At 39.8% G+C, this 72,089-nt stretch overlaps 1 long non-coding RNA gene across 1 annotated transcript; it reads right to left on the bottom strand.

The window, feature by feature from the left end:
* Positions 1-20,832: 20,832 nt before the first annotated feature.
* LOC129178610 (uncharacterized) lies at positions 20,833-69,258 on the bottom strand. Its single transcript, XR_008569818.1, has 5 exons — positions 69,192-69,258; positions 67,932-68,020; positions 67,673-67,775; positions 67,502-67,604; positions 20,833-22,422 (listed from the first exon to the last, which is right to left on the bottom strand). It is a non-coding gene; the product is annotated as an uncharacterized LOC129178610 (long non-coding RNA).
* Between the last annotated feature and the right edge of the window lie 2,831 nt (positions 69,259-72,089).

The raw sequence follows: 72,089 nt of genomic DNA, 5'->3' as shown, positions 1-72,089 counted from the left end.
ACCTTTACACTCATATTACCTAATATAGTAGATATAACCTGAGAAAATAAGCCATTTAAGACGTAAATAAGACTTGTCCTCATATGTTTCAATAAATGTCTTCCAGACATGTGGACAGGAAGTGACTTTGGAGATTCAGAGTTGAGTGTTAGGTGGAATATGGCCACAGCAGTAACTTGTGTTATTATGATGATGATGATGATGTCTGTGATTATTACGTTATTATAGTGCCTGTTGTGAGATAAATAATTATAAAATAATAAAAGTCTTTGGTGATGAAGTTTGGTGAGTGTTGCAAGTGACATCTAGTGGCCAATGTAGTACAGTTCATCGACGTCTTCTATTGCCTTAAATTGTATTTGTATTTTAGTTTTAGAGCATTTTTATGCTTGAAAGTGCTTAATTTAGGCCAAGAATATGTAACTTTTGTAAAAATATGCATTTTTTGGACCAATAAAAGGCCGTAGTCAACCATGAAACAGCATTTTTTTAAAACCACGATAGAGTGAGGGAGCAATGATTGAACTGCGAAGGAGCGAGGGACTGTATATCTATAAACCCATAAGATGAGCCATTTTTGTCTGGGATAAAAATACATATATTTGTGTCAATACAATATGAGTTACCGTACACGGAAGGCTAGAAACACCTTCTAGAATGATGCAGTGCTATTCATACTGTGCATTATCTATACAACAACATAATGTTGTTATAGCGCTGATACCGGATCTTAGTCGGGTGTGTAGGAGTTCCATGAAAGTATAGAATCCGACTGATTTGTACGTCAGAAAGATTTTAGGAGAAATATGCTGAAAAGGAGTATTAAAACTTGAAACATTTCAATCAGACTTGTTTCTATTCATTCCTAGATGTAGAAACAATTTTGTATTAGTCATCCAACTCCCTGTCTGGACTGGTCTCCTGTGGTGAGAGATGTCAAGGGGGAATCAAATAAATAACTAATGAAGACATATCTCTTCCTGCTCTCTGGCCGGACTTTGAATGATGCCTCAGAGGAAGTCTGCAGTTCTCATTCAGTGGATGACCTTGAGGTTGCTGCAACTCTGAATCATTCACTCCACGGGCTTACATTCCATTTGATTTGCTGTGATAAGAATAAGATGTTTTCGCACCTTGTGTCACTGTTGCCAATGGTGTAATTATACTGTACATTTAGTGACAGAACTTGTTGTATATGCCCTTCATGTAAGTTCAATATGTGGACCCATTGGCATTCTATCCAGATGATTGTTTTTTGTTATGACTTTTAATATGACTTCTTCTTTTTGTTGTTGATTACTTGAATTATTTCAATTCTATTCAGTATTTGATCAAAGCCTTTTCAGGTAAACCGGTCACCCTGTAAACTGGGGCTGATAGCTCCCTGATGGGCAGGGTTGGGCATCGAGTCTCGAGCATCAATGGGAACCGGGACTAACGTTCAGATTCCCCCGGCTTAATTTAAATGTTTTTATTTCGAATCCTAGTTTCGAGCCCCACTTCGCCAACTGCATCGAATTGCCTCCAGCACCAACAAAGAAGAAGCCGGCGAGCGCCAGCAAAGAAAAAGCGGCTAAAAAGTTTGGCTTAAGTTCATTAAAAAAGTGCAGCATTTGGAACACAATCTAGAACCGTGCAAAGGAGGGTGCACAACTGACATGATTCATGTTCACACATTCATGGTATAGAACTTGGTATAGTACCTTGTATTTTAGGCACTACGGTGTCGGTCAATCGTAAGAATATTAGAAAAAAAAGTATTATTACATCAGTGCCCTCCGCTCCCGGAGAGCACCTCCAAAAAAACCTTTGAGTTGCAGCTCGTTAGGGCTGGCTATTGTAACACATTGCCCACTCTCTCTCTCTCCGCAACCACGATCGCTCGCCCACGACACTGAGCCAACAAGCCAAGTTGTAGTTGAGAGCCGAGGCCACAAGCCTGAAGATCCATAAAAGTAGGGGTGGTCAAAGTGCGGCTCGGGGGCCATCCACGGTCCATGGCTCATTTGTCATTGCATCAAAGCAGAAACAAAATGTAAAAAACAGCAAAAATGGTAAAAATAGAGCAAAAGGCACAAAGAAAAAAGGCTGATATGTTGATGCCAACAACCAATAATAACACAAATCTTTGCATTTAAAGACACATTTTTAAATATGTTACTTTCTACAAAATAAAAGTAAACCTTTCTACAATATATATACCTGTATATAATTCAATCCATCAATCCATCCATTATGGATCTATATCCATTTGATATATATACTGGTTTGGGAGGGGTGGGGGTAGATCTTGGGCTCCAAAAGTTTGGTGATCACTGCTCTAAGCAGTCAGAATCAGGGAAGTCAAACAAAAAATAATGGAGCTAAGGCTGTGGCTAGGCAACTTTATTCATTAGCACCGTCTGTCTCTGTAAGCAACAGTCAAGGGACCTTCTCAACTCACACAGCACACTTCCTGCCTTCAAAATAAGAGCGCTTTGGGCTACATCCTGTTTACTTATGTTAACAAAATAAGATAATAAAAATAAATAAAATAAATAAAAAATATAAAATAAAATAATAAAAAAGAGCTTACACCAACATTGAGTCAGCAAACAAAGTATGCTACTTAGAATACTACAAAGTATACTACTAGTCAACATCTTTTGTGAAAGTGTACTCCTGTAAAACATTTATATTCGTATGAGTTTGATATTTATTTACTGGTTGAAAATATCCCTGTCAGAAAGTCATATTAAAGTTGATAAAAAAGTCCCTATAATGAAAAAAATTATAAAGAAGTTCAAACATTTCAACGAAAAAGATTTCTGGTTAGCGCCCTCATTTAAACTACGCAAACTTTTATGACTCTGCCTCTTAAAAGCATTGGAATCGAGAATCATTCGGAACCGGATCGAAACAAGGAATTGGAATCGGAACTGGAATCGTTCAAATTCAAATGATATCCAACTCTACCGATTTATTAAGGAAGTCTTTCAACATGTCAGAAAAACAACAACTTGACAAAACCATCAGTCAGCCGCCTAATTTATTGGATTAAAATCCACAGTTAGGATATAAAATGAAGCTGGCATCACAGCTTTACTTATTTTCAGTGATACGCCATGTTGGTTGTTGTTGCATGATATGCAAGAAGCTGCTGACACAAGTTGCACTTCACTTTCTGGAGTCATCTTTAACCTTTTCAAAATACTTCCACACTTTGGATGACGTTTTATTACCCATTAGGAGCCAATAAGTCAGTCGAGGTTGACGGTTATCCTGGCGCTCACCGCCGCTCCTTTGGATTGTGCAACTGAAGCGGGTGATTTTGCTAATGCATGGTAAGTATAGGTCTTCTGTTTAACACACACATCATTTTAAATTCTTTATCAACATAAATTAGGCTGATTTGTATCAAAAAAGGCAATATTTTTACAAAAACAAAGACATTCTTTGTAAAAAAATGTATGCTAAACAGCAGCCATGGGTACCCCCATGTAGTCGGAATAGTACAATCTTGATCACATGACATTTTCACATGATTCAAGGTTGATTGTCGAATCAAACTCCTCCAAATCGAATCGGCGAATAGTCGATTATTCTGAGACACCCCTATTAATCAACCAATTATTCACTGTCATTGCCATTTCCCACAAACAAATGGTTGTATTTTTTGTACAAATCAAGATGAGTTAACAAAACACGCTCAGTTGGTGTCAAAGTCTAACATCTCTGAGGACAGTTAGAGTGAGTGGATCTATTTGGAAGCCCAGCGACGCTCCGATTAGTCACCAGTTCAAGCAAGCGGCACATGGGGCCCAGAGAGACAGCTATCGATCACAGCTGGGCTGTCAGATGTTTGAACGAGGGGTTCCTTGGAAAGCTCGGCTAATGAGCTCTGTTTTCTTCCCGCTGACACTTTTGATTCATTGGCAATTGGGGAGGGAGAACAAGATGTAAGAAATGTGCTCTGGTAAATGGGCAGTTTAGTGTCACAATCGATGAAAACACCAACGGCACTCTAATCGTTGAAGACTAACCCCAGTGCACACAAACACTCCGCGGCCAAATGAAATCGTTTTTTGGAGTGGAGGCAATAGAGAAGCGAGAGTATTGAGATCTAATCAAATATCCTCACACGGAGAGCCTGTGTATTGACCAGCGTTGGGAGGCAGAATTAACCAGTCTTCTCCCTTTGTTAACTCAATACATTTGAAAGGAATATAAATTTTGGATGAAGAAGACTTGGAAGACAAAAAAATGTGATGGCAAAAGTATTCCACTCATACAATCAACAAGACATTTAGTTTTAGCTTATTTGTGGATTAGCCATACACTTTTATATTCAATTTCAAGTATTTGCTGTGCCATACCATGATCAACCCTGTGATTGAATGTATCCTTTCTCATTAAACCTTCCTATTCCCTTAGATCGATTTGATTCGTAAAGGCTGAAGATTTGGTTTTGATTTTGAAAGACGTTGTTACTGGGAGAGTAATTACAGATGAATACAGTATATATGATATAATAAATACAGTGTAGCGCATGCGTTTTTAAAATCTCAACATTTCTCAATGAGCAGTCTACATAGGAATGATACAAAATCTTATCAAATTGTATTTGTTCACAGGAAAAATAGTTTGAAAAAGACAGGTCGGCCTCTAGAGATTTATACGAGCAAACAAACAGGTAGCGCCAAACGACTTCAGAACCTTTCTTCCTGTCATTCACACACACTAGTGACCTGGAGAGATTCAGCCGTAAAACACAGAGACCCTCTGGTGTCTCAAAGGTTGTTAGCCAGATAGCAAACAGAGAGTAGGAGTTATGATGCTAATTTTAAGATAATGATGATCAATGAAACAGTCTTCAAACAACTGTCCAGTAGCTAAGTATTACGACGTCCATTTTTATTGCAATCTACCAGTTGGTATTTTACTGCTATTGGAAACATGATTTTCGACTTTGATTTTGTCTTAAAGAATATTTTTTCAAAAACTGGTCGAGAAAAAGAGGCATTGCCTTATATTCAGTGATGTCTACATGCGTGTCAATAGGGTATATTATCTTAACTGCATTGTAAAGTTCACTAAGGATGGGCATTTGACTCAATTTCCTTGATCAACTATGGGACAATTTACTCATCAATTCATTGATCATATGTTATTATTAAAATCCAACTTTTCAGAGAATCACTGTGAATGTTCTGAACTCCAGTTTCCAGTGTCGCAAAAGTTGTATTGAGTAGAGCAATGCTGCCATAAAGAGTGTTCCTACGGAGTTGACATTTCAAAGTTCCATACTTTTTCAAGACTTTCTCCAGACCGAATAAACAGATGTGTATCATTAGAGCTGTAACAATTAATCAATGATGAATCGATTATCCATTAATCGACAATCATTTTGGTATTCGATGTATCGGATTTTTTTAATTTAAAAATGTAACTATCCTTCCTTAGTCCTTCCTTAGCAGACTTATTATTTTTGTATCCGACTGGGGCTGTCCCACCTAGTCATTGAGCATGAACTGATGACGCCTACTCAACCTGAACAGTCCAGTTGCGATCAATTCAATGCGCTGAGAATACAATAACCTGGATGAATGGGAATATTCACAGGCATATTATCTTTGTTTTAGGCAAAACAAGATATTCACACATATCAGCTTTGACTTTAGAAAACAGTGATCAACATTTTTGCCTCTTTTCCGATATGTTGCGGACCAGACCACCAACTGTTTGTTTGTTTCATATTGATTCGGTACGTCTGGGGCAGGGGTTGGCAACCTTTACCATCAAAACAGCCATTTTGCCTCCTCTTCCAGTAAACAAAAATAGTCTGGAGCAGCAAATAAAAGTTTTAATGTTTTTTAAATGTTACCTGTTACAACAACAGAATTCAACTAACAAGTGCAGAGCACATGTGTAGGCCTACTTTGAAATAATTTAACCTTTTAAATCATTTAAACACTCCACTACTTTTGGAGTCATTACAGTATTTGTATAAAATGAAAACAAGACAGTCATCTTTTACACAAAAAAGCCCATCAGAGTTCACATATGCATATGAGTGCTGTTTGCTCAGTACCATTTACATCACTTGACTCATCACAGGCAATTCAATAAGCTTGCACTGAATTAATGACATCAATTTGCCTGCTGCTGATGTTTGTTGCCATTCTATTGGCCCTGTCTTTGACTGTATTTGCAGAGAGAGGCATTTCTTTCATTTTCTTAATCATTTCCTGTTAATTTAGTTTTAATTGGGAGAATAGATGCTCTGATATTTTTAGGAACGATTCTTTCATGTATTCTCCATTTGTGAATGGCTTCCTTCATACGATCTCATGTGCCACAACACTAGCAGCTGTAGTGGAGTTTTGAGCATCCATCCACTTCTTGAAAGTATGTTTACTCTGCTCAACCTTCTGTAGTAGTTCCAAAATCGCCCTCTTACACCCATGTGCAGTTGGTTACTTTAGAAATAGCTGAGCGCTTGTTTTGAAAATGTCTTTCAACCTTACATTTTCTGGTTTTTGCTAATTTGTCGTCACATATCAAGCACACAGATAAGCCAGCGTCATTGGAAGTGAAGGCAAAGGAATATGTCCATTCAGAATTAAACTATTTTCTTCTGACATTTTTCTTTTTAGGGACGTATGGTTATGGAAAGAGTCACAAGATGTCTTTTTCGTGGCTCACCGCACACACTCATCCCCTCTCCCCTTTCTCTTGTTCAATCAAATCAGCAATCAAAACACAGTGTAGATGCATTCACGGACTGATGGTGAGTTGGATATTTCCAACTCTTTTAGAAAATGCAAATTTCCTCTGCTTGTGTTAAAAAAAAGCTCGGAGTGGGAGCCGCAACAAGGGGGCTGAAGAGCCGCATGCAGCTCCGGAGCCGCGGGTTGCCGACCCCTGGTCTAGGGCCTGACCGATTACTCAATTAATTAAGAAAAGGCAAGTCATGTGAAACGTATTTCTATAGCACATTCAAAACAACCTGATGACCAAAGTGCTGCACAAGCCATATAGACAATAACAATAAAAGCAATAAGAATTATATTCAATTATATTAAATAGTCACCAAAAAAAAAAGTCATATGTTGCAGCCCTAGTATGATTTCCATCCATCCATTTTCTATGCCGCTTATCCTCACTAGGGTTGCGGGTATGCTGGAGCCTATCCCAGCTGACTTCGGGCGAGAGGCAGGGTACACCCTGGGCTGGTCGCCAGCCAATCGCAGGGCACATATAGACAAACAACCATTCACACTCACATTCATACCTATGGACAATTTAGAGTCGCCAATTAACCTAACATGCTTGTTTTTGGAATGTGGGATGAAGCCATCAACTTGTCAATCTTCCCAAATGTTTTCCCGGGATGCGTTGCCAGATCGATCAATTTCTTTTTTTTATTTATTCATAATCGTATCTTTTAGAAAACAGAACAGTGGTAACAGTCTTGGAAACATGAATAATTTTCCATACTTGAGTTTCCATTTTCCATACTTTTCCAAACCTGGAAATGTATAAAATGGCATTCCACATTTCTGGCACATTTCTCCTTTTCCTAGAGCTGACGTCATGTTGTGCTTCTAGTTGAGACTGAGGCCGTACTCACAATAAGCTTTTCATTCCTTGCTGGCCTCAGGCACGATTCTCCCTCACTGTCTTAGCCACTGTACATTCGTGCCTTGGCCCGTCCCGTGTGTTTGTCCCATCACTTCTATACTGTTGCATCACTGCAATTTCTCGGATCAGTTTGGTAGTCGTTCTGATTATTTATTTTGCACAAAGTTGGTGCCGTCGTTAATTACTTGCAAGCGAGGCGATTGCATTACGGTACTTAAATTGCATGTTCTATTCTGCTATTTTAATCACTTCGTGGATTAATTCCAGTCTTATTTGGAGTCATTTGGATTATTTATTTTGTACATCATTACTACTGCCATTATTTTTGTGAGAGGACTGCATGTATTAAAAGCTGTCTTTATCATGCAGACCGCATTCTTGTCATTTCATGTGCATGGAAACGTACCGAGCCCTAGACCACCCCTTCCAATTGTGCTAAATGAGGAGAAATATGCTGCTCCTGGGTGCAGTTGAGTGCCCTCACACTAGCCCAGTGGTTCTCAATTATTTTCTGTCAGGCCCACACTGGGAGACAGAAATGTTTTTGCCCTCCCCCCCCAATTTGAAATACTATTGAGAAACTGATAATATCTATTTATTTATCTGTACTGCACAGACTGAAGACAAAACTGAAACCAACAAAATGCAACAAAGCAGAGCAGTGCAGCATACAAGTGTATTCAAGAGTCAAACTGCATGCTGAGTACAACAAATTCATACACGTTGGCAGGTCTGCACTAATATTGAAAGTCCTCCTCGCTTCTCATGCCCTACCTGCCCCACTATTTGAGAAGCACTGCCACTAGCTTTAGGCTCCGGCACGGCACGATTGGCGAGTACTCCCTGAATCAACAGCGTCTCTGCTGGTTGCAGCCAAGTAGTGCACGCCATTTTTAAGCAACAATTAATTCCACACAATCGACACAGATTAATATCCCCATCATCTCTACTGGAATGTAACATTCTTTTAGAGCCATTCTGCCCTCTACCTCATCCACACTGCAAGCTGAGTTCCACTGACCAGACACGATGTGCAGGACAGACCTCCAATTAGCTGCTCTCCATCTCTTAGAAAATGGCGGTGGGGGGGGGGGGGGGGGGGGGGGGGGTCTAAGATGCCATGGATGCCTCCTAATGAGAGCACTGGAGACCACAAAGACGAACCCTCACGTCACACACTTCCTCCTATGCACAGAGCTTTAAACTGTTTGTCCCTCCAGGTCTCACTTTTCACCTGTGTCATCTTATCTCTTCTCCACTCAGGCAAGATCAGCACTCTACAAAAAAAAAAAAAAGGAAGCGGGAATTACGGCCCTGGTAGGCAAGCTGGTCTTGCTGTACAGAGGAGGTTTTAATCTGCAGTGATAGGACAGCTAAAGGTAGTAAATTACTTTAATATCTGAACACACTTGTCCAAGCTATTAACTTCACAGTTTGAAGGAGAGCAGCAGGTTCATTATCCCTGCTCATTGTGTAAGAGACGGCCAGGATGGGCATTGTTGTGTTAGGGTTTTTTGATTAAAGAACGCCCATCATTAAAAGCTTCCCTCCAGTTACTAATCAAAGCGGTGTCGATATCTGGGAATTAGCTCACCAAACACTCTTACCCCGCTGTTTTTCATTGGCTTTGCAGTATCTCTCCTGCACTTCCTCCCTCAGCACACTTCCGTCTCCTGCTTCCTCTCGTTTGTGATGCCCATCAGACTCCTTCTTCTTCTTTTCACTGTCTGTCAAACAACTATGACAGTTGTGCCGGTCAAGGTCGATCTGCAACAGCAATCAAGTTGGTAATAAGCACAGAAAGTAAAAGCTCCAATTGCAATGTTCCTGCATTAAGACGGTATTTACACACAGTCATTTGTAGGATGACAACACGAAAACACGTCTGGCATATTTTAACATTATTGATCACTGTCTAACATTTTGGAAGATACAGCCTCTTTCTGTTTTGTTGTGACAATGCCGACATTTAAATCATCCCACTGGGAAATTATTCTCAGAGTTAATGTGGATGAAACTCAGCAACTAGACAGAATCGCTCTGACCTTTCAAGGAATAGTGATTAATACAATCTCATTTTTTCGCAACTTTTACTGGTTTATAACACAACCTCCTGATTGGAGGAGAACTGTCATGGGAGACTGGGGGGTTACGTTTAAGTAAGAAAGCAAATGATGTTAGTGGTCCGCAACTGCACAGCATCATATTGAACGGTGTTTGCTTACTTTATTCAGTGAAATGACACGATCAAAATATTACAAATAGCTTTCAGTATGCTGCAGTGCAGTTCTACAACACTGCAAGCCAATACAATAAACATTTTCTTTCATAAACACCTCAGTGAAAACTGAGCATTATTCAAATTTGCCATTGAATGTATATGCATACGGCTGTCCCTCGCCACATTGCGGTTCAAATTTCGTGGCTTCACTTTATCACGGCTTTTCAAAATATATTAACTCATTCAATCCCAGCCATTTTTCAAAATTCAACCCTTTCAGTAGAGGCCATTTTAGACGATTTTGACTGAGCTTTCAAGGCACACAAAATATTGTATTCTACGGCTATAAAAAAAAAGTTTGTTTCTACCTTTTTCCATTCTTTAGTAATCAGTAGTAGAACACATGTACATTTTGAGTGTGTGTGCGTTAAAATTTCCCTACAATGCGTAACCTTCTGCACGCTATACTCCTCCACGCTCTTCCACTTCCTTCTTGCTGTCATGTGTGATTTGTTTATTGACAAGATTGCTGCCGAGCTCCTATCAAATGCACTTCTGCCAACTAGTGGTCATTTTTATGGCCTAAAACTGCTCTACAGCCACATGCATTAGAGGTGAGTTGCGTCATCACCTCTTTTAGCCTCTCACGCAAAAAAACGTAAAAGACACGTAAATACATCTTTGGGATCAAGCGTTCGGGTTTATAAAAACGTATAATTACGTCTTTGGTATTGAATGAGTTAATAAATCATCGCTGTTTCGTGGATGACTAAGGACTATTATTATTAGTAAAAAAAAAAAAAATGCATGTTTAAGCAAATGTTGTATTTTTTTTTGTCTAAATTAAGCATTTTCAAACAAAGGCATTCAGAAGACTTTCTCTATTAGGACCTGCCCTTTTAGCGGGACAAAGTCCATCCGGATTCTTTTGTTCTACCAGCTGTGAAACAATGCTAAGAGTCTCATGTAAGGTTTACAATTTAATATTAAAAGAAGTAGATACAAACAATTTAATTATTTCAGCACTGGAGAGAACAATCATCCCTCCAGTCAAGGTCTAGCAAAGTCCAAGTGGTCTCTGAAGTGAAACTGTGTGTCCTCTTACTCATATGCATGCTGTGGGTGCAGTCCCAAATAATTAGGAAACTTCCCGTTAAGTGTTTGTTGGTGTATTGGTCTGATCTGGTTTCAACCAATCGTGGCTAAGAGGCTGGGCATCTCAGCCAGCAGACAGAAGGGTCATTCATAATGCAGAAGTATGTGTGTGAGATTCATTTAATGTCTTTGTTCCAAGTGAAAGGTCTTGTGAGTGTTATCGCTCTGTTGTAGAAAAGAACATGCAGTACCCACGCAGAACAGAGTGGAAAATATTCCATGCCTAACAAAGTTGTTTGTATTTTGTCAAATCACAGAATAAGATTATTTACTCTGCTTGCTGATATTCATCACTGAAAAAAAAAAAGATATCAAATGCAAAATTGGCACAAAGAAGCAGACAAGTAAAGGTGCTTACATGATGGATATAACAGAGTCATGTGATTGACATAAGGTCATCGTGACAGTCGTATTGTTGACAGGTTTAATGTGTTGCTCTTCAGTTTGCAGCTATGTGAGTGAGCATAAATGATTTTATGTATTTTGCATGAAGAAAGGAATGTTTTTGCACTGCGCATGTTATTCTAAACGTGTATTCGATAGTTACAAAAAATATGCAGAGACACCGGGGGACAGAGCCTTGGCCGTTGTCAAACTCATCCCTGCATCCTTTTGTGATATCACTCTTTTTTTTGTACAGCTACAGCTACAAAGGGTTTCTGCTTCACACTTTGTTGGCTAATTGCATCAAAGCTTTTGGAGGCCGCTGTCACAGCTGCTGTGTTTGTACAGGCATCAAAAGGGGGGAGATCGAGCATGAGGGAACCAGCGCCAAATATCATCTATCCAGGATTGAGCAGCACAGGAATGTCAAAGCTGAAAAACTGTGACAGGAACGTATGTTTGTGTCTCACCAAGTCTTGCAAACACAACCTGGCATCTGATTTCTAAACTCACTCATCACTTTCTCAATAAATACCGCTACACAGATCTTAAAGATAGCGTGAAATGAAAGCTTTTCCACACTTCGGTTCAAATGACAGTACTACCATGATCTAGCTGGTATTTACACCGTCACCCAATCAGTAGCATGAGTTGCTCTATAGTTGTTGAAATGGTGTTTGTTGATTGAAGTATTCCAGAAAGCATTCAAATACAGATCCGTTCGTTTGTTACCACAGCTGTTGCCAATACAAAAGTAACATATTGTGTACAACAAACATGCTGTACTGTCTGGTGAAAATAAACCTTAACAGAACCGAGGGCAAAAGGGTGGGACTCTTTGTGGTTATGCATTCACAGCATCTCTGCACCAGCTCTCATGTGTTCATGTCTCGGCGTTTGCTCCACTACATGTGTGCATAAACATACTACATGTGACAAAATGTATGTGTCAGAACAAAAGTGTAAAAGGTCTGGAAAACTGATGATGCAGTGTTGGATCCCTGCACATTTTCACGCTACAGTAGTCTTTTTTTGCATTCAGCGCACCTTCCAATCATCTCTACAAACACAAATACTCGTAAATTAGTAATACAATTAATATAAAATAAGGTATACAAGTCCAGTCATCCCTCTCCACATTAGGGGCTTCACTCTATTATCATTTTTGAAAAATATATTAATCATTAATTAAAAATCATGCTGTTTCATGGTTGAATATGGCCTATTATTAGTAAAAAAAAAAACATACTTAAGCTAATTTTACATACATATTTTTTGCCAAAATGAAGCATTTTAAAACATAAAAATGGCTAAATGAACTAAAATACAAACATAAAGCATTCAAAAGACGCATTCAAAGACGCTACTGACTAAGTGTCAGTGGTGTTACTGTAACTTGAGACACACACGGATCAGACTTGATCAGGAACAACAGGCTTTGATTCCAGGTTTTATTTATCTCATAATGGGCACAATAATCTCTCATAAAAATCCAGAATAAAAACAGGCTACTTTTCACTTCCTGTCCGCCTCTCTTTCAGGTCCCCTCGGGAGCACATTTCAAGTAACACATAAGCACAAGTCTTATTTATGTCTTAAATGGCTTATTTGCTCATATTTCATCTACTATATTGTGTAATACCAGTGTAAAGGTGACTATAGGGGTGTTATTTTATGTCCAGAGGGCTTTAATAATGTTAACAAATCTTATTTAGAAGGTCTTGGCCCTAGAATCGACTAAGGTAAGATGCTCTGGTACAGAGGCCGCCCCATTCCTATTCCTACGCCAAAAAAAAAAATTAAATGAAAGTGAAAACCAGGAAGTTTTAAGATGCTACTGACAGGAGTAGTACTTGAAAAACAAACTTGGAGATAACAAGCATTTACCTTTATAATCACTGGCCACAGACTATTTAACTCCAATTTAACTATTTGTATATAAATTGGAATGAGATATATCGGAGCTCATCAGTAAAACTAGTAAGGGTGGTTTAAGCGAAGACTTTGGCTGTGTGAGGTATTACGAGGTGACAAAAGAGGAGGAAGAACAGGAGAATAAAAGACATAAAAGCAGATTAGGACAGAGAGGAATGTCAGCGTCGATGTGTCCAGGTGTAGGAATGATGGCGAGTGGCAGATTGTGTGTAAAAAAAAAAAAAAAATCTCTGACTAGCATGTTGAATATTCATGAAGGAGACAGCAGCAAAGGAAGAGTTCAAATGGACTCAGAGGAAATTGGAAGAGACAGAGTCGCTCCTCTGATGGATAATGACGGGTCCCAGATTAAAGCCTTGGACTACTAGCTTCAATGTTAAAGCTATCGTGGGAGTTTGGACAATGAAAACAGAAGGGAAAAAAGAAGTAAGGCAATGAAAGAGCAGTGCAAAATTGCTGCTTGAGACAATAAACAATCGTAAATCAAGAAGCAGTGGGAGTGTGCTATATGCAAATGACCAACGACGCAGAAGTTAAGAAACCACCTCCTTCAGGGAAATGCATTTAATTGAGAATGCTTAACAACATACAGTATTGGAATAATACGAATCAGCACTTGACAGGGGGAAGAGTGGGAAGAGTGGCTGATGCAAGTACTACTATGGAACACAATACAGTAGTATCTCGCATAACGTAAAACTCCTTTTACGTAAATTCTACTGAACGTAAAGAATTTATGTAAAGTTTTTGCATCGTATTACGTAAGAAATTCCATATAACGTCAAGCGTCAAGTCGGTGCAAGTTCAGAAATTCTATTTGAACAGCTGGCGCGACAGAGAGAGGGAAACATTTTCCATGACTAACGGAGTACACTTGGTGACGCCTTCTGACGCTTCACGCTCTCATTGGCTGATTATCAGGGCACCGCCTACACTCTCATCTCATTGGCTGATTATCGGGGCACCGCCTACGCTCTCATCTCATTGGCTGATTATCGCGGCACCGCCTACGCTCTCATCTCATTGGCTGACTTATACAGCGCGTACGTGAGTTTGTGTGAGAGACAGGCTTGTCCCTTCAACCTCCCTTCCTCTTTGTAGTCACCCTTAAACTAGTTCGCACGCACTGAAATCTCTTCTTGAATATTTTTAAGGGCCAAAGGGGTGAGTTTGGGAAGATCTTGGAACGGATTAGGCTATTTACATGTATTTTACGCTTCGTATAATGTAAAAACCCTACAACGTAAACGTTCTCGGAACGGATTATTTACGTTGTAGGGGCGTCTACTGTATAGAAATTGCTACGGATGTTTCATTCTCACTATCGGTGCTGATTTTCTGGTCGGTTTAGGCTGCATTCATGCAGTATGTTCAATAATTAAATATATATTGTCTAATACTAACAACAAAATTAAGGGTTTCTGACACAAAAAATGATGAAAAGCTAACACTGTTTCAGCAAGAATTAACCAAAATGCTGCAATTACTCAGTATCTGGTGGTGTAATGGTACACGCTTCAGGAAGGGCATCCGGTGTAAAAACTAAGCCTAAACCATTCATGCGATTGACTCGCTGTGGCGACCCCTGACAGAGAAAAGCTAAAAGTACAATAGGGGGAACAAATATGCTGCTATTAAACATAGTTAAAATGAGCTGAAGAATCATTGTAATAAAACTATTGATATATAGCAGGGGTAGTTAAAATGAGCTGAAGAATCATTGTGATAAAAATATTGATCCATAGCAGGGGTAGTTAAAATGAGCTGAAGAATCATTGTGATAAAAATATTGATATACGCGTATAGCAGGGGTGTCCAAAGTGCTGCCCAGGGGCTATTTGTGGTCCGCAGCTTGTTTTTTTATTGGCCTGTGGCATATTCTTCAAATAGTTGTGTCCCGCACCAGAACATTACAAAAGAGGATTACGGCCACAAATAAATCTTACAAGAAAAATGTTTTTTGCTTGACCGATTCCTATATAAAGCTGAGATGTAGGCTGTTCTTTATTTCAAAATATGTAACAGTTAAGTGAAAAGTTAAAAAATTGTACTGGATGCGGCCCACAGTGTAAAACGTCTGGCATGGGCTTAAAATAGTCCCCCGGCTTGACGCCTACGTGTTGAAGTCATCTCCAACCCAGACATCTGGACAAGAGGGTTATTTCCTTAAGCTTTCAGGTTGGGGAAAAGGTTCTGACTGCGTATGCACCAAATAGCAGGGATGACCTCCCCAATCTAAACCTATGTTATGTTATTGGACTTCTGTGCTAACCACAGTTTGTCCACCATGTCTGAACATAAGGATGTCCTTTAGTGCACCTGGCACCAGGACATCTAAGGCCGCGGGTTTATGATCGACTTTGGAGTCGTATCTAAACCCGCGTCTGTATGTTTTCAACACACGGGTGACGAGCGTACAGCGAGGGTGCGCTGGGAATGTTTGGCAGAGTCTCCAGTTTATTGACATTTCAACTCACACTTCTGGCAGAGCTTCTCCTGCATCCCGAGGGAGGCTAGAGATGTACAGTCCAAATGGGCCATATTCCATGCCTCCATTGCGGAGTTGGTTCATCAAAGCTGCGGTCACAAGGTGGTCGGTGCCAGTCATGGCGCAACCCCCAAACTTGATGGTGGACATCAGAGCTTAAGGAGGTAGTCAAGAAGAAGAGTCTTACCGAGCATGGGTGGGTTGTGGGACTCCAGCTGACTGGTAACAGCAGGCCTGGTCGAAGCAAACACTCGGGTATGAGAGGAATTTGTTGAGGCCAGTCCTTGTACAACTGGAGCAGAAGTCAGGTTCGCATTGCAATCAGCAAGTCGAGCCCGTTCACAATAAACACTGGAGTCCACCAATTCTGCCCTTTGCCACTGGTTCTGTTCATTATTTTCAGGGAGAGAATTCCTTGCCCTAGCCAAGGTGTTGAGGGTGTCCAGTTTGGTGTCCAGGGTTTCCAGAATGTGAATCTTCTGGGATGAGACTCAGCACCTCCAAATCTGAGGCCAATTTTCTCAACCGTAAAAGGGTGGATTGCAGCCTTCGGGTTGGGAGTGAGGTTTTGCCCCAAGTAGAGGAGTTGAAGTATCTGGTTTATGTTTATTTTAATATAGTATTAACCAAAGATCAGTATAAAACAATGGAATCCCTGGATATAACCCACTGAATACTAAAACATATGTATAACTCTTTAGTGCTCCATAGCTTAGGTGTTATGGGGCAAACATTTTAGAATGCTGTACTAGCACACACACTTGCATATAGTGACAGAAAAATAGAGCACTGAGTTCCCTCTGGCAGGGAACGCTACCTAGTTTGGGAGAGAAGCATCTGGACAATACGGTCCCAATGCGACCAATACTGGCAACTAAGTGTGGTGCCCCCGCTGTGTGAGAGAACAGAAAACAGCCAAATTCACTGCCCAGAATTACACATCACTCAGACAACTGGGGACAATTCACATGTCCAAACTAGTGACATAAATAGATGGAGGATGGACGAACTTGTTCCAAGTCCCATGTGAAGAAAAAGTTCTGTAAATCTACCACTCCATCATACATCACGTTTCCCTAAGCAACGTTAACTAAGCAAACATCACCTGGTTCAAGAAAGTCTTGAGAAATGAGGCCACAGATGACTCAACTCTGTTATTACTTTCCATGGCCAGTATGGGCTATAATGTCTTCGATTGCTCCTGGGAAAAATCACACAAAAATTGCTTTATTAATGAGAAACACTAAGTAGTATCTGTTTGTACACATTACAGAGGTGACTGATAACTACTATTTCCAATATGACCAACATAATTGATGATTCATAGTTACATTGTAAAAATACACTGAGCCAGTACTATCAGCATTGACACCTCGTGTCTACCGTGCAAATTATGCATACGACTACATAATATGATAGGATTTTTAATTGAAATCTGACATTTCGCTAAAAGCAGTCGTTTTTATGTCTTGGATTTTATTTTCGTTAAAAAAAAAGAGGGGTCATCTTTGATTCAGGATGGTCAATACATTTCTCAAAATAAGCAAAATGATCTGCCAACTGAGATGAAACTCCATTTGACATGTTTCAAGTGTTTGGGCAAATTTTCCAGGTTTCTTTATGTTACAGGGGCTTGCTCAAGTGTAAGGAAAACTAAAACTACCCGATAAAAGTGCCTTTTATTAACTTGTGATGTATTCAGACCCCAAAACTTCAATCTTTAATACATTTTATGTGTGTGTGCTTGCTTGCCTTAGTGGACATAAGCCAGATAGATGGATAGAATGAGGGCAGCTTGGCTTGGACGAAAAACAGCGACAGCAGCTGTTGCAGTTTCCTGCCCTCCCTGAGACTAATATCAACAAAGCATGGAAACAACCACAGAAGGTTGTGTTGATGTATGTTTTTGTCAGCACTGCCAACCAATACTTGCATCTTTGGAAATAGTGTGGTGAAATTAGTAACGATGAAACTCATGTATGTGTAGGGTTGCCAACCATCCATTGAAAAACAGAATTACGATTTGTGTACAACCAGTGGTTGGACCCCAGAGCAGAGACAACAATGAATGACAAGAAACAATGTTTAACTCATTCAGGACCAAAGACGTAGTTATATACATTTTTATAAACCCGAGCGCCTTTTACGTTTTTTTGCATGAAAATCTAAAAGAGGTGGTGATGCAACTCCTTACAAATGGATTGGGCTTCAGAGCAATTTTAAGCCATAAAAACGGCCTCTATGTGGCAAAAGTGCATTTGATAAGAGCTCGGCAGAGATCAGGACAGAAGAAACAACAGGAAGAGGAAGTGGGAGCACGTGGAGGAGTGTAGCAGGAAGGTTACGCATTGTAGGGAAATTTTACATGCAGTAATTTGTAATGAACCGTCTCTTTTTTTTAATCTGTTTTTATATATTTAGAACGCACAGAAAAGAGAAAGACGTGTGTTCATGTCTCACATAATCGTGGCTGATGGGCAAAATTCCCAAAAAAGTTCAGTGTTCCTATAAGAAGGGCCTAATTGGAGTTGCTCCCAGTTGTGTGCAGGTGGCTCCGCCCCAGCAGGTCCAGCAGTGCACCGCAACACCGAGTAGACAGGCAGCAGCAGAGCCGCTCCAGCAGACCATAACAATAGTCCTGTCTTTCAAAACGTGCACCTTATTAAGTTGAAAAGGGACGCACTTTATTAGGCACTGTATTACCACGACAATCCAAAAGTTGTAACATTTCAATCCAATTAATGAATGGTAGGGTTCATTACGTGAAATATCACTGAAAACGTTTACAACAGCAGAAGATCAATTCTTTTGTGATCGCCTCACTGTAGCAGTGACAAGAAAAAGATAGAAGACGGTTATTTATTATATTTTGTTAATCTGCACTAAAAATACATTATTGAACAATTTCTTTCCCATGTATTCATATTACTACTTCGAGTCAAATAGTATAAAAATCATTTCACCTAAATGAAAACATACAAAAAAATTTCACCAAGTCAGTAGGGGTGAACACAAGAGGGTCAGCGAGCCCTGCCAACATGCTGTCCCTTACTTGTTTTTGAAGACGTACAGGCAAACCTATTTACGTATGTGAAATATATGACCCTAATTCAACAAGGGTTAGGGGTTAAGGGTTACTTTGAGTCCCATATTGACCTCTCTGGTTAACGGGTAACAGGAGCGCTCATATTCTGATATATGTTGCCTTAATTATCTTGCGTCGTGGTGCATATTGTTTAATGCGGGCGACTAATTAGCTCATGGCCGTCCCACGGGTACCGTGATGTCAGAGCCTGTTGAAGAGGCTTCCTTTGTCAGCGCATTCAGCTGTTGCTATTTCATTATTTCCCTCCTTGCTTGCCATGAAAGCTTAAGCAGCGCAAACACTGTTCTCTGAAAATAGCTTTCATCCATTTTGCTATTATGATGTGCAGGGCTCTCAGAGGACGTACTGCATGAACGCTGCCTCTTGTGTTACTTGTCGGTACACATCAAGCAACGTATCCCCACGCAAAAAATGGAGAACCTTTAGTAAACATCTGCAGACTCTTTCAATTCTTTGAGGCTTTTTCTGTTTTTCCCTCTGATTTCATTAGCGTGCCATGTTTCCCCCGGGGCTCTGAGCTGGTGACTGATTACAGATTCTGTCTGTTGACAAGCATAGCATCAGTGTGAAATGTGCAGTTGCATAATTACCCATTTCATTATACTCCATCAGCGGCTGCAATGCGATATTTGGCTGCGTTGCATTGTGGGTGGCAGGGTTGTCGCCAAGCATTAATGGAAGAGGTCTTTAAAGGGCTTTTGTGACAGGCAGACAAATGCCAGTGACACTAAATTAAGAGGTTTTGTCTTGTCTCGTGCTTTGTTTAAAAGTTGTTTGTTTGTTTAACAGATTGAACAGTCTCATTGATTTAGTGTGTGTCACTCGCCAATGGTACATTTGCAACATTCCCTCTGTCACATTTGTCTGGGTTGCAAATGCACTGTATACCCTTGCTAAGATTTCTCATGCTTCCACTTTGTAACAATAACCCTATTAACACCGTGAGCTCTATAATTGGGGCTAACGCTTCAATTAACCCCTCAGTCAAATCCATTTTTGCAGTCTGCTGGAGCCTTGGATGATTATGATTAAAAAAAAAGTCTTGCATATTAAGTTAAAGGAGGAATTTGAAACTGATATAATATTATAAAGGCTTAATAGAGCTTTAACGATTGTGGAGAAAAGAAAACAGAGACAGTAATGAAATCACAGTGTTGTGATAATGGAGTGCACATACGAGGTATGTCAGATAAGTTCCAGGACTGGTGTCATTTCCCCTTGAAAGTAATTCCTCTGGAGGCTGGTGCACTTTACTATCCGTCTCTGCTACGCCTTCATGCACTCCTTCCAGGAGCCTCTGTATCGCCGTTGGTACGGCCATCTTGATGTTGTCCATATCTTCAAAATGGGGCCACTCGTTGACCCGCTTGAGCTTGGAAAAAGGAAAGAAAAACCACACACAGCCAGGTCGAGTGAGTAGGAAGGTTGCTCCAGCACGGCGATATTCCACTCAGCCAGGAACTGTCGAATGCTCACGGCACTGTGAGCAGGCACAAGTTGTCCTGCCGAACTCTTGCCTCTTCCGACACACTGAACGAATCAAGCGGCGTTTTGTAGACATGCTGGTTAATCGTTTGAGTGGACGATACCCCTTATGCTAACTGGACCTTAATATATGAACTGTGTATAATGAACACTACTTAGCTATTTTGACTAACATACTACTCAGGTTATGTACAGAACAATTGAGGGATTATGCGTAATTATCTGTATTGCCATACTGAATTGAAATGTGAATTACATCAAGTATTTTGATCAGCTGTAAACTCTGAAACTGTGAATGTGAAATAGTAATCATTGGTATTTAGTATATTTGTTTCAATCTTTCTCGGTAACTATGTTCTGAATGATTCTTAGAACTACCAATAAATAAGTTATTATATATTTAATATATACATATGTTATATATATACCGGTATATTGAAACTGTGTGATAAAAGCCAAAGTGTGTGGAAAATTTTGATTAATAGGAAAAAATATTATGAGGTCTAAAAGCAGAAGTTGTAAATATACTGTAAGGTCCTGTTGCACACAGAGATTGGACTTTTGGTTGGGTATTCTGTGGGCCGTAGTTATTTTCTGCTTTCTACCTTTTATTTTTGCTGTTTTTTGTTTATTTTGCAGATGCTTTTTCTTGCTCAACAGCATATGCTGCACCTTTACTTTGGTTTGATTTTGCAGCCCACCGCACCTGTGGCTCATCTGTGATTGGTGATACTTTTAAGCACAGAGGACTGCACATGTTTGTCGGTTCATTAGTTAACCTTAGCCGTGCCAACCAGACTTCCTCAGCAGTCCGTGTATCCCGTTGCATTGCTGTTTCATTTAGCCAGGTTTTGCCACCGTTTACCATGTGATTTTTGCTACCACTTTTCACTGTGAGTTGTTCTTCCTGCGGTTGTTTCTTTCATGTAACATTATTGACACCTAGTGACCAATGTAGGACACCACATATCACAACATGAATTTCAATACGTTTTGTCAATGCCTTATATATCCATTTTAATTCATTTAGCCATTTTTATGCTTGAGAATGCTACATTTAGGCATAGTCAACCACAAAACAGCGATGACTTATTGATATATTTTGAAAAAAACGTGATAGAGTGAATTCAAAGTGTGAACTGGCGAGGGATGACAGTCCTGCCATCTACACGACACAAGTCTTGAACTTGTGAACCTTGAACCTTTATCAGTGCTCTTGTTCGAATAACATACGCATTTATGCAAATATTTCATGTGTGGCAATTTTTTACTTATTTGCAGAGAGTAGCAGACATTTATTTGACTGAGGCATCTAGTCAAATTTCTAATTTGTGTCTTGGCTGAAAAGGTCTAGTCTAAAGAATCATGTTTGAACGTTTTTTCACCAAGAGGCTAATATAGAATGAGAACAGGAAGCTTTTTTTTTTTTAATTTACAGAATCTTTATGCTTTTAAACTCAGAAGTACCTCACATCTAAAAGAAGTAGTACACGGTATTTGTTGTGTGACCAAAGTGGAGATTATAAGCCTTAATACTTTGGCTTAGCCCCCTTCCATTTGCCAGGTCTCTGGGATCCTCATGTCCTCCTGAAGTGGCCTAAATGATCCTTCCCCTAATCAAATAATTGCTTGTTGAAGATAACCAGGCTCTATGATTGCGAGGAAAGCAGGAGAACATCAGAAAAGCCTCCCGCCACCCCGCACCCCCGACCCCTGAAATCTTATTCTGGTTCTCAAAGTGCTCTTTGCAAACAATATTTCCTGATTACACGTGGCTCTAAATAAAGATTTGTTTTTGTTTGATTTCATTCACAATCATAAGCAGGCGTTTTGTCGTAGTCGCTGTGAGGTTAATGAAGCCTGACTGCGAGACACTTCCTGCTTTGTTGTCCTCATCTGGGAGCTCATTCATAAAACAGTCGCACATTGTAACACACTAACGTAAACACACAAAGAACTTGCCTGTCATTCACCATCCTTCCGGTCTGATGATGATGATGATGATGATGCCATTGTTTAGTAGGCCTAAAGGAAACACAGATAGGATTTTATTTTTACATTTTGCAGGAGCCTCAGCGCCAAAGCCTGTGGCAAGGATAGTTTAAAAAGACGCTTACTCATCAGTACTAAACAGTACACACACAGTCACTATACGTGCCCACAAAACCCACACAGAGGCCCTATCCCATTGAAAAAATAATTACTGCTTTTAATCCTTGGCTGCTTCAAACACAGCCTCTAGTCAGACTCTTAATGCAGAACTAGACAACCACAAGGAAATACCCGATCAGTCGTTTGATTGATCGGTTACAATTCTGACGATGACATGGAAATGATTCTTGCTTAATCACGTCTTGAAGCACTTGAAGCAAAAGGGATTGGACTACTTGAGTACAACAGACGGAAGCACTGTTGATGAGTCTGAAGCCTTTTGCTGGCAAAAGAAGTACAACATGTAAGATCTAGACCCCTGCTATGACACAACTGTAACCTGATCAGCATATGACGCGACGTTGCAACTGCAGCAGTTCAGAACATTCAGAGAGTGATTTTCCCGTTCCTGTATTGATTTCTGCGATCCAAAAATTAAAACAGGCATAATATTAGGCACACTCACACTTGACAACTACTGCGGCGTAAAAAAGGATTTTGTCAAATGCCCATCCCTAAGAGATACACAGCAAATAGAACCTGACAGAAAGAGATGGATTTGTTCACGTGGCTTAAGTTTCTAGGAAAACAAATGCCTCTTTTAGAATCCTTAACTAAACTGGACTTTGTAGCTGGCACAAAAAACTCTTGCCAATTGATGAATGTAGTCAGAGACTCATAAATCATCTAGGCTGCATTATAAGAGTATATTTGAAGAACCTAATGGCAGCCATTATCATCATTCTGGCCACACAAGTGCCGGTGTAAAGTATAGCATGGTAGTACGCCCCAATCGTTATGGTGTGTTTTGTAGAGTTTCATATTGTGCTTCCAGTTTTTCCCCTCAAACTTTCCTCACAGCTATTTCCATGCTCTGAAATGGGAATAAGGATGTTTTTTTATTTTTATTTTCAAGCTTTACCCTTCACAGCCATGCTCATTCCTCCCCATCATTTCACCTGAGAATAAACGGGGTGTCCTGATGTCAAAAACACGCCACGCTCATTGGCGATGCGGGATGGCTGTGGCATGGTGTGTAATGAGGGACTGTCACATGAGCAGCGAGGGTAGACGGTGGTGACACGCCAGCATGTGAAATTCATCTAAATCCTATTACCAAACGGTGCCCAGAAGGCACGCATGGCTGGCGTGTCTGCCACTGTTGGCTGGTAATAAACATTGTAATCAAGCCCACTGTGCTGAATGGTTTAACAAGAAAGATGACAGTAAAGTGAGAAAGGGGGGCGGGGAGGAAGCATGAAAACAACTCAGGTTACGGAGAGAGTTCATGAACTACACTGTACCATGCAGACGTGATGAGTTCAAAAAATCAACTTTTGTCATTATTCATCATTGGAGCTCTGATTTCAGTTAGTATACCAACGCCAGCTGTGCGTTACCATATTTTCCGGACACACTTTTTTTTCATAGTTTGGCTGGTCCTGCGACTTATGGTGTGGTGTGACTTATTTATCAAAATCTATGTATAATTTAATATGTGTTTAACATGTTAATTCATACTGACTGTTATAAACCAAGGAGTGAAAATTACCGTGGACAGCTTACTTGTTGGACTCGCTCGCATGTTATGTTAATTTAGCCTATTCAGCCTCCCGGGTATGTTCTTTATGCTATTGTGTAGCTGAACAACTGACACATTCACATACCGGACAACTATTAAGTCTGCTGCTCTGTGAGCTACTGTGTAGTTGAATAACTTGCCTTTCCAGGTTAAATGTCTGTTGTCGGTCTTAAATGTTGTGAAATTACTTTCGAAATAAATGTGACTTATAGTCCATTGCGACTTAGATTTATTTTGCTCTTCATGTCACATTTTTGGACTAATGCGACTTATACTCCGGAGTCGTTCATTATTTAACAGGGACAATGTGCAAACACATGAATCTTTACAAAAAGAACAGACGGTTTACACCAGATTTAGCTATTGCTGCTTTCCGTCTGAGTCTCTGAGTGCCTCATAGTCCCCAAAATACGGTACTTGAATTACAGTTTTCAGCAGTGAGCAGTGAAAAGAGCAAAACGGAAAATTATGGAGTTCATGGCATTGGAAAACCAGCTACTTTCAGTCACTGTGCACAACCCGCCCATCGTGTCTGCATCCTGATTGGCTGTAGACCATTGTCAATCAATCTCCTTCGCGTTGTCGCTAGCAAACTAGCTAACTGCGCGAGCACCTTGCCAATAAACAATAGAAGAAGCAGCAGCTAATTGAATAAGTTAATCTTCGGTTCAAGGGGTAGGACGAGGAGGACGATGGCAGGAGCTATGTTTTAACGAGGATACAAAAACACTACAGCCGAATGGGGCCAGGACGAAGCACGGTCAGAGGAGTGAATATGCGTGAGTCACTTAATAATTTATTGTGTCCAACCTAGTAAAATTCCAACAAAATGTTAATGCCTGTCTGAGAAAAGTGTATAAAGTGTATTGTGAGGGGTTATACAGCCTTAAAACATATATAATAACTGTAAATAAATAAAGTTGGCTACTTCGCGGAGTTCACTTATTGTGGGCTATTTTGGGAACCTATCCACCATGATAAAACGAAGGAACACTGTACTACAAACCAAGGTGTTTCTCACAAAAATGTAATGGTTTCTTCTAAAGGTAATACCACATTCCATTGACAAAGTAGGTTGTGCAATTGTAAGAATACAGACTAAAAATCACCTTCCTTAGATAGCTATGCAATCGTTAGTTCAAATTTTTCATCTTCACTCTATCACGGTGTATAAATTATCACTTACTGCCTGTTATTAGTCATGAAATATGCATACTTCATCAAATTTTACGTTTTCTTGGCCTACATTAATCATTTTCAAGCATAAAAATGGCTAAATGAACGAAAACACATATATAAGGCATTCAGAAGACGTGATATAATGTAATATCTGTAACTTGTTGCCTGTGCCTTTAAAAGGTGGGGCCCGGGAAGTGATGCGTGTGACCTCAGTTAGCTAGAGTTGACTGTGTTTAGCTGAGTGTTAGCAGTGTGGAGCGTGCGAGTAACTGGCGTGAGTTGTGGCTGACAGCAGCTCCTGTGCGAATGTTCACCGCATATGTGTTCTCTGCTTGTTAATAAAGCGAGAGACGTGCGTCGGCAACGTGAGTCTCTCCTTAACCACAAACAAGGCATTACATAGTATTCTACACTGGTGACTACGTGTCAGTAAAGTTACATTGATGAGATAATAATCATTGCAGGATGTACACTGTCTAATTTTCTATTATTATGTCTACTATATTGGGTAATAAGAACAAGAGTGTAAAGGTGACTACAGGGGTGTTATTTCATGTCTCGAGGGCTCTAATAATGTTAAACGTATTTAGAAGTTCCTAAACGGGTTTTTACAAAAGTATCCCATTCATAAAGAAGGAATCCTACTTGGCGGCAATTCACTTATCACGGTCAGGTCTGGAACCAATTAACAGTGATAAACAAGGGATTACTGTATTCATATCTACAGTAAATTATTTTAAGTGTCCTTTTTTTAATATTGCTTGAGTACCAAGGATGCTAGCTGTAGGTTGCGTAATTTCGTTGTCACTGGCAGTCTGACATGGTGCACAATGACTCAGAGAGGCTATGACAGCACCGGCAGGAGTATATGGTGACATTTATACCACATCAGTGAAGCACATTCAGTTTTCTTCTGAATACACAAAACTGCAAATCCAGTCTAGAAAGAGAGACAAATTCTGGCCTCAAGACATTTTTTTTTATTAATTGAATGATAGCAGAAATTGTGGAAGAGATGTAAAAATGAGACTAGCTGGATAAGATGTATGAACAAATTAATATTCAGTTTCAGACCTTGGCTTTGTTTTGTAGTCTGATTTGTAGCGATTGGCATGGCAACATCACAGCAAGACTCCGGGAAGTCACTCAGTAATCACAGGTTTTTACAGAATATTTCCCATACATTACAGGATTACTTGAATAACAAATGGTGCATCTGATTTACTTTCCAAAAAAGTGTTGTTTTTTTCTGTAGCTATCTGCTTCACATTATTGGACCAGTTAAGTGCTTGCTCACCTGGAAGATAAACACTTGAACCACTCAATATCTGTCTCATTCTCTTGGACTCGACTGAGCCACCAGAGTAGCTGGGGGGTTAAGCATGCTGCCCCAAAAGCCCCTTGGAAGGACCACCAGGGGTCAGTGAGTTTATACACCAAGACTCTCTGGAAAGAGATTAGAACTTCCAGTGCAAAAGGTGCTCCAGGATCCAAACATACAAATACAAGTGGAGCTTGAAGGGTTTCCACTATTAGTGGTTTAATTCAAAACCGTCAAGTGTGTTTGCTCATTGCCTGTGCATATAAACCAAATTCATCTTTGACTGTCTGAGATGTTGACCTCTCCCTCAACCTCTATTCCCTTAATTCCACTGAAAGTCACTAAAGACACAAAGGCTGAATTAAATGTGAGATCTATTCAATATTGTGCCCCACACTTGGGAACTTGCAACCCCCTGACATTTAAGCCGGGATTATGAAAGCCAAGACATATATGCCTCGTGACTGGTGTTAAGTGGAATGAAGCCCACAGGATCTGGGCAGGTTCTGGCCCTTTGAAGCTGACAGGCCGGCTCCCTCCTGGCATGCCATGACTCCACTTTCTGCTTTATAGGTAATTTATTCAGTTGAATAATTAAAGGCCAGTTGGCAGCAGAAACCATGAATAGCAATAAGGCCTTTTGCAGGTACAGTAAAACCAGACTGCCCACAGCCAAGGCACAGTCTGGGTCCACAATATTAATGGCGATACATTCTGGATGGTGATTAAAAAGCAACAACAGAAGTAATACTACTGATAGAAGTATAAATTATCCTGGTGAAACCTTTAATGTCAAATGCAATGTGTTAAGTAAATAAACTTTCACCTTCATAAAAACTTTGATAAAGCTACAGGTGGTGTTTAAGTAATATTTTTATCTGTACATGTGTAAAAAGAAGGAAAGAAGTATGACTGATGATCAAATCTGCTATTGATTTAGCCAAATTGTGCTGAGCAGCCAGGACAGAGAGATGTGTACCACTTTGGACGCTACACTATCACTGTGCCTCAAGAGATTGTATTTCCAGTTCTATGGTCATCATTGTTACTCCTCTTCACCAGTAAAGCCAAAGAAAAAGAAAATCCTTTACATCAGAGTTCAATGTACTGGTCTGTGGGCGGGTCCAACCAAGCTGTTGAAAACTTTCAGGCGCAATTTTTTATTTGTTTTTTTAAGTCACTTAAACAAATTATAATTTTGTAAATAACTACATCAATTTTTTTTGTAAATGTATATCGATTTTGGAAGTAAGGCCTATTATTTTATTCAAAAAATAATATACAGTTACAAATACATTTTTGCATGTTTATGTTGTTTTGTTTCGAGCGGCAACCCTTGGTCCTTAAACGTGTGTGCGTGTGCTAACTTTCTCCGAAGCAGCACAGATACACTTAGACTGTATTTTCCCGTTCTTCTTTCACCTCATATTTGTTCCCAAATTCTGATAATATGTGGGAACGCATAAAGGTAAGGTTTGATGATATTATTGAGTACTAATGTGCATATTAGTTTGGTGCACAACCTCATGTTAATTCATGCTAGCACACTGCTAGCACCCAAACATCAAACACTGTTATAATCTTCTCTTTGAAAAAAACGAGCTCCAGGCTCGTACTCGACAGTGAGTCTGTAATAATTTTGTGCTTTTAATTTGGTGTGGTGCATGTGTTAGTTTTATACACAATACATAATTAATATGTAGCTTAGGATAGCTATAATGTTTGAACTCTCCGCTCCCCACTCCACCGGAGGTTTGTGGGCTGGTCCGTGAGTCCAAAAAGGTTGGGGACCACTGCTTTAGATGGTCACTGGCCTGTCACAAGATAATCTAAATTCTTGCAAGATTTGCTGCAATTGCACATAACATTGTTGAAAGACAGTTAAAATCATTTTTTGTGCTACTTAATGTATTTTTCCCAAGAATTGTTTGACATCGGGGGGCATTGGACCTTAGACCTTGGATATTACTTGTATATGTTTCGGCCGGACTTGAGTTTTTGAGCACAAAGAGACCGTCCACATAAAAACTATCATCACCATTAAACTATCATCACCAAAAAAACCAGACATAAATCAGTATACTGATTTCATTTCAATTTCAATTTGTATTTGCATGTGGATATCGTCAACGTGTTTCTATTAATCACCTAAATATTCATACTATACTAAAGTGACGTAAATATAAGATTATTTAACCTTCTCCAAATGTGCACTGACCAGATTTGTTATTTAGGCAAAGCGTGAAACAGCAATTGGATCATCTCATCCTTGGAAACCCAACACAGAGCACAAAAATATAGGACATCGTTATTGGGGTAGAAAGCAGAGACGCATATCAAAATGTTCAAAACCTCATCACTGTGCAGATTTTTAATTAGTCAGTCTGTCACTCGCCCAGTCTCTTTGTTTTTTTCCCCTCAACATCAACTTCTCCAAAAAGTAGTTCAAAAACAACACTGTACTTCACCAGAGGAACACCATAACCTCGGGGGCGCTAGTGGCACCGTCAATGCTCTGGGCCTGTTTGGTTTGGAATGGCCCAGAGAAAGACAAAAATCTGTTTGGGGGACCTGTAGGGCAGAGAGATTTGGAGCACTTTTTGTAAGGAACATTGGGCAAATATTGGACAAAATTAAGCAGGTGCATTAAGTTAAGGCCCTTCTACTCCAATACCAACTGCGCTGGGTAGAACATGTCTCCAGAATGGAAGACCATCACCTCCCCAAGATTGCGCTCTTTGGTGACCTCAGTACAGGCCAGCAAAATTGAGGGGCTCCAAAGAAATGATATAAGGATTGCCTGAAAAAGTCTCGTACTGCCTGCAATGTTGACCCTCGGGATTGAACAAAGGCTACTGCAGCCTGCCAGATGTGGCATAGAAATGTCAGGGAAGCTGTCCATGAGTTTGAAACCTCCCGCAGAGCCCACCTAAATGTGAAACGCCAGCGGAGGAAACAGAGGATGACAGAGACTCCACTTCCCTTTGACCAGACTTTTCCCTGGGGGAAGTGCAACTGGACCTGCCGATCTCATATTGTCCGCATCAGCGAGAGCTCCTGCAATCGACGTGGGCCCCAGACTTAATCTCCGTTCACAAAAACAAGCCAAGAAACACAGTTGTCAAACTTCTCACAAGTGTCAAAAATGTTAACACAAAACACATTTTTATAGTTTGCAATTACAGTTTTAGATGCAGAAAACTATTTAAAAGCATAAAAATGACAAATGAAAGGGGTTAATGAACATTTAACGTCATTTTTACCTTATTGAAGATGTTGACAAGGACGGCGGCGTGGCAGCAAGATTAACAAGGAACACCACCTTGGTGTTCTGCTTGTTTTTCTTGAATTCACTATTACTGTTTCACCTTTTTGTCAAAATGCTGGGACTTGCAACTTTCTTTGGCTCCATTGTGGGATATTTTGCAGCCATGATCAAAAGAGAAGAAGAGACTTAATGTGAGAAACACTACTGAATTTTTAACAAATCTGTGTTAATCTCACTGCCACATCGCTGCCTTTGTCAACAATCATGTCATCAGTGAAGGTAAAAGTGAGCGTTACTGTTCATTTATCTCTTTCATTTATCTTTTATATGTACTGTAATCCCTTGTTTATCGGAGTTAATTGGTTACAGACACAACCGTGATAAGTACATTTCCACGAAGTAGGATTCCTTACTTATAAATTGAATATTTTCATAGTTTGAGCATAGAAAACCTGCTTACAACCTTTTAAATATGTTTTTGAACATTATTAGAGCCCTCTAGACAAGAACACCTCTATAGCCACCTTTAATCTCGTATTAGCCAATACAGTATCCATAATAATAAGAGTAAACAAGACATTTAAGACATAAATAAGACTCACGCTTGTGTGTGTTGATATAAATGTGTTCCGTAGGGGAGCTGAGTGGCGGGTGAACAGGAAGTGACGTCAGGGTTCTGAGTTAAGTTTTAGCTTGGCGTGGGTTATGGCCACAATAGTAGCCCTTGTTTTTATTAGAGATTATTGTGGCTATTGTGAAATAATTCAAATCTGCAATAAAAGCCTGTTGGTGTGGCGATCAAGTCTAGTGCTTGCATGTCTCACCGAAAATTACAGTAACATTACTGACACCTGGTGACCAGTGTAGAATGCTACATATCACAACATCTTTGAATGCAATGCATAGTTCATTTAGCCATTTTTATGCTTGACAATGCTTAATTTAGGACAAAAACATTTGCTTAACTATGCATACTTACACTACTAGGCCATATTCAACCACTAAACAGCATGATTCAATTATTTTTTTATTTTTTTTTATTGTGACTGAGTAAAGCCGCAAAATTGTAAGTGCAAAGAGGCGAGGGAGGACTGTATTGCCATTGCAGTTGTCTTTTTTTATTGGATATGCCGCTACTTAGCCCTTGGAAAAAAACTTTTTATGGTGCTCAGCGTAATGAGAACCTCTATTTCACAATCTGCAAATGTCGCCTCCTTTATAGTCACGGACTCCATCTCTCCCTCATTGACAGTCCAACATGTGCTCCTTAAAAGCATCACCATATTCATGACTATTTAGCATTGGCCATTTGTGATTGTGCGAGGAGATGTGGGATGACACTCAGTGGAGATCTTGTGCATGCAATTCACTGCAGGTGAGATTTATAGTCAGACTGCATTCAGGTGTGTCACATGGTTGTAGAGAGCTGAATTTCTTGCGTATGAAGATTCTGAGGTTTGTGAGTACACAATGTTTTGGGATGGAATCCACACAGTTTTATAAATGAGGCCCCAGGTCAGTCAGTAGACGGGCTTTTGGCGCTTTGTCTGGCTTCTAATGTTAAAGTTTCCCGATGGAATTTTCGTGAAGGAATGACAATTTCCTCAACCTTCTGCCTAAAAATGTGCATGTACAAGACATTGCTAATCCAAATGGAAGAGTTTTGGCTTTCTGCACTTGACTGACACCCTTGAAAGGTGTTATCTCGGCTTACAGTATTGGTTTTCTGCACTTGTCTTTGACCTGACACCCTTCCCCAAACTTATATTATCTAGTATAAAATTCCACAAGATGTTGCAGATATTTTCAAATAAATTCTGTCACAGTCTGACTACAAAAAGCGGACACATAAATGTTATCATGCAGCATGCTCAATCTCTCTCTAACTGAGGTCTTTGTGATAAGTCGGTGTCGGCACAATAATGGAGAGTGCAGTCCATTAAGACACAGGCAAAATTAGGTGGGAGGCAAACACTGCCAACGGCCTCTGACCCCACTTGATTATTGTGCAAATACAATGATTTTACTCGCAAATACGCAGACACTTGTACTTTCTTTCCTAGGCATATTTTGCCAGCAATTGTCTACAGCAGGTAATTGCCTTTTGCTTGCTGAAGAGCTGATACATTACAAACTAGAGTAGCACTCAGTCATGGAACAATTATCATTTACATCAGCAGTAGTTAGCGTAGTGCAGTGCTTCTCAAGCTTTTTCTGTTGGGCCCCCTTTGGAAGAAGCTAGTGGTGCTTTGTTTTTTTCACAGGCAGTTTCCTGCTTTCCGTACTCTCAAAGTTTCCTGTTGAAAAACTCCGGCAGCTTATTGACATGACTGGGGGTGAATGGTCTCCAAGTGTGTCTTCAATTTATTAGGTTTCATACCGTCTGCCGCCAGACGCTATGAAGAGACACAAAACAGAGAGAGATCTTTCTTCATCTCCTACCACATTCACCGTGAACCCAAGACTGATATGCGTCATCGGATTTTCTCGTCTTGGGGTTTGGTAGTCAATCATTGTTCACTTGGGCTGACGTTGGCTTGTTGGTTTTGAAAACATTGGAGTTTCTCTTTTTGCCCCTGTCAGAATCTGTGATGCCAAAACTTTAGCTTTGCCTGCTAAACTTTAGTTCCCGCTTGAAAAAACAAACCCAAAAAATCTGGAGGGATCTCACACACCCCCTGGAAAGTCTCCATGCTCTCCCAAGACCTTGCAGTTTGAGAAACACTGGTAAAAGGAAAATAATTTGCATATTAAATTCAAGTATCACAAAATATTATATTTCATGGCAGCAGGGCACTGTTTACTGAAGTCTCCATTGTAACATTTACATACAAAACGCTCTAATTTATTTAATTATTATTTTGAGAAATGCTTGTTTTACACTTTGTATAAGTTAATAAAGAAGTTGTTAGTAAAAGGAAAACTGCACTTTTTTGTAATTTTGCCCATCATCCACAACCCTAATGTAAGACATGAACACACATCTTTCTCTTTTCTGGGAATTGTAAAGATAGAAAAACATCTAAATAGGGACATGAAAGCAGTAATGGCACACACCTATTCCGCCTATAAGGCACGCTTTTAAAACACCTCCAAAAACCGAGTTTTATGGTTTTGTATCCATGCTGTGACCATGTAGTAACACGCACAATCATGATAACACGTAATACTTACAGTATTTGCCGTATTTTGGTCATTTAAGCATTCCTTCTACAATAATAACAATGTCGCTGTAGCTTGGTTAATATGCCAAACACATTATGTAAATGGAGTGTTGTTGGCAATTTTTGGAGGTTTTTCCAGAAGGCTTTATAGGCGCAATACGTGTGTTCCATTACATGCATTCTTAGCTGCCTATATTTAGCTGTTTTTATATCTTTAGAACACACAGAAAAGAGAAAGACGTGTGTTCATGTCTCATATAAGGATTTTGGATGATGGGCAAAATTCCCAACAAAGGTTTTTCTTTAGGAGTCAATCCTAACCTCAGTTGTCATCATACAAGGGATGTACTGAATGTCCTCTGTCTTACATAAAACTATTTAATACTTTATTAAACATTTGAGGGAAATTTAGCTTTTTGTTTCATTAAGTCACATTACGTTGGTACAGTGATCCCTTGTTTATCACGGTTAATTGTTTACAGACCGAGAGGCGGGGTACACCCTGGACCGATTGCCAGCCGATTGCAGGGCACATACAGTATAGACAAACAACAATTCACCCTCACATTCATACATATGGACAATTTAGAGTCTCCAATTAAACTAACATGCATATTTTTGGATTCCTTATTAATAAATATAACTATATATAAATATAAATATTTTAATAGGGATGAGCTGGATACTCGTTATAAACGAGTATCTGTTACGAGTAATGCATTTTTGTCGAATACGAGCATGAAACAAGTACATCTCGTCATTATCCATAATCGTGATGAAAGAAAATCCTCATTATGTATTCACTCTTCACACTCTGTGATTGGCCAGTCACACACAGCCACCGCCCCTCCTGAGACAGACTGTGCAGCCACATAGGAGTTGAACGCTGCCTCATTCACGTACACGGTGCAATTGGCAAGTTGAAAACCGCTCGTGTGGCATTCACTGCCTCCACTTTATTAGTTTTTCCTCAGCTCGCCTCTATTTCGGTTTGTATCTAAAGTTACTTGGTAAACTTGTTTCGTAAAGTACACGGTGCATTTGACAAGACAGCGCTGTGCAGGCTTGTGTTGCGTCAGTCACTTATGCAACTCAGTTAGCGTAGCATGGCCGCTTTTTTCCTTGAAATGTACTGTATTTTTGTCTTATTCCATGAAGTCATCAAAAAACAGGTGTGCTACCTACAATATAAGAATTTTGTTAGTTTTCAGTTGACAGTACAAACAGTGGTAACAGTAACCTGCATTGACTGGCCACAACATTAGGTACACATGCACAAGAGCTGCATCAAACCTTCTGCCTGTATGGCTATCATACTATCCTATTGCTTGCTTCCAATTTGGCTGGTGATATAAAGTCAGTTGGAAAATGTTGCTTGTAGTACTGAACACGGTGCTTTTGAGAAAACCACAGTGAACAAGCCTGACAGATTATTTCCCTGTTTGCCATCAATGGATGTTTGCATGAATCACCAACTTCACACAGATTATTAGAAAAATAATGAAATAATGAAATCTTACAGATCACACACATACAAAGTACACATACAGCTGAATAATACACAATAGGTATAGCAACTTCTGATCAATCTATGTCAATTTCAGACTTAAAATAAACAGCTTTAATCCCCGCCCATTTCCGGTTAAACCACGCCCACTTCCGGTTTATGCCCCGCTAAATCCGAGTACAGATACGGATATGGATAATTCAGATGGGTGAACAGATACAAATACAGATAGTGGCATACTCGTTCATCCCTAGTTTTTAACGTTATTAGACCCCTCTTGACATTAAATAACGCTCCTATAGTCACCTTTACGCTCGTATTACCAAATATAGTAGACAGAATAAGTGAAAATAAGCCATTTAAGACATACAGTACATACGACTCGTTCTCGTGTGTGTTGCCGTAAATGTGTTCCCTAGGGGAGCAGAGTGAGGGGTGGACAGGAAGTGACGTCAGGGGTTCAGAGTTGAATTTTAGCTTGCCCTGAGTTAGGGAATAAGGGAATTTTTATTGGAGATTATTGTGCCTGTTGTGAGATAATTCAAACTTGCAATAAAAGCGATCAAAAAAGCGATCTGGTGATGATGTCCCTCACCAAACGCTACAATAACATTATTGACATCTAGTGACGACTGTGGAATAGTATGTCATCTTTGAATGTGCCTTTTGAGTGCCTTATATGCCGTATGTATTTTATGTAGTTCATTTTGCCATTTATGTGCTTGAAAATGTGTAATATTAGCTTAAATACGCATATGTTTGACTAATAACAGGCCCTATTCAAACACGAAACAGCATTAACTCACATATTTTTGAAAAACCTGTGATAGAACCAAAGTCGCAAAATTCAAACTGTGAAGTGGCGAGGTATGGCTGTTTATTCTGTTATGGCATTTCTTTTTATGTGTTTTTTATCATCATACCCCAAAAACTACTTTCCCAAAGAGTGCGCCTTTGACCAAGGAAGAAAGGGTATTACATCTTTATAGGTCTTTGTAGTGAAATAAATAACTTTTTTTTTTAATTGTCAATTTGAAATATTTGTGAAGATGTGAAACGTTATTGCCACCCACAGGACACTTGAGCCGTGGTGAAGGTTTGCACTTCACACTGAAATCTCTGAGAAATAGGTTCACTGATACAAATACGTCCTCGCAGCTCACAGTTAATGTAAGGATGTGAGAAATGATGACAGTCGCAGACCTCATGCAGTGTGACATTTTGAAATTTTGATGGGTTCCAGTGCTATTTACAAAGTCTCAATAAGATGGGGCAATAATGTTTCTGGGATGGAATTTGCATTTGCCATCAATCTCTCCCTCTATCTCGCTCTTTGTTTCCCTCAGAGTAATAACATTATTTTGATTTGAAGGACACGTGATATCCTGTTATATGGCTGTAAGTCTTTTTTTTAACTGGTCTATTATTCTATCGGTATTTGCTGTCTTTCAGCTGAAATGTCTCAATGTGATTTTTAATGAACTTGCCTGCTTCTGTGCTACCTCTTTGTTTACTCAAAATGTGCCATTGAATAACTGCCTGTGTATTTTATCTACAGTCTACATATCTACTTTGTATGACATGAACATGATTGATTGAGGTATCAATTTTGTATCACTACAAAATGTTGATCATATGAAATTTTATAGAATTAGCAGATAGAATTGGTCATATGAAATTTAATAGAATCAGCACTGCCCAGACAGATCAACCCAGCAATTTTCAGCCTTCGGAGTTAATGAGAGCCGTAACAGACCCACGAGGCCGCCTGTGTGTGAGGGTATTCTGCAAGTTTAACGCACATTGCTCAGTTCTCCCACCCTGTTGGGTTGAAAGCAATTGTTGCTGTCTGACAAGTATTTCCTACATTACACCAGACGCAGATGATGATGTATCACACACCTAGTTACCCGTTACTATGGGTTACCGTTCCAACAGTAGCCTGTGTTTTTATTAAGGATTTTTGTCAGGGATTATTGTGCCTGTTGAGATAATTAAAACCTGCAATAAAAGCCTGTTGTTCTGGCGATCAAGTGGCGTTTGTGTATCAGTAACATTACTGACAGCTAGTGACCAGTGTAGAGTACTACATATCATTCACAGTGTCTTTGAATGCGTCTCGGGAATGCCTTATATTTGTAATTTTGTTAATTTAGCCATTTTTATGCTTGAAAATTCTTAATTTAGGCAAAAGATGCGTCAAATTTGGTTCAGTATGCATTTTTATACTAATAGGCCATATTCAAACACAAAACAGCATGATTTATTCATTTAGAGTTTTCTGAAACACCGTGTGTGTTAAGCCGTGAAATTAAAACCACAAAGTGGCCAGGGATGACTGTATGGAAATATTTCCAATACATAATTGTAGAAAGTGATTGAGTGAGGTTAGCAAAGTTAGCATATCAATATCTTCAAAGCTTGAGACAAAGCTCTTACAAGTAAGGAAAAGCTATCAGAAATTTTCTTCAGATCAATCGAATAGTCATCTCTAATTCATACAGTTCTGTATATGTATATGTGTATTTGTGTACCACATTTGCACAATATTTTCTACTACATTTTATTTTATGAGCATTATCACATTTGCTGAAATGAATAAATGATCTGCCTGGAAACATCCCTACTTGTCAAATCAAAGTTGATTTGTATAGCACCTAAAAACATCTCAATGGTGCCCAAAGTGCTTCGCAGGAATAAAAACAGGTTATAGCAAATAAGAACAGGGTAAGATTGAATAAGATAAAAAATAAAATAAAATACAAAAAATAAAAAACATGCACATGGAAGAAACTTGCTCTGATCACAGAACTAATTTGCTTATCAAACTTTAGACTGTTGTCAAAAAACACACCAAGGTTTTTGGCGGAAGGAGCAAAAAAAGGGGTAGGAGAGTTAAAATTGGGTTCACTGTGCGGTGAATCGGGGGTAAAAACAATGTATTCAGTTTATCCTCCATTTAAATGAAGGAAATTCTGAGACAGCCGTTGTTTGATGTCCTGTAGGCAGCTATGGAGGGGATCTAGTGCGTTCTTGTCACTGAGCATTACTGGTAGGTAGAGCTGGAGATTATCGGCATAAAAATGAAAATGGATATTGTGTCTGGATATGATTGGCTCTAATGGTAGCATGTATAGTGAAAATAAGGTAGGCCCAAGGATGGAACCCTGGGGCACGCCAGAGGAGAGGAGAGCGGTTGTAGAGGAAAAGTTATTAATCATTACTGAAAAATCGAGGAAAAGGCTTCTTGAGACGTCATCTGTACTTCTGTGTAGAAGGTGTCGGACGAGAGGAGTGGTAGTCCCTTATGTAGCGGGGGTCTCCGAAAAACTCCAGAGGATCTTATGGCAACACAAAATTCCTACCTATTTCAAACCAGTAAATACCCTGAGACAAAAATTAGTGCATCCTAAAGACAAGGCTCCAAACCAGAAACAGAGCAATGTGGTCTATTCCATCCACTGTAAAGATGAGGAATGCAAAGAGCACTACATTGGGGAAACTAAGCAAATGCTCCAAAAAAGGCTTTATCAACATCGCAGGGACAATGCTAGTGGTCCTCAATCAGCAGTACATCTACACCTGAAAGCTACCAATCACTCTTTTCAGGACAGCGAGGTTAAGATTTTGGCCAAAGAAAACAGATGGTTTGAAAGAGGAGTAAAGGAAGCTATTTTTGTCAAACAACAGAACCCATCATTGAATCGGAATGGTGGTTTGAGGTTTAATTTGGACCCTGTGTTCAGCAGGTTACTGAGACCAAAACCCACAGCTCTTAGTCTTGCAAATGAGGTGAAGGCAGGGCCGAGCCAGAACAATAGATGCTAACAAGCCAGTATCAGAGTCGTTCATACCCAATTCAGGGAGCGACACTTCCCTTTTATCGTAGGTGTGAATAACAGGATAGGATTATACCACTGCTCCGCCCAGGCTTAGTGTAACAAACCAATAGGAGGAGGGTGTTGGCACACCAATTCCGCCCACTCTTACTGTATTTAAGGCCTAAGCTACCAGCACTTATTAGTTTGCTGACGAAGCTCTTCGGATGAGGAGCGAAACGTCCGACACCTTCTACACAGAAGTACAGATGACGTCTCAAGAAGCCTTTTCCTCGATGGACAACTCCTGTACGACTGAGAGCCTACACAGACGCATTGCGACCAACTTTGGGAGAGACATCCTTCTGCTGGTACGTAGCTTAGAAAAGGCCACTCTTAAATTAGCAGATTTAAGGAACCACCTCAGATTTAATCTTAGATGCAGGCAGAGTAGGTTAATCCCCAAATGCATGAGGCAAGCGTCCCTTGAGCAAGGACACTTGGCAAGGAAAATGCAACTAAACTACATCAGAAAAATACAGAATTTGAGAATTAGGAGACTTAACATAGAGATAAAAAATAAACAGTCTGAAGTAGAAACCTTCTATCAGAGATTGCAAACCAAGCTTACGCACGAAACCTATCAGGAGGTTTGTGAATTTACCAAATCAGGTTATATGAAGCACCATAGCAAAACCAAAGAAAGGCATAAGGGAAAATTCCAGAAACTTCTATTGGAAAATCGACCACAGCTTGTCGTAAACACTAAGGATGGGGGGAATCAGACCAATACTAAAGAAAATTGGATCAAAAATCTGTCAGACAGAAGCCTCTCGGAGACAGAGAAGGCAGTATTAACCAAGGGTCTCAACTTCTCAGTGACTCCTAAAACGATACCCACAGTAGACTATATCACAGCAGCTGAATCGGCCATCAGGAACAATAACCTTTCTAGAACAGAGGCAGGGGACCTTCGTCTGAGAATATCGGCCCTTCTCAGTAGTGCCAAACCACCACCGTCCAATATCACGTTAGGTGAGAGGAAAGCATTAGCGGCTCTGCAGAAAGATGACAGCATCACCATCTTACCAGCTGATAAGGGCAGATGCACAGTGGTTCTCAACACATTGGACTACGAAGAAAAAATAACAAGTCTAATTAGTGATGCCAACACATATGAGCAACTTAAAAGGGACCCATCCAGTAGGTATAAGAAAGAAATCATACACTGTCTCCAAAAGTTAGAGAAGGAAGAACTAATTGACAGACAGATGTATCATAGGTTATACCCTGGGGAGGCTACACCATGTATCTATGGCCTTCCAAAAATCCACAAGGAAGGGTTTCCCCTCAGACCCATTGTCTGTAGCATTGACTCTACCACGTACAATGTAGCGAAATATGTAAAAACAGTCTTATCCCCATTGGTAGGCAACACTGATCATCATATAGAGAACACAAAAGGGTTTGTGGCGAGCATCAAAGACCTCAGATTGGAGCCAGAGGAAACTTTGGTGTCTTATGATGTGACTTCACTTTTCACATCTGTCCCCACCTCAGCAGCAGTCTCGGTGGTGAGGAAGAGACTGCTCGAGGACTCAACTCTGCATCGGAGAACAAAACTTAGTGCTGACCACATCTGCCAATTACTGGAAATTTGCCTTAACACCACATATTTTCAGTTTAGAGGGAAATTCTACAGACAAATTCATGGTTGTGCTATGGGCTCACCAGTCTCACCCATAGTGGCGAATCTGTACATGGAAGAGATGGAGAAACAGGCTCTCACATCCTTCTCAGGGACAAAACCAAGGCACTGGTTTAGATACGTGGATGACACCTTTGTCATAATCAAAAAACAAGAAATTCAGTCTTTCACAGATCACATCAATGCGGTGGACACCAATATCAAATTTACTCGCGAGGACACTAAAGAAAACCAACTAGCCTTCTTAGACTGCAAGGTAATTATAGGAAAGGACAGACAGCTACTTACAGAGGTCTTTAGAAAGGCCACACACACTGACCAATACCTGCTTTTTGAATCAAACCATCCACTACAACATAAACTAGGGGTTATTAGGACCCTCCAACATAGAGCGGAACAAATACCAACTAGTGCTGAGGGAAAGAAAAAGGAGACACAACATGTCCAGAGAGCGCTCTCAACCTGTGGGTACCCACGGTGGGCTTTTAACAAATGTCAAAAGAAGAGAGTAGGGAAAGAAACCCAAAAGCCCACAGAAGCAAAAAGGAGAGGAGTGGTAGTCCCTTATGTAGCGGGGGTCTCCGAAAAACTCCAGAGGATCTTATGGCAACACAAAATTCCTACCTATTTCAAACCAGTAAATACCCTGAGACAAAAATTAGTGCATCCTAAAGACAAGGCTCCAAACCAGAAACAGAGCAATGTGGTCTATTCCATCCACTGTAAAGATGAGGAATGCAAAGAGCACTACATTGGGGAAACTAAGCAAATGCTCCAAAAAAGGCTTTATCAACATCGCAGGGACAATGCTAGTGGTCCTCAATCAGCAGTACATCTACACCTGAAAGCTACCAATCACTCTTTTCAGGACAGCGAGGTTAAGATTTTGGCCAAAGAAAACAGATGGTTTGAAAGAGGAGTAAAGGAAGCTATTTTTGTCAAACAACAGAACCCATCATTGAATCGGAATGGTGGTTTGAGGTTTAATTTGGACCCTGTGTTCAGCAGGTTACTGAGACCAAAACCCACAGCTCTTAGTCTTGCAAATGAGGTGAAGGCAGGGCCGAGCCAGAACAATAGATGCTAACAAGCCAGTATCAGAGTCGTTCATACCCAATTCAGGGAGCGACACTTCCCTTTTATCGTAGGTGTGAATAACAGGATAGGATTATACCACTGCTCCGCCCAGGCTTAGTGTAACAAACCAATAGGAGGAGGGTGTTGGCACACCAATTCCGCCCACTCTTACTGTATTTAAGGCCTAAGCTACCAGCACTTATTAGTTTGCTGACGAAGCTCTTCGGATGAGGAGCGAAACGTCCGACACCTTCTACACAGAAGTACAGATGACGTCTCAAGAAGCCTTTTCCTCGATGGACAACTCCTGTACGACTGAGAGCCTACACAGACGCATTACTGAAAAAGTCCTGTTGGTGAGATATGAAGCATTTAAGCACAGAGCCACGTAGGCCAACAGTGTTCCAGGGCAGAAGATGAGGACAGAGTGGTCCACAGCATCAAAAGCAGCTGTAAGGTCTAAAAGCACCAGCGCAACTGAGTTTTTAGCGTGAAGGGCTGTGAGGATGCCATTGTGTACTTTCAATCACGCAGATTCTGTGCTGTGACGGGTTCTAAAGCCCGACTGAAATTTGTTAGCAATATTATGGATAGACAAATATGACTGGAGTTGTGAGAAGACAACTTTCTCCATGACCTTGGACAGAAAGGGCAGATGTGAAATTGGACGGAAGTTGATGGGTTTAGGTTCGTTTTTTTAAGAAGTGGTCTAACTACAGCTTGCTGAAGGGCAGTGGGGACAATACCCAGTCTGAAGCAGCTGTTCATAAAAAGCACAAGGCTGGGACCAATGCTATCTATGACCTCCTTCATTATCCTTGCAGGGATAACGTCTAGAGGGCAGTTGGTGGGGTTTAACTGTTGGATTTTTTAAGAAGAGAAGTGGAGATTGGCTCGAAGTTCTCGAAAGTGTGTTTTACAGAGTAGTCAGGCAGACGAGCAGTTGAGACCTTTGGAATGCATTGTCTGACTGTTGCAACCTTGTCCATAAAAAAATGTTGAAATGTATTACATGTGTGTTCAGAAACATCACTAAAAACATCAATGACAGGGTTAATGACAGAATCAATGGTGCTAAATAACACTCTGGGGCGATGGCTATTGCTAGAAATTATGTTTGATAAGTATTTAGTTTTTGCTTCCTTCACGGTTTTGTGGTAAGTGGCAAAACTGTCCCTTATGACACTCAGTCATATGTGATGTCCATCCTTCTTCCATTTGCGCTCAGCCTGCCTATACTGCCGTCTCAGGGCGCAAGTGGTTTCATTCAACCACGGGTCAGGTGTGAGTCTGGTAGGTTTGTCCTTAAATGGTGCCACAGAGTCCAGGATCTGGGAACATGTGTAGTGGAAAGAGGAGAGGAAGGTGTCCAGACACATTATAGGGATTAGGTCTGTCCCTGAGAATGCAGAGGCAAAGTCATTGGCAGGAGGTGGGAGCAGGTTTAGGTGCAGCTGGAGGTGCTAGGGTCTGGGAGCAGATGAAGGAATGATCAGAAATAGGAACATTCCGTATATTAGTAACTGACACAGATAGTCCATGGGAGATGACAAGGTCCAGTGTGTGCCCAAGCTGATGAGTGGGCCAAGCAATAGACTGGGTGAGATCCAGAGATTCCAGCAGAGAATTAAAGCATCGAGCCAGCTGATCCGAGGGGCATCGGACATGGATGTTTAAAGTCACCACAGATCAGTATATTTTACTTTAACATGATTTCTGCCAAAAACTCAGAGAAATCATTTATAAAGTCTTTGTTTAACTTGGGTGAGCGATAAACCACAGCACATAAGACGGGACTGGACAGTGTGAGTACAAAACACTGTAGCTCAAAGCTGGCATAGGCTTTAGTGGAGAGTAGGCGGCACGTTAAGGTCTGCTTGTAAACAGTAGCAATACCCCGACCCCTCCCAGATGGCCATGGCGTGTTGAGGAAGAAATACTTTGGGGGGAGGAGGTCAGAGAAACCGCTGTTGTCACCTGGGCAAAACCAGGTCTCCGTCAGGAAAAGCAAGTCAAGTTTTTTAGAGTGGATAAAATCATTTAGGATAAAAGTCAGATTATTCAGTGATCTGGTGTTAAAAAGAGCCATATGAAGTGAGCACCAGTTATCCTGCAGCAGAGCGCAGCGAGCCACCGGGCGGAGATAGTTTTGAGGGCGTCGTCTGGAGATACTCGTGGGCTGGTAACGCGGAAGCGTGAAGCTGGCTCCGGGGCTAACCGGTCTCAGCCACAGGTAGGTATAATCCAACGATCGCCACAGATCAATGTTGTCCCGCGCTGCTATCGCTCCAGCCAGCAACAAATTGCTGTTACAGGGGGACAGGTAGGTCCACATTCTGTTGTGTAATCCACCCGTCTTTTTGCGTCTTCTGCGGCGAGATTTACCGGGAAGTGAGCCGATAGAGCGTCTCGGGTGTGGTGATATAGACGCCAGAAATGGTGGTGGAACATCAGACTGTCCAAGCACATTGCATGTGGTGCCGATGTCAAGGAGTTCCAAGCGATCATAAACAATAACTGGCGTCACAACATTAAAAACCACTATGCATAGGAGCAGGCGGCAATCCAAACACAGCGGCGCCATCTTGTCGTTTTAGATCTTATTATCTTCAGATCTTATTACATTCTAGTCAAACGTAATGAAGAATTACTTTGCACTTACATTTTTATCTTGCACAATTTTCTGCATATACACAGCATTGATTTGCGATGCGATAGCAGAACCTCCAACAGAGTTAAGGCTCGAGAGGCCTTGTCAAAACAATCGTCCCACTGCAGCAAACAATTAGATTTTGAAGTGATAACAGCATCTTGCTCTGTACTTATTGTAATGCTTTGCCAGGCATGGTAATCACTAATGTAATATGTCTGACTGACTAACTCAGTTAGCCGAACGTCTGTTCTCCTGCTACCTTTAAAATTGCAGTGATGGATAAGTAAAATATATTATCATAAATACCCACTCCCACATGGGTGTAATGTACTGTGGACATGTGCAATGGATGTTGCTGGAAGCTCAACAATCTGCTGGAAGTGCCACCACTTGTTTAGGAATATTTAAACCTCTAGTGTTCAGTACAAACTGATAGAAAAAGCTAAGAACTCTTATCAAGACAAGGTCAAATTAGGTTGAAAGGAGTGAAAGTTAAAAGCTGAGTTAAAGTTAAAAAGCCTCTTGCATTGTGATCAGATAATAATCAGTCAATCAGTGTTTTCGTACACCTCAGTTTTCGTATGATTCAGGTTTTTTTTGCCATGTTTTTTACACACTGTCTGTTTTCGTACAATATTGCATGTAACAAAACAGTCAGTTTGCCCTATTGTTCTGCAAAACTGAGTGCCCAAACAAAGCGCCCTACGTCTTGCTGACTTACAGTCCGTACATTTTGTGTTGAGTGTGACTGCTAAATAACATGAGGCCAAAGACAATTGTGAATACCAGCAATTTGATAAAGAATTATCAAATTTGATCTCGCCGAGATGTATGGGAAGTCCGCATCAACAATATTTTCCGTGCATTCGTCATTTATAATTACTCTGATTTGTTTTCTGCAAGTAAAACTATAACAATTCTCTGTAAAAATGTATTTTTTTGTTCATATTTTTGTGTTTAATGTCCGCAACTTAATTGGATTTACATTATTTCCGCAAAATTGCTTCCGTTTTCGAGGTACCACTGTACTTAAAATCAATTATTTTTTAAATCTGCCAAAACCAAATAACCTATAACCTACACTATACACCAGCTAGCTTGGCCATTTGGGGTCAGGATTTTTGCTCTTATATCAAGAAATTACACTTGAACATTTGACTAGGTTAACAAATTCTGAAATTAAATTGACCTTTGACATCATCTACCTTGATTGGGTGAGATATCCTTTAAAATAACTAATCTTATTGATTTTAAATCATCCCTACAATTTCTAAAAGGGATGAAAATCAACTGGTGCAGGACGCAAAAGAGGTACTGATTTGACCTTTGATCAAAGCCACCTTGATTATATTGGGTCAGACAGCCTATAAAATCAGTATAATTGTTGCGTGTCTCCTCATTAAACATTTCAATTGGATTGAAAATTGTGTCTGGTAGATGTTTGAGCATATATTTTTTTACCTTTGAAACAAGCTTCCTAATACCATGATGAATTCATTTTGGACGGAACAGTACACAGTAAAATAAAACTTACTGTTGCACTTGCACATTTCTAAAAAGAAACGCCGTAAACCAGGGGTGATGCTTTGACTTCTAATAGCGTTGAAAATTGCCTGGCACTGGACTACAAAAGTACTAATTTGCCATTTTAGTTGCGATACCGTGGTCCTTTGGGGTCAGATATCCTTGGGGGTTCTTTCTTTAATATTTCTAATTATTTGAATAGAGTTTGCTAATGACAGAAGCATTTTTACCTTTGACCCCAGCAACCTATCTTTTAATCAACCATGCTTTAACATGAATGGGGATTTTGCTTAGCTATAGAACAATAATCGCTAAACAAAATCTGTTGATAATCTGGAAAACCAACCACCTAAAAACCCTCCATGGACTTTGCAGACTGTATCAATTTCTAGTCTATGCCATAACCTTTCACGAGTATAAACTGGGGTCAGTTGTAACCCACAGACCCCTGTGTTGGCTCTGTCAAATTGATGATTACATAACATGTAGACATGACTAGGATAGATACATGAGGACCTATGGTGGGAACAGATGACCATGTAATTAGCAGCACTGGATCCTTTTGTCGCTGACATGTTTTCTGTGGGCGACCTGTAACTGATCATTTGTGTATGTCTTCTGGAGAGAGACCATTGAGTGATATAAATGTTTTAGCTACATCCAAGACTTCATTGATTTTTAAACATGTCCTTGCGGGCCCGGTTCACTTTGATGCGATGCTGCTTATGCATACAATGCAACATAGCTGCCAGTACAGAAGGACAAAAAAACGAAACAACTGTATTCAGTGGGTATTTGTGCTTGGATATTCCACTTTTCTAACAAGTAAATATTATAGCTTGAATAGGTTCATTTTGTCTTCTTATTGAAAAAAAAATTCAGTTTCTTATTTTCAGACAAGTTTTAAGGCATATTAAATGAGGGCTTTTACCTTGCGAGATAAAAAAAAAAAACAGGTGTATGAGGGCAAGTTTTTTAAGGTATGTTAGATTTTTTTTTTTTTTTACAATGTAAGGTAAATACCCCATCTAATATACCTTTAAAAACGTGTCTCAATATAAGAAACTGAAAATGTAATAAATATGATAAGTCAATGTATAAAGAATATCTCACCAAGGCAAACACACTTGGATCACGTTGTTCATGTTACAGCCCACACACTCGCTGTTTTACTTTTGCAGCCTACATACTGTATATGCATAATGCCACCTTTGGAAGTGTGAAGTTTTTCAGTTTCTCAGTATATAACTTTTCAGTTAGATAGATGCCCACATTGATTTCACAAGTCAACTTATCCCCACTGATGATGACTGTGGATGTGACAGGTGGAAGCTTTAAAAAAAAAAAAACTCCAAACAGCCATGCTGAAGCGGTCAAATACAGTATTTTTACCAGAAAAAAAGTCTGAAAAAGACAGGTGGTCTTACATTCAGGGTCAAGAGATTTATACCTACAAACTAGCAGGCGTTACCAAACGACTTAACCCCAAGCGAGTCAGGTGTTTTCTTCCTGTCACTCACACACACAAAGTGACCTCGAGAAATTCAGCCACGACAAAGAGAAAAGCGTTTTTGCAGGTGTTTCCTCTGGAAACAAGTGGCACAAATGTTGCTACCAATTTAGCAAACAACAGGACTGTAGACTGGTCATTTATTCCCCTGTGCTTTTTACACAGAATCCAGCGTGTTGGTGCTGTTTACGTGGAACACTGACATGAGGAAAAAGCCAGGAAAATTCCAGCTTTTACAAGCAGTACAAGCAGAAAAGGGTTTCTGACTGCGTGATGCCCTATCACTTTTATGTGAAAGTGTACACAGTTCTGTATAAAATGTTGAAAAGTCTGTGTGAAAGAGGCTTAGTCTGGAAAAAACCCTGGTGTATGGCAACAGACAGCATCACTTCAAATCCATGCCGTACTTGCTCTCACAAAGTAATTAAGTGATAAATATAATAGTGTGCCTCATTTCCTTTCTATTCTTACAAATTCCCCCTCATCTGCAGTACATTTGGTTGTCCTTGCACCAAAATTCTCCACTTGTTCAATAATTTGACATTCACTCACATCCACTCCGGCCCAACAAAGCCTGGAACACAGCAGGTGTGAACACATACAAACCAATCTTTAACATTTACAGGGCTTCTTGTTGTGGCCCAAAGCATAGTCATCCAAGCCTGTGTTATTGGCACTGAGGCACGTGCACATGCATGCGCGCAGGCACACACCACACAAAACACCGCTGCCCCCTACTGGGTCCTGCTGTCATTGAATGTGGGGGATGATGAGGAAAACCATAACCGGTATGAAGGGGGAAACAGTTCTCACCTATATTTTTCCGCATTTGTCAACAGTAATGATGATCAAATATTGTTAATATTTCCGATAGGTGCATCTTAAACCTAAAACTTGCATGAATAGATGAATATGGTAGATGTGCAGTGTACACTGAAGATGTAACAAGCTGTACATGAATCAGTGCTGAGTTGCTATACTGTATTTACAATGATCCAATTAGGCAGGAGGAAACTCAAGCTCAATAATGGCCTGACATTTACACATGTTGTATGTGCACACGTCTAAATGTGTGTGCGTGTTTGCAGGAATAATCAGCACCAGTAGTTCAGATGACTCGTTTAAAGTGTCAAATGATCACCAGTCATCTTAAAATAACGAGAGTGCCACAATGTGAAACAAGCCAGTATGTTCCGAAAACACATCTTTTTTTTTAAAAATTGGATTGAGTCAGAAGAATCACATTTTTCAATATTTTTTTCTTTCGATCAATTACAAAATGAAATACAAATAAATAATTAATATTTAGCGGAATTTTAAATTTAAACTTAATATATATAATGGTAATAAAATAATAAATACATATATTTTAATTTAAAGCTGATGTTCTATTTTTACTTCTAAATTTAAAAACTCCCTAATTAATTATAAAATTTCGCAATTTAAATACAGTCTTAGGTAGCAGCAAAATAGACCAACATGGTTACTTTGATTCTTTCTCGAAGCTAAGCAGAATAAGTGGGGCAGAATCAAAAGCGTAATTTATCAATAAGTGGAAGTCATTCATGCCCAATATATTATCCTTCACAACTCAGTAGAGAAAAGACAAGGAGCGACAGCAGGAATAATGTCAAAAGATGCTTTTAAAGGAAATTACTTGAAAAACAAGACTACATAGTTTATGAGTTTATTTAACATAATGCAATTTAATCACTAATCTGTAACATGCCTTTCCCCCTTGTCAACTCAAATCACCTCTTTTAGTGCCCGCCCCGAAAACCAAAATGGCATTATTGGACCTGAAGATGATGTCAAAGTTTATCCATGTCATCCTCTCGCAGACACACCTGCCACCGGCTCATCCCTTTAGCAGCAAAAAGCCCTCAATCGCACATATCTTAGGATGCCTTAGTCGACCGCAGCCCATTCCATATCCTCGGGCCTCCAAACCTTGGAGTAATCTTTCTTCCCTTCTTTTTAGCTTCTTAGCCCCCACCCTGATATTCCTCATAGCCTCTGCCCATTTACCCCAATTCTCATTTCTCTACAAGCGCCAGTGAACCATTGTCCTTGCCCGGCTTTTGACGACGACACTAAATCAAACCGGATTCCAGGTCTCTCGCACGCCGCCTCTTCGGCTTCCTCTGCTTGCTCAGTTATTGCTAGAGTCTGCACGGTTCTGTTTACAAGTGGTTTCTTTTGTAACCATGGGCGCACACGCATACACAGACACGCCAACCCGCACGCACGTCTCAGATTATCGCTGGCATGCCGTGGAGAGGAGGAGGAGGAGATAGATGGTTCGTCTTTTATGCGGCCACAGGTTGACAGAGCCTAGAGGGCCTGGAGGGGGATTGTTTGGGGGATAAATGATCAAAGTAGAGGCTACCTACAAATCAAAAAAATTCAAATCAAATCAATCGCAAAGTCTATTACCTATATTACTTCTCATGTTTCGAGTCATACTCATATTTCAGTTTTATGCATACAATCAAGCTAATAGTTTAATTAGAGCAGAGAGTACACTGCATCACCTTATTCAAACAACGGTGATGTGTAGCTGTGGAGGTTTATTGTCGTTCATAAATATGTGATTAGTGAGCTGAAAAGACAAAGGGGACAGCAGCAATATGTCCTGGTTGAAGCCATCTGCTTCCCCACAGGAGGAGGATTGTCAGCCTGCTAACACCTGGAAGAGAATGGGTAGAGAAAAAACCAAATACAATACGCTGTGTAAATAAATGTTAACAATAAATCAGGCAGTCATGCAAAAACTAATTACCACACATTTAACAATACCGAGTGTTTTACATGTTGTTGAGTGTTTTGTTATGTTGTAAAATGACATTGTGTTATTAAAACACTAAACCAGGGGCCGGGAACAACTTTGGCTAAGAGAGCCATGAAAGCCACATACAGTATGTTAAAATGTATTTCCATGAGAGCCATATCATATCTTTTTTAACATTGAATACAACTAAATGTGTGCATTTTTAAGCAAGTCCAACAATTTTATATTATAATAGTCTGAATTTATTCTTTTTAAAAACATTGTAATGCTGAAGCTAACCAATAATTAAATAAAATACTTCTTACCATTAATACGGCTTCTGGTGCTGCATGGTTTTGCGCCATACTCCATATCTTTCTTTCTTTTCGCCATCTTCTTCATCAAACGGGTTGGCTCTGCAGAATTAGCTAGCTAACTATTTGGTTAAAGGAGGGAAGCTTACTTCTTGACCTCTCAATGACCCGGTTAGGCTACCGCATTATCCAGTAATACTTAAGTTTTGGTGTCTGACCCGGAAAATATTGGAAGGACAGCTGGCAGTGGGTCTGGCCACCTGCATTGTGGGTAGGAAATGGATGGAGGGCCAGATGCAGTCATCAAAAGAGCCACATCTGGCTTCTGAGCCTTAGGTTCCCATAGGTTCCCTAACCCTGCACTAAACACTGCGTGAGTCCAACTGTGTTCGTAACAGATTTATATCACAAAACGTCCCCGTAAGCAGCCTGTTAGCATGGAAACCAGAGCCAGAAATCATTGTTGCCCGTCTATGACATCATCAGCGGTTTACTCTATAGTTCTTTGCTAACTAACACAGTTACGCCACAAGCCTTTTTTTTTATTGGTCACAAAAAAAAACACAGTGGAGGTTGAGCCAAATATAAAGAAGGCGAGAAACACTACTGAATTTAAGACATAACTCCTACCAAAACATGAAGGTGGTGTCCATCTCTGCTCATACCTCTCCACTGCCTCAAAGCCATCTTTGGCAACAATCAAGTCTTCAACTTCAGGAAGTTTATTTATTCATTCATCATTTACTGTGTATGCAGTCTGAATTGTTTGTGAATGTAAAATTGTAAAAATATAAAAAAGTGAACTTGAAAGGCGTCATAACGTTTCTACGATATGAGAGAAAGTGAAGGTCTAGCGCGGCCACTACATGAAAATACTTTGTCACATCCTGTGTTGTTCCTCGCAGTCGGGAGGAACTGGGCTTCGATGTGTTAAAACCACAGATGTGTGCTGTGTTGCCACACGTTGGCCATAGACAGCACAGGTGTTGTTAGCTGCCTCATTAGCATTGAGCGACTCCGGTATGGCCGCACTGTTGTTGGTCGACATATTACTCACGTCGAGGGTCGCCAAATGTGGAGATGTGATTGAGAAGGACACAGGAGTGGAGGATAAGTGGTATAAAGTGTTTACTCTCCACAGAGCAACAAGCAACAACCATTTAACGTCTCAGTTGCTAACAACAATCACATGACCAAGAAACGGAGGGTTGTGGAAACGTGGGACCTGCCGCTATGTAATAAAGTAACATTACGACCTTTTTTTTATTTATGTTGTGACCTTCTTGGGTCACTTAATTACATTTATTTGCATTTTGATTTGTTTTTTGTATTTTTTTTCTAAGAAAATATCTATTGTGTAGTGACTTGACTGACATTAGCCATAGTAGATTGCACTGAGAACGGCATTTTATTTATTTTCTTCGCTATTTTTCCACTTGTGCTGGGTTTTTGTTTATTTTATTTCTGCAATGAGCCACAATTTTACTTAAGATTTCTCAGGTCAACCCACGTAGATGTTCAGACTTGTCTGCACCCTTAATCACCGAGCGGTTCTATTGACGCTCATTGCATTTGGCTCAGCACCAACTTTCAAGCACCGGTGGTGACTGGTACCTCTTCATACGGCCAACACCTCATTCATAGAAAAGATCCGTGTTGACAATTTAGTGACATGATTGCTATACTTAGCGAGTAAGTGTGTGCATTTAAGTGTTTCTTGCAGTCGAAGACCACACTTGAAACACAGAGCTAGGACAATTTTTTTACGATACACTACTCCCGCTGACAAGGCGGCAGAGCGGAGACTGAAAGAAGTAAATGAATATAAGTAATCAAGCATAATGATTGATTTTCCTCGTTACAACATCCATGCCTTATTAGATATTCAACCTTTTGGTACCCCACATAAATATTCGCCATGTTTTCAATTGTTGGTTGTCACTAGTGATAACAAGCCAGCTAACACCGATATCAAACTTCACTGCAATGTACTGCATTTCATGAATGATTCAATACCAACTACATTAGCCAGTTAGTAGTTATAGTAAGCTAGCTCATGTAGCTATTGTAGAAGCTACATTACTGAAATGAACTCGACTGTGCTGTTCGTGTTTTATATTAGCTGTCTAATCACTCATGTAACGCAGGACATCGTAGTTAGATATACTGTATGTATTGTATTCAGGATACAGTATCGATGGTCAGGAATTGTCAGTGAGCTAAATAAACATGTCAACAACATGGCCATACTGTACGTGGACAGTACTCCAGACTATCAAAGTTGATTAAACTTTTGGAATCTAACTTTTTCCACATCAATGTTTTACCATTAATCTATTTGTTTTCAGCATACTATTACTATACTATTACTAATCCTATTATTATTGTATTAACAATGAGTTAATAGTGGTATCCCATCAATTATGCATATGTGTCATTCCTGTAGGATATGCTGAGACAACTGAAGTCAGCACACCACAAAAGCACATTGTCACAACCCTTTGCAACACCACACATCACTCCAGGAAGACCAAGAGACCAAGAAAATACTATTGTGGACTTTCTTTCAAAACAATCTGAGCGGGAACAACAATGACAGGAGGATACCGAGGCCAAAAGAGGGAGGTTTTTAAACCTCAAATATTGGTTGATTAGGTTTATACAATTGTTGTTGATGGTCATACACTTCATCTTGTATTATTATTTCTATTTCATATGTACATTTGATACATTTTCCATTTTAATTAATGTCATTAGTGCTGGTTTTAAGATGTTATTTATTAGAGGCCTGTGTTTGCCAATAAATGTCACAGTTTGTGAAAATGTGTTCCTTTTATTTAAAAAAGGTGTTATATACAACACTATATACAAAAGAAAAAATGTAGAAATGTATGCACCTCACTTTGTGATAGCAAATATTTATTATAAACACTTAAATTGTTGCATCTGCCTAGTCACAGCCAGGGACAGCCATAGCAACTGTGAAGGGTGATGACGTAATGAGACTCAAATGGCGTCCCATTTCTTTGTGTCTTCTTCCCCTTTTAAGTGGTAGGAGTAAGACAGGAGGTAAAACTAAGGGGAAGGGTTAATTAAGGTGTGGAATTGCGATTCAGACTTAATGTGGGGTTGCAATCCTGCCTCGTGCACTGTCACTTCCATATTACGTGTATTATCATTCACAGTAGCGATGCCATAGCTCACCGTCTGATAAAACTCTGGCCGCCCTGTATCCGAGAGACAGCTTTCTCTTAAACGAGAAATATCGTCATGTTTTAATCTTGTGAGATCTCAAGACACCCATTCTCTGATTTCAAATGAAAAGGCTAATACTTATGTGAGGACTGTTTGTGGTGTATTCAGGTGTGCAAATATTCCACGCCGTGGATGAATACATGTTCTGTAAACTCGTGTTGCCGTTTTCATTGACTGGCTGCTGATTAGGATTCAGGAATTGCATGAGCACATCAAAAACACGCTGCGCCTTTCACTCACGGCTCAGCGCTGGCATTGATGCACAGTCAGTGTTCATTTGTGTGTGTTTTCTTCTATACATTTTGCTTATTTGCTAAGAGGGACAGGCGAGCTGGAGCTAATCCCAACTGACTTTTGGCCAGGAGACTTTTGGCGAGTTAAACCCTGGACAGACTGTCGTCAGTCTCAGGGCACATATAGAGAAACAGCCATTCACTCTCACAGCTATGGATAATTAGTAGGTTCTTAAATTATGGAAGGTACGCTCATAGGTTGTTAGGTTATCAAGAGTTTAATGATACAGATGGGACTTCTGCCCAGAATTCCTTGCTCTGGAGTTTAATGCCTTGCCAATTTGGTAACTGGACCACACCTGCTATATTAATACACCTTCCATGGTAGCAAGATACTGTTATGTATGCTGCTATCGGTATGCTACTGGAGCGCTTCTGCAACGAGGCAAAACTTCCTAAACCTCTTGACAACTGTTCACTTAATTGGAGCTGGGTGTTTGGGGCCGGGCCCACATCTCTGCACAAACCCCCAGGAAGCCTGCTTAACGAGTAAATCGATAATTTGGCATGTTACAGCACTATCGTGATAGAATAACGCAGACAAGAAAACTGGACAGGGATGGGGGGGGGTTTTTAAACAAAATTAACACTATGGCGTTAAAGAGCATGAAAAAGGATGGACTTGTCAACTTGGATGAATTGAAATATTTGCTCTTACACTCGTAGTTGTTGGTTTATTTTTGGCAGCAGTGTTTTTCCTTTTAATGGCACCCAGGGAGTGAAATCTACCATAGAGTGTATGGGCCAAATAATTTACAAAGAGAGGAGGGAATGAATTTCCGAGAGAGAATACGTCAGGTTAAAGAGAGAAGCAAAGAGAGGGTTAGAGATTCATTAGTGTTTTCTACTAGTTCCATTAGCATAGGCGGACGGGGCTTTTACTTTTTCTCATTTTTCTCAGCCTACTCAAATCAAAGCTGCTGGACTCTCATTTAGTTCACCACGTGTGATAGCTTAATAAAGAGAAAAAGATAAAGCAAGGTATCCAAATCACAAAAAGACTTGAATAAAAGGATGGCCAAGTATGTTCCATTCGGCTGGAGCTAATGGATTTATAGACCATTACTGACGATATTCCTCCTTCACTTTGCTTATAGAGTCACGAAGCAGGGTAGGGTGAACAAAGTGTCCAAGAACTTTAATAATTTGCAGAAACTTTCAAGCCAGATTGGCCTTTAAACATGTTTTTGTTTGTTAACCCTTACTTAAATAGGTCAATCTATATTCCTCAAATTGTAAAATTGTTAAATTCTTCATCTTACCAAGACATTTTAGACCAGGGCTTTTCCAAAACAAAGAATCGCTCCATTTTGCTCCTTCCCTAAAGTTGTCTGGTCCTCAGGCGCAACACAAACTTTGAGAAAGCCTGCATCAAGAAGCCTGGCATCAACTGATTCTTGATGATCGATGTTTCAGTCCTGCTTGTACCTGTGAATGTCATGCTGAGTCATGACTAAAGTCGACCGAGTCTGCTGTCGGCGCGATGTGGTGGGCTACACTTTCGAAAAAGGAACATGACATCTCATCTGATAGAAAATTCTGGACAAGCGAGCAAAACGTCAGCCGCCCCTCGCTCCTCTGCCTCCTCCGACAGACCTCACACTGTGACATTTTCCCCCTGAGGGATTTGACCTTTATCAAGAAAGCTGAGTCCGGTGTTGCTTTGGCTAACTACTGTTCCTTTCTCCCGGGGAGCTCATTAGCCAGTCACAATCTCAACGGCCATTTCCCAGACACTTGAGCAATTAGGCTCTTCACAAATAGAAACGATACCTTAGGACAGCCGGCAGCGCAGGAGCTGCCAAGAGGTCTCGTGATGAAAGTGAGTGTGACCCGAGGTTTGAGTGTCTAAGTCTTTGAGTGTGTGTGCAAGTGTGTGTGTGTGTGTGTGTGAACATGTCTGGTCTTTTCAGGGGCTTAGCGCTTTGACTGAGGTCATTGTCTTACACTGTCGCGCTGGCCAATTATTTAAACTACAAGTGTGCTGTAGAGCTTGAAAATGTAAACATTTGAAAACGTCCAAAAGTGTTAGAAAACAAGACAATCGTTTTTGTGTAAAGGTTGAAGAAAGTCTTCTGTAAAGACGGAAGCTACAGGTCACCAGATCCTGAGTTTTAGTGTAAGCCGGAAATTAGAACAAAATGAATTCCTCGGTCAATCACACTGTAAACAGAACACATGAAGGACATACAGTAATAAAAAGATTAAATACAAGAATTAAATGAAACTGTGATTAAAATAAAAACAGAACCCCTCCCTACTTGTATCTCCCTGTGGTTGGCTTTCGCGCCTTTTTACCTTCTTAAAATATTGTCCCATAGTCTAGTCTGAAAGGATAGCCTCCTCTTCTCCTCCCAGATCTCCTTGTAATAGCGCATGGAATCCATTACCCCTCTCTCATTCATGAGCACTGATAATCAACAGTTGAGTAGTTAGGACCAGAAGAGCATGTCTCCATCCACGCTCTAAGCTTTTTATTTTGTTAATTTTCACTTCCATGCAGTTGGTTTCTTTGGTGCACTGTGGCTTGGGAGACATAATGAAGTCGAAAAAGTTAACTAACGTGCGTGCCATATTGGATGTGTATATATATATACCTGTATATATGTAACGGATGCCAGCCTGTGAGGCTGTGCGAGTGTACGTTGGTAAACTTCACTCTCTCTGCCTCAAGAGTTGTGCTGAACACGCGGCCGACAGTCCAGGCTTTTAGTCGCGTGGTCAGCGCCCTGCCTCCCATTACAAAGGTCCCGCGTTCAAGCCCCGGTGCGGGCAGTGCGAAACCGGGCGGGTTACATATACACAGTATATATATATGCACACATACATACAGGACCACCTGCAGTCAGCAACCAATATACAGGGAGGAAAAACAGCAGCAAGAGACAAAAAAAAAAAATCGAAAAATGCATTTCAACTCCAAAAGTTAAAATCAGCTGATCAAAAGTTTAAGACCATGGCCTTAAAAAGTCAAAATCGGTGTTCAAATCTGGCTTTCTTGTAATTTTCTGTCAGACACTGACACTGTTATGACCTCCTAATGACAAAGACAAAAATGCTCTGAATGTGACAGGATTGTTCAACTTCCTCAGCAAGGTCTTAAGGTTGAGACAAAAGTCACTTCTACTAAGTTGGAGGATCTGGCGGCCTTTACCGGAAAAGCCGCAAAAGCCGAATCAAACCAAAAGTCCTTATTTGTGCTGCCAGCAGCTCAGCGAAGATAATATGGCATCTCTGAGAGAAGTGTTTAAAGCCTCAGGTTGTGCAGTAGCATCAATTGGTGGCTGGCTCATGTTAAATGACAAGCAGATATGATAGACTGCCTGTAATGATTTAGTTTTGATAAGTTTGATAATGATAAGTTTTCATTCTTAAAATGGGCTCCAAAAAAGTGGAACTGTTTCTTTTTTTAATATTAATTTTCACCTGCCCATGACTGATTCACTGGTCCATTTAATAGGAGCAGCTCAGTGTGAAAGCACAAAGCATTAGCGTGACTACCAGGCAGCGATCAGGTGACGTCAAAGTCTTCAGTTGTGGCACTCTGTACTTAATTGTAGCCCCTTTGAACTTGTGACAGACAATTCTGTCAAACATGAACCATCCAATTAGGTGAAAACTACGGATGAGCCGGATACTCGTTTTAGAAAACTTTTGAGAAAACTACAGTGAACAAGACTGACAGATTATTTCCCTGTTTACCATCACTGGATGTTTACATGAATCACCAACTTCACACAGATCATTAAAAAATAATTATAATAAAGTCTTACAGATCACTTTCACACATACGCAGTACACATATAGCTGAATAATAAACAATAAATATAGCAACTTCCGATCAATCCTTGTCAATTTCAGGCTTAAAATAATCTACCGATTTAAGCCCCACTCATTTCCGGTTAAACCACACATACTTCCAGTTTATGTCCCGCCAACTACAGATAAAGATACAGAAAATTTAGATAGGTGAACAAATGCAGATACAGATACAGATAGTGGTGTACTTCGCTCATCCCTAGTGGAAATGCTGTCAATAAAAGAAGTCAACCAAACATGTGTTTCTTGATTGAACAACACAAGCTTTTGAACAGAAAAGTCAACGTTTTTCTTACTAGGCACAATCTTCTCCGCATGCTTAAGGAGCCTGATGGCAAACGGTGTTTGTTGTGCCACAAGTGTGTCGTATTTTCATGACAAACCACAATATGCCGCCTGTGTGTCACAAAGTCCTTATCTAACAAAGCCAAAGTGAGAACACACTGACGTAAACTATGACTTAATTCCGCCCAATGTTCAGCCACTCTCTCTCAAGGAGCGCCTCCTGGATGACATGTAAAATGGTGACTACTCACTGAGGAGGAGCAGTGGAAGAAGTTTATAGCAACTGTATTTTAATAATAATTTAAAAAAACAAATACGCGGCAAGAGTGTATTGATAGTCCATCGTAAGGGTGATGGTTTGCTATATCAATATTTTGCCGGACTCCTAATTAAAAAGTTATCAAATTCTAAATCCACCATTAAGTCCTTTGACAGGACTATGACAAAAGATGTGTGGACTTTAAAAAAGGAGACGGGATAATGAGAGACGGATGTGAGCTTCTTGCAGTAACAAGAAAAACTGAACACTCAATGCAAGCTTGTGTGGCACTGTTCATTAGGCGAGCAATCTCATTAAAGCAGTGATGCACTGACAGAAATGTGACAATTAGTTGATTCTTTGTCAAAGTCCACATAAATGATTCCTTTCTCATTGTCGTCTCTCTCACTCGCTCTCCATATACAGTACATGTTGAAGGTATGTCTTCGCGTTCTTACTAGCACAACTACAAAACTGCTCAACAGATAGTTAGCTGGGATAGGCTCCAGCATACCTGCGTCCCTAGTGAGGATAAGCGGCATAGAAGATGGATGGATGGATGGATCACTGTGAAAACTCTGATGCTGTGGCCATTCTGTATGAAGGGCAGCTGGGATAGTATCCCACCATACCCAGGAGTTGGCACTGTTTTTTCTTTCGTACTCATATTTATTTTATATACAATACAAAGTCGTGATAGAATTGCAAAATATATGTACTGTATTAAATGAACTCGACTCAGAAACGTCAGTGTTCTTGTAGTAATTTACAACAGCCCCTTATTTGCCATTTAAACAACCATGTGGGTGTGGCTAGAATAACCACATTGTTTTAAATATTGGCCAATGGGGCTGTTATGCTCGATAAATTGTGCCAGCAACACATGGCCAGGCAAATACAGTATGTGAGATGACCTAGAAAAATCACTGAACATGTGTCAATTACAGTGAGTAGAGCTTCTTGTCTTTTCCTTCTGTTGCAATTGTCCACCACTTTGAAATGCATATTACTGCCACATGCAGAGTGACCTTTACACCCATATTATTCTTTGTTTACTCCACATTGCGCAGGCTATGGGATCACTGCAGGGACGCTGCTAGACTGGCAAGCTACTGAACTAAGGAGCTAATTAAGTTAGCCTCTCCAATTTACTTATTTTAAACTTAAAGTGTTTAAAACAGAGTTGGGGAGAAGGACAAAGTAACCAAAAGCTTACCACTTCCACATTGAATGTGAGGAGAACTTCTTTCACTATGTCATGTGCCATGCCATGGCTGACTCCATACAGTGTGAAGGTAATCAAATCTAATGTCATGTCTTATCAATGTAACATTGCTGATGCCTGGTGGCCAGAATACTACGTATTTGTACGTAAGTTGTCTTTCAATATTTGTTGACTAATAATGTATTAATGTATTAATGTAGCAAGGGAGGACTGTATAAATATTTTTGGTTTTAACTAATATCTTTAATATTTACATCTACATTGAAACGTTTGTGAGAGCCATTCTTTTACAGTTGGATTTGCTAAGAAAATTAATATTATTTCAGATTTTTTGCATTTATTTGTCCAGTAAGACTTGAAAAGAAAGCTATTATTTTCTTACAGGCATAATAAAACATGTTGAGTATCCGCTGAAGCCTATCTGTACCTGTGTCTGTGGTTATCGATTGTATTTTGTAATATCCATTTTTTTATCCATACAAAGGAGGCATACTTTAAACGTATTGAAATTAGAAGAGTATCATTTGAGTACTGTATCTCAAGGACGGGCCAAGTGTCCTGGTAATGCTTACACTTTGTAGGTTACCATACCATACCATACCGACTTTATTTCTAGCGCCCTTTAACCAAAACCACAGTTATAAACAAATGGCTGGTCATCAAAATAAATCAAATCTAGGAAGAACATTAAAAAAACATAAAAGAAAATAAAAACAATGAGTCCAAATAAAATTAAAAATAGTATTAAAATATTATTTAAATATTATTAAAATTCAAGTCTCATGGTGGGTTAAAAGCCAAAGAATAAAAGAAGGTTTTAAGATTGGCCTTAAAAAAAAAAGGAGACTGTCTCAAGTGGATGGGGAGATCATTCCACATTTTAGGAGCAACAAATGAAAAGGCTCTGGCCCCTCTGAGCTTGCTCTTTGACTTTGGGACCTCAAGGAGAAGCTGATCAGCTGACCTGAGGGACCGGCAAGAGGAATGGGGAGGGGTGAAGCAGCTCAGAGAGGTAAGGCAGGGCAAGACCATTTAAAGAGTTCAAAACAAATAAAAGGATTTTTAAAGAAATTGCACCAGCAGCCAGCGGAGTGAGGTCCGTCAAATCTTATTAGCTTTAGCACAGCAACAGCTCTTTGTGTGCGTGCTGCAGATATTATGCAAGTGTGTGCATGCATGTGACCAATCTCTCCATCTCCTTCACAATCACTGAAGCCCATCTTGGTCCTTACAGCAAACAGGCTTAATCCGCTCACAACATCACCGGCCCACTAAGCCCACACAGAGGGAAAGGTCATGGAGGGAAAACAGTTGTTTGTATACAACAAGCCAGGCACTTCGGTGGCTTGCTATATGCTAATGTGATGGCTGATGATGTCACAGGCTCAGTTTTAGACAGGCCATTTGAATATTGATAGGTATGAGAATGTAAAGATGGCAATTAACATGGCCGATGGATGTCTTTACATGGGGCAACAGAGGCCCTACGTTGAGGGTCTCTCCCTGCCCCCACACCCCTTTTGTTTCTACTGGCTTAAAATGATACAATTGAAAGTAAACCACAGTCCAAAGTACCAAATTCTGCTACATCCCTTAGGCCCTCAAAGGGATTTTAAGATTTAAAACAAGTGTGAGAAAGTAAGGTTTCTCCCTCCCGTCACTTTAATGATCCTTCAGTTGAGGAAAGTGACAAAGACCAAGCTTTAGAGAGTAAAAGTGACACTATACATCTATCCATCTATCTACTGTATGCATCTATCTTCTCACAACTTTGTCTTCTTGGCCATGGGCTATGACTGAATTATTCTGTTTGAGATTTGTAAAAGGAGGCCAGGGAAAGAGTGAGAGAGAGAGAGGAAAAAGACAAGTTGATGTGTACCATGTGAAAACAGTGGTATACAGCAGAGCAAGGTGAGAACCATTTTGTTTGCCCAGAGGTTGTGTCACTAACTGGCGGTGGCTAAGAGCGGCATGCCTGCAACGTTATTTTTGGTAGCCGTTGTGTGATTTAGCACGTTAAATACGGTTGTGCCACGATGTGCGAGCACTGCCTGGTGGGAAGAATCGCGATGAAAGTCATCAAAGCGTAAACCCGTGCATCTTATTAGGATGTCAAAATCGCTGAATATTTAAATTAGTAATACACATGAATGGCAAGCAATGATCGAAGGATGCAGAGTGAAAACTTGTGACGGGGGGAGAACTTCCAAAAAAGTGTAAAGCGAAGTTAATCAAGACATGGTGTGAGGTGAGGTTTGGAACATCACACTCCACTTTAGTAGACACACCTGCACACTTTAACAGGCAGTATGGCAGACTGCCTTTGCTGAGATAATAAAGCTAACCTTTTGTTTCTCACTGTCAGAGAAGTATTAGTTTCAGATTTGGTTTATTATTGAGTGTATTGTATTAGATTTATTGGTGGTGGCCTGGGCTCATCAGTGGGTGAGTGGCGAATAATCTCTGCCTCATTAATCAATTTTCTTTTCATTTTTTGTATATATACACACAAATATATATTCTTGACGGCCGCTGATGCTAAAGTAGTCAGTATTAGGGGTCAAAATTGAGCAGGTTTATCTACCTCTGCATGCGCTTTAAATTGCCGGTTGGTCTACTCACCTGTTGGTGTGAAACTGCATGTTACGCTTGCCGTAATGTTGTTTACAATGAACTCTTCAGCTGGATTAATGCTGACTGAGCAGTTTGCTCCTTACCGCTATTACAACATTGGTTCTGTTGCTGCTGTGTCGTGCAATATACTTGATCATAAATGACCATCTGGTCAAAGAGAGCTACAGTTTCCTTTTCACTTTCTTCAAGTCATTATTAGAGTAAAAAAAAAAATTACAAAAAATGAAGCTGTTACATGAGTTTCTAAAATAATAGCCTGTCTCCACTTAGTGCATGCTTCAATTGATGCCCAGTCCAAGCTTGCAAAGAATGTAGAATTTGCCACAGCAGCAGTTTTAATAGGAAAATGATTGAAAATTTAATTTATTTAAATAACGTGCAAACCTTCTATGGACGGCAAATTTAAAAAAAAGGATGACTGCTTGTAATATTAGCTGTGCTATATCAATTCTTTTGGTTCTCTTGTGTTTTTGCAAATGATTGCAAGTTTATAAACTTCTGAGGGCAACTGTAGGTGAACAATCCCATGTTAGCGTCAATTTCTGATTTCCTTCCAGAAGACAAGTTCAGCTTTGTTTTTAAGACAAAGCATTGGGGACAAAAATGGTTTTCCCAAAGGGAAAATTGAAAGTGTGACACAGTCTATCTGGGATGGCGGTAAAGGAAGCTAAATTAGCTGCGATGCTGTGTCAAAGGGTGAAGGGATGACATGGCTCATCTGAGCGAATCCTCATTATCCCACCGGTCGCCTGTGATCCCTGTTATCCAACGCTCATCCTTCATCTACCACCCTGGAGAGCAAAAGGAAGATTTTTTTAAACATTTCCTTCATTGCCTCGACTTGCCTCCCAGTGTGCCTTAAGGCGACTGGATTTTATTGTTGTTTTGTTGCTGCATTAAAAAAATGTGATCCCCGGGGTTCTCTATCGGGGGAGAAGGTTGTCTTAAATACAGGGAAGAGAGGGTAAATAAGAGTTTGATTCCGCTGAGACGACCATGTTTAAAGGCATTTAGTTGAAGAACATCGAGTAAACAGACATGAGACATGGGTTTACAGACATGTTAAGGATGGCAATGTCCATCTAACATACATTTGTTTTACCAGGGTCTTTTTAAAAGCCCAGTTATCCATTCATCCATGATCTATGCCGCTTTAGGGCCTCATTAGGGTCCCAGCTGACGTTGGGCGGGGTACACCCTAGGCTGGTCGCCACACAATCGCAGGGCACATATGGACAAACAACCATTCACACTCATATTCAGATCATTTAGAGTTGCCAATCATTTTTGGAATGTGGGAGGAAGCCAGAGTACCCGGAGAAAACCCACGCACGCACAGGCACTGGGAGAACATGCAAACTCCACACAGAGATGTCCAACAGAGATTCAAACCCAGATCTTCCAGATCTCCTGACTGTGTGGCCAACATGCTAATCACTAGGCCACCATGCGGCCATCCAGTTATATCTCATAGAAATAATGTAGATAAAAACACATAGCAAGAGTAAGGAATGCTCCAGGGCTCCTCCTACAGTTGTGACGTGGATATACAGTGGAACCTTAATTAGCGTCATTAATTAGTTCCAGAAGGTCCGACTCCACCTGAAACAGACTCTAACTGAATCAATTTTTCCCGTAAGAAATAATCTCAATCCAATTATCCATTCCAGAATGCCAAAATTGTTAACACAAAATGTTTTTATAGTTTTAGAAGCAGTAAACCATTCCAAATCCATATAAATGTGATGAATGAAAAATAAAAACGATGAATGAAAGGGGTAGATGAACATTTAAGGTTACTTTTACCTTCACTCAAGATGTAGCAAGCTAGCTTTTTTTGTTACACGCCATGGACGTTTTGTGATAAAAATACATCAGGAAAACAGTTAGACTCACGGAGTGCATTAACAACACGACAAGACGCGCGCCGCATTGTACACGAACCGGAAAAACTTTGGCGTACATTTTTTATGTTAAAACACGCTAACCAGGGCGGACGCTAACCGAGGTTCCACTGTAACTGACAATGACACAGGCAGAAGCTAAATTACTCACATGCTAAAATAACAATAAGAACTTCTCTTTGTTATAAAATCATGTCTTCAAGTAAACATTGCCTGACTACTTTAAATGCTACAAAGTTTGTACAAACAATAATAATTGGTACTGTTATCACATTTTTCAGTTTATGTAAAAAAAAAATTACGCAAATAATTTGCCTCTGTTAGCATACATTTCTCGGTTAGCGTACAATATGGCATGCATCTTGTTGTGTTGTGTGTTAGTGATACACTGTGTGAGTCCAACAGTTTGTAACATATTTTTATCACAAAATGTATCATATATTTATCATGAAACATCCCTGTTAGCAGCCTGTTAGCATGAAAACCGCGACTGTTAGTCATCGTCCCCTCGCTTTATCGCCCGTCCATGACGTCGTCAGCGGTTGACCCTATAGTTATCCAGTGAGGTTCATTTGGTCTATCGGTAATAATATTCTAAACAATTCTTTTGTGAGTGACTGCAATTAAACAGTCAAAACTGTCAGATATGATGAAGTAACTCTAGTCTGAAAAAAATTATTTTAAATAATTTAAAATCATTCTAAAAAATAATTTATTTGTTATTATTTTATTTATTTTTTATTTTTTATTTTTTAAATTAAATCATTTAAAATAATTTAAATGTTGTATATATGACTGTAGTTCTTTGCTAACTAATACAGCTACGCCGCAAGTCTCTGCTTTTCTTATTTACCACAGCTGCAAAGTAACCCGCAAGGCAGCCAAACAAAGTTGCAAGTGACAGCATTTTGATAGAGAAGGAGAGAAACTATTGAATTCAAGAAATAACTCTTAGCAAAGTATGAAGGTGTTATCCATGCGGATATTTGGTCGCCTCCCTCGCTGCTCGTCATCGCCGTCTTTGTCAACAAGTGTCTTCAATCAAGTGACAATAAATGTTCATTTCTTCCTGCCATTCATCGTTTATATGCATTTCAATTTTTTTTTTTCTGCAGGTAAAACTATAATTGTAAAACTATATTTTGTGTTAACATTTGTGGGTGTTTGGAACGGATTCATTGGATTTGCATTATTTCTTATGACGGAAATGTTTCAGTTAGAATCGGACCTTCTGGAACAAATTAAGGACGCTAACCGAGATTCCATGGAACTGATTAATTACACATTACGAATTCTGCATACTGGTGGAAATGTATTATTGATTAATTGTGTCTTGAAGCAATTAAGACAAAATGAAATGCACTATTTGGCTACAACCAGCAGCTGAAGTAGTCTGAAGAAGTACAACATGACAGTCAGCAATGGAAAATTGAGCAATACATTGTTGCTTTCAAGGGTGTAGTCACACATACATTTACACCTTATGAGAAGGATACTGTGAACAGAGCCGGTAACCTTGGTGACACGCAAGCCAACCCAAGAACACAAGCATGCAGGCCGTAACGAAACCACTACAAACAAGGGAGGTCGCATGGGTGTTTTTGTCTTTTATGTAACAGATTCCGCAAACGGCGGAACAATGTAACTGATGCTGCTCCGTTTATGCTAACTGGCAGCCGACAATGGCGACCAGATGCGGATTTAAACGTTTCACAGCCCGCAATGGTAACCCAACAATCATCAAGGTGTCATTAAAACCTTCCAAAACGGCAACTACAGCTGAGATGCGAGGACGTCTTCTGTCAGCAGCTGCATCATAATTACCACTGTTGCGTATCAAAACAGGAGCACTAAATGCCTCAATTATGGCCAACATCTGTCGGCAAACCGGCCGTGGAGATAGCTCCAGACTTATAAAAAGGCTGTCAAACACGGCGTACATGTTTTGTGATAATGAAATAATTGCATTTAGCCTATTGTGCATGTAACTCTATACTACATGTAAACAGTGCACGTCACAATGACGATCTTTCTCTTCCCAGACAAAACCATGTCGCAATATGACCTTGTGACCCCACCTACCCTTGAGCATCTTGGATAACATGCAATTCAAAATCAATAGGGATCTTCACCTTAAAGCTTGAAGCTCTTCAGTCAAAAACAGTCACCGGAAGTGCGTTGAAAACAAAATGGTACAATAAAGCGTGCAATAAGTCAGTGTTGTATCAAGAAGATTAGTTCCAACGCCAACAACGATCTGGATGCCGTTTCAGTCACCACTGTTCACAACACACAAAGCTAAATAGAAAGTGAACGAGAGTTGTGGTTGCTCACACTCAGGAAAACGCTGCCCCTGGTGCTCAGTCCCCGCCAACAAGCTCTAACAGGATCAATACAAAGTAGTGACTATGCTGTGCCATAACAAAGCCTTTACCGCTATAACAACATTGGTTCTGTTGCTGCTGTGTTGTGAAATATACGTGTTAATAAATGACCATGGGGTCAAAGAGAGACAATTTTTCCCTTTCCACTTTCTCATGCACTCCACATAATTAGTTTAAAAATTAAGCTGTTATTGGTTTTTACATTTCAGAAAAACATCCCTCCAAATATTGCTTTCTTTCAATTGGCAAAAAATTCACTTTTTGGACCTCTGACCTGAGCGGGAAAATGGTAATGACAAAAAAAGGAAATACTCTTTGAAAACATCAGGTTTGTTACATGTGTTATTGTTCCACTTGCCAACAGTTGCACAGCTACTTTTTGCACTCGAATGAGTTATTTATGCGTTTCTTTCGGTCTATGCGCTTCCGTCTTCTCAGCGGGTGTTGTGGCTCCGCCTTCCCCTTCATTTCTTTTTTTTTGGGGGGGGAAGGGATTAAGCCTTAGTGTGGGGACCAGACTTGAAACGTAGGGGTATGAGGAGTCTACTCGGATAAAACACTCCAGCAGCACAGCATAAACCAAAAGAAGCATATAAATGTATCACTTTCTAGCGAGAGGAATCTATATTACTGAAGTGTACTGTGACTGTGTCGGAATTTTATATTAGCTATCTAATCACTCAGGTAACGCACATCATAGTGTGAAGTCTGTTTGCTGTGAATTATAGCCAACCTAGTCCACCAACAACTCTCATGGTGAGATATGTTTATTGTGTAAGGCATACAACACGGATGGTCAGGAAGGGAGCTAAATAAAAGATGTAAACAACATGGCCATCTATGCACAGCACACCAGATTATCAAGGTTTATTCAATTTATGGAATCTAACGCTGTCCCGTCTATTTCTTTTTTTTTTACTATTACTCTATATTTGTTTTCAGCACACTATTACTATTATTATTGTATTTACAATGAGTTAATAGTTGTAGCCCATCAATCATGCGTATGTGTCATTCCTGCAGGAGGTGCTGAGCCAACTGAAGTCAGCCCTGTGCTACACCACACAGCACACCAGGACCATTCAAAAGCTGCAATCCCAGTATGGAAAGGTAAAATGCAACAATATGCTATTCTGGACTTGAGAGAGCACATCACTGACAGGAGGAGAGCGAGGCCAAAACAGGAAGGTTTTTAAACCTTGAAATAATAGTGATAAGGTTTATACATGTGTTGATTTTCATAAAGTTCGTTATATTGTTATCTCCAATTCTTATGTATACTTGATACATATTTTTTCTATTTTTATAAATGTTGATACAGTGCTGCTTGTAAGCTGTTATTTATCAGAGTTGTTTTGCAATAAATGTCACAGTTTGTAATAATGTGTGCCTTTTATTAAAAAAGGTGTTGTGAGGTAGGCTATATAACATTGAAATAATGTTAAAATGTATGCACCTTACTTTATGGTAGGAAACATTTATTATGCATAACTTACTTACCTCATCTCCTATGCCACAGCCAGCAAGCGGTGAAGGGTGATGACATAATGACAATCAAGTGGTGTCCCATTTCTTAGTGGCCCCTACCCCTTAAAACCTAGGGCTAAGGGGTACAATTGGAATTCAGCCTTAGTCTCCTTTTTCGTTTTTTACGTTTTTGAGTGTGCCAACCTTTTTGGACCTGTATCCCCTTCAGAGGTTCTGATGGTTCCGCATGGGGCTTTGTGTCCCAGTCGCTGTCAATGCGAGAGGCCCTCCGTCTTCATCATGGTGCCTTCACAGGAGGTAGAAGAAAGTGAGATATACACTGTTTAGGAGTTAAGTGTGCGTACACGGCTTACTTACAAGCTGCCAAAAAATAGGTATGTGTGGAAATGTGTGTGCATGTGTGTGCAGGATTGTGTGCTTTGTGCATTCTCCCCAAACAAACCCTCTGCGGTATTCTCCTCCTCTCTAAACGCCATCCCTCTGTCTGCTATCTGTCCAAGCTTAACGCGCCAGTTGTTTTCAGGGGGCACACTTTGGGAGAGAAAGAAACAAGTGGGCGATTGCACTTCTTTTATCCTCTCAAAGATGCTTCTCTCTTCCAGGAGGTCTTTGCTGCAAGGCAACTTTTAGCAGATTTTATTTATCCATGTGCTTCTAGCGCTCTCTCAGCCAATTGGTGATGTTGACTTTACCATCTTTCCACTAAAAAGACTCAGTTCTATTCCAGGTTTCTGTCGCTCCCTGTTCCTCATTGACATTTTTTTTTTAGTATCCAAAGGGGTCTGATTACTCACTAAATATAGAGACAAAGTGACGTAGAAAGTGTCAAAGGGCAAAACTGTACATTAACACTACATATTCCAAACATTAACAGCTTACTTTACTCACAGCTTATTAGTGATGGCTTCACACAAATTACCTGTGATGATACCAAAAAACAATTAACAATTACCATTACAGTGGTAACTCGGTTTTTGTTATTACTTTGTTCCAAAATCCGAATCTTACAAGAACCAAGGCGTTCTAAAACTGATATTTGATTTTTTGTTGTTGTTGTTTTTTGTAATAGTTTAGAATGAGAACCAACACCAGAAAAATTGCAATAATTGGACTTTATTCAATTGTCCAGATAGTATATTTTATTATCTTTCAAATTATCATAAAAAATAATATATATTTTATTTACAAGATGCTGTCACCAATAACAACAATAAATACACATATACATTTAAATGTATAATCCATTAAAAATATTTGACTAATTTCAACAAGTATATGAATTTATTTGTATTTTTTGATATTTGATACAACTATACTGTTATTTCATCGTTATCATTATTATTTCTGCTATTGTTATCGTCTTCAGTGTAAAAAAGCAAACAAAACAGGAAAAACAACGGCAAATTGGAAAAAACAAAGACAATACAGAAAAAACAAAGACAAAATAGTAAAAAAAAATGACTACATTTGTATATTTTTTTTTTATTATTGATTCTCTTTGTATTTCCACACGTATTGCCTTTTAATTTTGGCACTCCTGTGATTCCATACAAATATAGATTGGAACAGTTTAGCTAACACGGCTAAACTAGCGCCCGCCATCTTTGCTAGACCAGTACAAACAATATTAAATACTACGAACTTTAACTTGACTGGCAGGTAATGTAAAATTATTTTAAATGTGTATTAAAACTTTGCTTACCTGCTGATAGAATAAAAACACAACTCGTACAGTTACGTTCCACCTGCTCTACTTGTCTGTCGTTAACAACTTTCTTCTTCTCTTGTATATGACACAATTGTAATGTAATGAACAGTGTGCCATCTACAGGCGATTGGACATATAGCAGGTACAAAATGACAGAAAAAGAAGTAAGCAATGCTGTAGACTGGCTGTTAAAAAAATATACAGGACTGGGAATCTCAATAATAAACATATTGTTAAATTAATACCCCTTCGTGTTAAAAAATAATAGTTATTATGTCTACAAAGGCAGATTTTTTATACAGCTCTTGTATCAGATCTCATATTGTGCAAGTGATTTTCTAAAGTTGTGGCCGTGTACTGTAGTGAGTAGTGCAGGTTTGTTATTGTGAATGTTCAAGTTTAATTGCAAAGCGCACGCACAAAAAAACACACACACACACATACACACACAAGGCTTTTTCATGCTTACATCAGTTACGTCAGTTGTCGCCATTGCCACACAATCCATCAGGTTGCACTCGGCCTACACCGTGAGTGCTGGGCTTCATATATCGCCCTCCTTCACCCACTCACACAAACCCATTGGATAAATTGCGAGTACGCTTATACAAAGGAATATGCGCGTGTGGACCCTTGTCTTGTGCCTTGTGTCTTGTCTTTGTCACTTGTTCATCAGTCAAGTTGAAATTGCAGGTCTCTCTCTCTCTCGCTCTCTCACACACAAACACACAAACTTCATCTTTTGTTAAGCATCCTTGTCTCTACACCTGATTTACGCTGCTTATTTAATACTCTAAGTGGCAACCTGCTGCTTTAATATTCAGATCAGTGCTGATGGTGAAGAAATAACACCAATCACAACACATACACACACATAAGCACCCCCTCTGCATAGCTATACATCCTGTTATATGACTGATTATGATCCTCAGCTTATTAGTCATTTGTTGTGTGTGTGTTGCATGATTAAGACGCATTGCGTTACCGCCAGGTGATGTGCAATCGATTCCACGTCATCTACACTCCAAATTGTTGACACTAACTCATTATCCACTGGTGGCACTTAATCAGTTGAGCAAAAGCTGTAAATGGGAAAGTAATTGTAAGAGAAAAAAGAAATAGATTAGGACATACATGCAGGTCCAACAAGCTATACTGTTGTCACCATGACGACCATAACATATGATTAATCATAATGTCGCAATTCATGACACATATGGAACATTTCAGGGGTTATTTCTCTGAGTAAAAGCAACAACCCGGTTGATTTTGTATGATGAAATAACCAAGTTGTGGGGGTTAAATCTACTTATGTTCTACCGAATGTACAGTTTATCGAGGTTAATTGGCTCCAGACCGACCATGATAAGTGAATAAGTAGGATTCCTTATTTATAAATGGAATATTTTCATAGTTAGAGCTGAGAAAACCTGTTTACGACCTTCTAAATATGTTTTTAACATTATTAGAGCCCTCTACACTTGACACCCCAACAAAGTCACCTTTTATTACCCAATCAATATAGCAAACACAATAACAGAAAATAAGACATATTAGATATACGGTAAATAACATAACATAGACCCACACGTTAGCATTGGGAGAGTTCCTTGCTACTTCCTGCGGGGGCTATTGTCTCATCAATGTCATATAATGGCAGCTGAATGACACCACGTCAGGATGGCTGTAAATTAGTCAGCCTTTTGAGTCATTTGAAATAGACACAGGGCCCTATGTCGGACAGGCAGATACCTATTGACAGACTGCATGAACAGTTACAACACTGCCAACTTTTCTACTGATTTCCGAAGTAGACAGCGTAAACACTGACAGGGTGAACAAAAACACATTTCCAGGAGTTATAATAGATTAAAAAATGGGCTGGAAATATGAGTATGTGGAATCAAATTATTAGCGTCATTATCAACTTTAAACTTTTTCATCAGTTATTATTATAAATGTATTATTTATTTATTATGAATGTTACAAAAGTTATTTATATTAATTTACATACATGACTTAATTCCTATTGTAATGCATTGTTATACTGCCTTATCATTTTCTTATGTTATCACAGAATTGGTAAAGGGCACAATGTTGAATAGAGGAAGTGAACAAATGTTTTAGCAATCAATGTGAAACGCAAAAGGGGGTAGGATTAAATAAGCTTTGCTTCTTTCTACTCCTTTTTGGACATGTGGAATTCTGAATTGTAATATGTGATTTATTCCAATCTAACATGTATGCATGTTGGAAATAAATTAAACCATTGCCACTACCATAAAAGCAAGTTCTAACCCAGCATGCAGAACATCACTTCCCTCTATAGCACACAGCTCAGAACTACACAATACATCCGTCATTACAGTAACATCACTGACACCTAGTCACCAGTGTAGAATACTTTAAATCTCTAAATGCGTCTTCTGAATGCCTTATACTCTCCTGATCAAAATTTTAAAAACATTTGAGAAATTGCAAGAATTTACATTTAGCACTGTTGGTTCCTAAGGAAGTTCTAAGTAGAGCTTTCAATTGCAAAAAGAAGAAATGGGAGTGAGACACCCCAGGGTAAGATCTACAACCCCCGGGGCAGACCTAAGACACGCTGGAGGGATTATGTCTTACAGCTGGCCTGGGAACGCCTTAGTGTCCTCCCGGTGGAATTGGAAGAGGTGACGGGAGACCGGGAAGACTTCTGGTCTTGCGACCCGGACTCAGATAACAGGAAGAGGATGAGGATGAATGGGTGGATGGATGGATGTAAGACAAAAAATGTTTTGAGTAAGCAATTTATTGCAAATGACATGTTTTCCACACAGCACAGTGGAGGGGTGCCATCAGGATCTGGGGTGCTTTTTCCTTCAATGCAACAATGGAGCGTCGGGATGT

The sequence above is a fragment of the Dunckerocampus dactyliophorus genome, chromosome 3 (genome assembly GCF_027744805.1).
Source record: "Dunckerocampus dactyliophorus isolate RoL2022-P2 chromosome 3, RoL_Ddac_1.1, whole genome shotgun sequence".
Classification (NCBI taxonomy): Eukaryota; Metazoa; Chordata; class Actinopteri; order Syngnathiformes; family Syngnathidae; genus Dunckerocampus; species Dunckerocampus dactyliophorus.
This window is presented reverse-complemented; position numbering and strand designations above follow the sequence as displayed.